At 44.9% G+C, this 72,089-nt stretch overlaps 1 long non-coding RNA gene across 1 annotated transcript; it reads left to right on the plus strand.

Annotated features, from left to right (window-relative positions):
* Positions 1-1,662: 1,662 nt before the first annotated feature.
* Positions 1,663-37,641, plus strand: LOC141101313 (uncharacterized). Its single transcript, XR_012234936.1, has 3 exons — positions 1,663-1,932; positions 24,243-24,346; positions 31,344-37,641. It is a non-coding gene; the product is annotated as an uncharacterized lncRNA (long non-coding RNA).
* Positions 37,642-72,089: the final 34,448 nt, after the last annotated feature.

The following is a 72,089-nucleotide window of genomic DNA, read 5'->3' on the forward strand; positions in this document are numbered from 1 at the left end:
TTGGTACCAGGCCGCTTCTTAAAGGGGCAGTGTCACAGCAGCGGTGACCCGGTCCGTGGCCCAGGGCGTCCAATAAAAGGGATATTATTTACAAGGGATGAAGAATAAAGAGTTTTTGTAATAAGTGTTTGTGACGCCACCTGTGGTTTCTGGTTAGAAGTGACCAGCGCTGCAGTGCAGATCCTCTAGGAATGATGGTGTGATGCAGCAGAGTTGGAATAGCTCTCCACAGGCAGAGCTGTTGTCCCAGGGCAGTAGTTGTTATTGAAGATGTTATGTTTGCTGATGGTAGATGGAGCAGTGCTGAGTGAGTGTTGAGGCAAGAATTCAGAGAACACAGTGGGGTGCAGTTTCAAAGCTTTATTCACAGTTCTGGTGCACACAGATGCCTGCTTAGTGCCATGTTCTTCAGGTGAGGGGCTCAGTAAACTCCCAGGCAGGTGGAGCACACCTTTCCAGCACTCCCTTCAGTATATACCTTTCCTGGCCATCTCACTGTGTTACTTTCTCGTCTCTTCCTAAACCACACCTCACAGTCAGTGTCCCAGGCCAGCAGCTGTGGACCCTGTTGGATAATGTGCCCACAGGGTTTCCTTGCTCCTTTCTGGCTGCCTTTCCAGAGAAGATAACTGTGGTTGGTGGCTGTGGTCCCTAAAGAGGCCACAGCTGTCGGCTTTCTAACTGAGTCCTGTTGTCCACTCTACTAGGCTAAGGGGCCGAGACCATTCTGTGACCTGATCCCTCCACCTAATGGCGGTCAGCATGGAACAAGCCCCACGGGTGGCCAATGCTCTGCCCGTGCCTCTGGGATCCCTTCCCTTTACGGGGAGCTTCCCTCCAAAGCTACTCCGTCCAGCAGCTCATCCTGACCAGGAGCTGCTCCAACTATGTCCTTCCACTTCTCCCCCTAGGGGAGAACTGATCTAACTTCCTTTCTGTTCTCCTGCTCTGAACCTAAGCTCCACCCACCTCCCAACACCTTTTATGACCAAAGCAGGGGTCATCCAGGGTGCCCTGCTACTCTAGGGTGTGTGTTGGTTGCAGGTGAAAGAGTCTGGTCAGGTGTCTCTGTCTTTCCTGGGTAGTGGGATACCACACCTCTGGATGAGGTGCAGTACCTCTGTGGTGACTGAAGCCTCAGGGGAGCCACATTTTCATGTAGCGGTTCAGTGACCCAGTGGTTAGAATCCTTGTTTTGCAGCAGTACAATGACTCAGGGGATAGCACACTTACCTTTCAGCAGCCCAGTGGCTCAGTGGTTAGCATTCTTGCCGTTCAGTAGCAAAGAAGCTCAGTAGTTAGAAGGTTTGTCTTTAAGCAGCACAATGGTTCGGTGATTAGCACTTTTGTCTTTCAGCTGCAAAGTGGTTCAGTGATTAGCAACATTGCTTTGCAGCAGCACAGTGGCTCAGTGGTTAGCGCTCTTGCCTTGCAGCAGCACAGCAGCTCAGTGTTTAGCATTGCTGCTTTGCAGCACCATTGTGGCTCAGTGATTAAAATTGTTGCATTGTAACTTTTCAATGTGTGTGTGCTCTCCATGGAATGTATTGGTGTCATCCAGTATAAGCAAAATAATCGAAACAATTTTCTTACTACTTCATTTTTTTTTCCTGTTTTAAATCCGCTATAAGAGTTCCGATGGGGTCCTGAGCTCAGGGTCCGGAAAACTAAGTACCCTCTGTAATCAATCAGAATTTCTTAGCAGACTGCCTCTTTAAGAAATTGTAACACGGGAAACATTTAAACTCCACCTACGGCCCAGGTGGAGACATTTTTGTAGCTGAGTGGAATGGCCCTTTAAATATCTGAGCCGAGGTTCGGTGAGTAAATGATCCCTATGAATATGCCGCGTCTTCAGAGCTGTCACTTTCCTAAAGTCTGGTAGCCCGCGGCCTGGGAGGAACAATGCTGCTCCTGTGACATTTCTGACGGGTAAGTGAAGTGGCTTGATTGTTCCTTTGCTCCTGAAGCTTTCCGCAGACTGCTGGGATCGGAGTCTGGGCCTCTGATGTGTAGGCGTGTTGGTATTACCTTCACCGGTGTCAGCGCTGGGATTAGACACATCAATGGTCGACTCTTTGCTAAAAAGCTGTAAATGTATCTGAGGAATGTGTGTAAATACTGGAGGATCTGTTCCATTCATTCCCAGGAATTGTTACTCGTGGCAGTGACATGATATTTCAGTTACACATTGCACTGGGACCCAGCGATCGATGCCGACCGTAATCAGCTTATATCAGTTCTCCGAGCTTGGATCGTCTCGTCTTCTCAGTAGTGTATTCCGGTATTAGGCTAAAGTGTGGGTATCAGGAAGAAAATTAGATTGTCAGCTCCATGGGGAAAGGACGAGCCTTGCGTGATGTGAAGAAGGTAGTTCTAATGATATTAGTATTGCTACTACTAGTCCGAATCGGCCTCCGACCCGGGTAGTGCAATTGGGGATGAGGATTCAAGTCCTAGTGGGTATATCAGGCCCCCCTGAGATGACAATGGACTGATAGTTCCACCATACAGTGACCATATTTATTTATACAGTGCCATTAATTCAGACAAAATCATCACTGTCCCCATTGGGGCTCACAATCTAGATTCCCCATCAATATGTCTTTGGAGTGTAGGGGGAAACCCACAGAAACACTGAGAGAACATACAAACTCCTTTGTAGATTTGCAAGATTTGAATCCAGGACCCCAGTCATGAAAGGTGCTAACCATTGAGCCTCCATGCTGCCCACCATATAGTGGTGTCTTCCAGATCTGCAGACCGTATTAGTGATTACACTACCGTCATGTATAATTTTTATCCTTTGTGATGGCAGTTTTTCAGTTTTTTTTTTGTCTAGCCCAGGCCGCGCCATAACGACTTCTTCCAGTCCTCACAGTGTTTGGCGACACCATGCTCAACCAATAGTGTAATAATAAGGATGTACGGGGCAGTAACAGGTATAGATATGGGGGTAGCAGCAGGATTTCGAGTTTGTGAAGATTGAGAATAGATTAGGACAGCATTGGAAATTTGAGAAGTCAAATGTTTCTGTGTTGTAAATTCTGCAGACAAGTCAGAGCTGGAGAAGTCGTCATGGCGGTCTGGACCAGACAGAAAAGACTGGAAAAATGAATGACTCAATTGTGTTTGTGTTGTAATCTCTGAAGACACATTTGACTTTTCACATTTCCAGCACCATCACCTTCTATTCTCAACCTGCACAAACTAACCATCCTGCTGCTGTGCCTGTTGTTGTGCCTGCTGCTGTGCCTGTTGCTGCCCTATCCATCCTTATTGCTAGACTTTGGGTGAGTCGTGGTGTCACCGAATATTGTGCTTCTGAAAAATTGGTGTCATCACTAGGATTACCCCTAAACATTGTGCTACAAAGACAGCGACTCCGAAAACAATAACACCAAATACAGTGCCCCCCAAAATAATTTACAAATTGTGTCATATATTTTGCCCCCCTGTGTTCCTATTTGAAGATTATGATTCCCTGAGTGCACCCTTAAATATGCATAACCGAGATGTGTGTTTGTCTCTAGCATCTGTCATGCCTCTTGAAAAGTCATTATTTTTCCAGATTTTTCTATCTTGGCCAGACCGCCATGACGACTTCTTCAACACAGACATAACTGAGTTCTCATATTTCCAACACCATCGCCACCTATCCCCAATCTACCATGACTCTTCACACTGCTGGTACCCCTAATTTTATGCCTGATGTTGCCCCATCCATCTTTATTACTGCACTTACCCCAAAAAAATTGCGCTACAGAGGCAAGAACCTCTTAAAAAAATAATACCTGATCCCCCAAAAAATAATAGTGTTTTATGGTTCCATATATTGTGCACAAAACAGTAGAAAATAATATTAGATAAAAATGACCCCGGTGTGCCCATAAAAAATGACAATTCCCTGAGTGTACCCCATAAATAAACAGAACCGAGATGTGTATTTTCTTGCCTCTTAGCCTCTGTCATTCCTCCATGAAAGTTGTTCATTTTTCCTGTCTTTTCCATCTGGCCCAGACCACCATGACGACGTCTTCCATTCTTGACTTGTGTACATCCAGACACATTTGATTTCTCACATTTCCAGCAACATCCTCATCTATTCCCACCCTACACCCAAATAGTTCCATATATTTATTGAGCCCCAGACAGTATAAAGTAATATTGGCCCCTGTGTGCCCCCATGAAGGTTGTACGCCGTTTGCATGCTTCTAGTATCTGTCATGCCTCCTGTATGCAATGTGCAATGCTTAGCTATACTCCAGCCATGATTCTACTCAGCCGTAACCACAACACGATTATTCACCAGCTACTACTTTCTTTGGTTTAATGGGAGAGCATCACCACCACCTACAAAAGAATGCGCTGCAACCGGCTGGTCCTATTATTATAAGGAGGCCAAACCTCAACATGGGAAAGTGCATCAGATAGGGGTCATGGAATAACTGTGAAATCGAAAGTGGGCACGTCCCGGCAATCTCCGATCTCATTTTTGTAGTGTTCTTTTCAGCTTGAAAAACTCAAAAGAATGTGAAACATTCCCCAAAGGCAAAGGAAAAGCATTGAAAAATAGCAAAATCCCAAGCTCCTACACCTCGTCAATGGTTCCTTTAAGTCTCCCCCCCCTCCCCAATTCATAAATTTCATGGGATACAGTGACTACTAGACTAAAACTCCTGACCCAGATAGAAATGCAGACTCATGATAACCGGGCCCCGGGCAATCAACGATTCACTGAACACCAGGACCTAAAATAACAGGGAGATTCTTCAGTTTGCAAACGCAATAGGACGATTATCTGAGATGACATGTCCGATATGAATGTGGCGAAGAAGTTATGAGAGGAATTCCTTGTTGGGAGAAGATCGCTGCAAATATACCAACCAACCATGAAAGACGGGAACATGGACACGTATGGTGGAGAAGAAAAATATTTTACGTTAAGCCACATCCATAACCTCACCCAGTCCTTCCGGTACACCCACACAAAAATAGCACCCGTAACGAAGCACCTAAGTATTCGGGCACAGACCCCTCCCCACTCACTATTGTAGCCCACAATACCCCTCCACACAGCGCGATGCCTCACCATGGGGTACGATGGTCCACGATGGCCTGCTACACAGTATGATGGCCCACATGGTGCATTTCCCCCACACACAGTATGAAGCCACCACAATTCCCCAGCACACAGTATGATGCACACACAATGCATTGCCCCATGCATCACACCTCCACAATACCCCAACATGTGGTATGCCCCACAGTGTTGAAAATCGTGCAGTATAATGCCCCCCATAGTACATTCCCCCTACGGTTTGATGCCCCCATAATGCATTCCTCATACAGAATGATGCCTTAAGAATGCTCATGACACACACACAGTATGATGCCCCTAAATAACCCCCAACAGAATAATGCCATCATACGATTAAATTTAAGACAACCACTGTCAAGTGATTCCAGCGGACTTATTTTCCATACAGTATGATGCCCTAAGAATTCTCACTACACACAGGATAATGCCCCTAAATTGCCCTCTCCCCACATACACACAGTATGATGTCCCTAAATTGCCTCTCCATACATATGTGGTACTAGCAGGTACGCAGGATGCAGTGACAAGTCGCGAGTCGGTTTGGTGCCTTTATAATAACGTTTATAGGCCTAAAGGGGACTTTCCTCAGTCTCAGCCTGTTCAACCAAAGGGTTGCCCTCACAGGGGCTCAATACAGTTCACACAAACAGAGGAGAACACGCCTATGTCCGGCGAGAGCCGGTCACTATAGGGCCGCGGTAAGGCCGACTAGGGGTCCTTAACTATATAGTCAACTTAGCCGTCCTGACGTCCCTCGGCGTTCTGGACGGTGGTTCTTCAGCGGAGCAGCCGCTGGGCCCAGCTGCTGAAGAGTTGGCGTAGTCTTCGAGCGGTCCGCAGCTCCTGTGGCGCTGGGGTGCCTCCGGCCACGGAGGAGTCCTTGCACGAGTAGGCCGCAGCCCCTGGACGGGGGTAAGCGGCAGTGATGCGGGGTGGCGGGTGACAGGCCACCTGTGCAGCTAGCCGCTGCGACGGGGACTCCGCAGTGAGCAGAGGCTCGGCCCTTGCCACGGACCGGAGCGAGACAGTGGTGGCCGCCGATGGCACTGGACTTGCCATGGCCACTGGTGAGAGCAGGGTGGCTGCGGGTGGCTGGAAACAGGCCACAGCCGCGGGCCGGAGCGGGACGGCAACGACCACGATTGACCGCGGGTAAGGCCGAAGCCGCGGGCTGTGTTGAGGCGGCAGCGGCCGCGGGCTGAGCTGGGGCGGCAGTGGCCGCGGGCTGGAGCGGAGCAGCAAGTCTCGGACGGTCATCTCGGCGCCTTCCCTCTGAAGTCCTCAGTGAGCGTCTTCCCTGTCACTGGTAAGTCGCTCTAGCCCTCAGTCGCTTCCACGGTCTCCTGCTGCCTCTGTCCCAGCCTGCTGACTCATCGTGACTGGCGCTCCCCGCCCCTTTTATACTGGCCCCTCCCCTAGCCCATCTGTCTATCTCAACGGTCCGTCCCCGAACTCTGTCCCCCGGGAATAATTTTCCCCCGGAACCTAGATGACGGCTCCCTTAGTTCCGGCCCGGACACTCGACGGGGGCCGTTCCTCCCCCACATACACACAGTATGATGTCCCTAAATTGCCTCTCCCCACATACACACAGTATGATGCCCCTAAATTGCCCTCTCCCCACATACACACAGTATGATGTCCCCATAGTGCATTCCCGTAAAGTATGATGCCCCAAGAATGGTCACTACACACAGTATGATGCCCTCTCAGTACTTTCCTGCCCACATGGAGTATAATGTCTCAAGGTGCCCCCCCCCACCCCAGTGTGATCACTAAGAATAGTGCGCTGGCTATTAAAAAGAATACTCCCCAACACCCATTCCCAGGATGACTGGATCAGATGTGCAGTTTCCTCCAGTCTGTGCAGTGTGGCATGGCGCAGCAGGTGCAGTCCGGTGACATCATCCCGCCAGCTGTGCACGGCCTCGAGCGGCACAAGCTGGATGGTGGAGCAGGGAGCTGACGTCTCTCTGAACCCCCATTGTACTGAACTGTATCTGCATCCAGAGGTTACAGGTAAAGTAGGGGCACCCTGCCGACCACGCCAGACTGATGCCAAAATCTGGGTATATGTCACTGGCTCCAGGAGTGTTGGGATGTATGTTATATAGAGGGTTGTCAGAGGAAATGTTATGGAAGAGTGACTGGCGTTCTTGCTTGGGCCGGGTAATGATTTCCTTCACCAGAGGTGCAGGGTGATTTGGGAGATATTTTTTAATACAGGGAAAACTCCTCGATGCTTCTACCTAAAAGACATCATGAATGGACACCATATAGAATAACGTCTGGAGTACTCCGATTCTTCAAACATTTTTCATATTAGATTGATGGAGGTCTGGGTATAAAAACCCCCAAGGATCTCTGAAATCAAGGAGAGGTGTGAACTGAGTGCAGGGCCGAACTGGCCATCTGGCATTTCTGGCAAATGCCAGAAGGGCCTGTCTGGTCATGGGCTGCATTGTCTGCTATGTTCTTAACAGATACGGTGTTCTCAAGACACCCATACTGTTAAAGGGAATCTGTCACCCCATTTTTGGCCTATAAGATGCAGCCACAGCCATCAGGGGCTTATCTATAGCATTCTGTAATGTTGTAGGATAAGCCCCCGATGTAACCTGAAAGATAAGAAAAACGAGTTATATTATACTCACCGGGGGGTCCGGTCCAGTGCGGTGGGTGTCGCAGTCCAGTCTGGCGCCTCCCATCTTCATACGATGACGTCTTCTTTCCTACTTCTCCCTCGGCTCCTGCGCACGCGTACTTTATCTGCCCTGTTGAGGGCAGAGTAAAGTACTGCAGTGCGCAGGCGCCGGACCTCTCTGACCTTTCCCGGTGCCTGCGCACTGCAGTACTTTACTCTGCCCTCAACAGGGCAAATAAAGTACGCGTGCACAGGAGCCGAGGCAGAAGTGAGAAGGAGGATGTCATCGTATGAAGATGGGAGGCGCCGGACCGTGACACCCACCGCCTGTACACCGCTCCTGGAGTCTGCCTTTAATGATATTTCTAAAATCAACACATTCTGATGTCATCTCCTATAATCTGTGAGTGATGATATCATCTCCTATAATTAGCCAGTGATGATGTCATCTCCTATAATCTGTGAGTGATGATGTCATCTCCTATATTCCGTGAGTGATGACGTCATCTCCTATAATCAGCGAGTGATGATGTCATCTCCTATAATCCATGAGTGATGATGTCATCTCCTATATTCCGTGAGTGATGACATCATCTCCTATAATCCGTGAGTGATGATGTCATCTCCTATAATCAGTGAGTGATGAAGTCATTTCCTATAATCAGCCAGTGATGATGTCATCTCCTATAATCCATGAGTGATGATGTCATCTCCTATATTCCGTGAGTGATGACGTCATCTCCTATAATCCGTGAGTGATGATGTCATCTCCTATAATCAGTGAGTGATGAAGTCATTTCCTATAATCAGCGAGTGATGATGTCATCTCCTATAATTAGCCAGTGATGATGTCATCTCCTATAATCAGTGTGATGACGTCATTTCCTATAATCAGTGAGTGATGAAATCATTTCCTATAATCAGCGAGTGATGACGTCATTTCCTATAATTAGCCAGTGATGATGTCATCTCCTATAATCCATGAGTGATGATGTCATCTCCTATAATCAGCCAGTGATGATGTCATCTCCTATAATCAGCGAGTGATGATGTCATCTCCTATAATCCATGAGTGATGATGTCATCTCCTATATTCCGTGAGTGATGACATCATCTCCTATAATCCGTGATGATGTCATCTCCTATAATCAGTGAGTGATGAAGTCATTTCCTATAATCAGCCAGTGATGATGTCATCTCCTATAATCCATGAGTGATGATGTCATCTCCTATATTCCGTGAGTGATGACGTCATCTCCTATAATCCGTGAGTGATGATGTCATCTCCTATAATCAGTGAGTGATGAAGTCATTTCCTATAATCAGCGAGTGATGACGTCATTTCCTATAATTAGCCAGTGATGATGTCATCTCCTATAATCAGTGTGATGACGTCATTTCCTATAATCAGTGAGTGATGAAATCATTTCCTATAATCAGCGAGTGATGACGTCATTTCCTATAATTAGCCAGTGATGATGTCATCTCCTATAATCCATGAGTGATGATGTCATCTCCTATAATCAGCCAGTGATGATGTCATCTCCAGTGATCAGTGAGTGATGATGTCATCTCCTATAATCAGCAAGTGATGATGTCATCTACTATATTCCGTGACTGATGACATCATCTCCTGTAATCAGCTAGTGATGATGTAATCTCCTATAATCCGTGAGTGATGACTTCAACTCCTATAATCAGCTAGTGAAAATGTAATATCCTATAATCCGTGAATGATGATGTCATCTCCTATAATCCGTGAGTGATTATGTCATTTCCTATAATCCGTGAGTGATGACGTCATCTCCTATAATCTGTGACTGATGACATCATCTCCTATAATTAGCTAGTGATGATGTAATATCCTATTATCCGTGAATGATGATGTCATCTCCTATAATCCGTGACTGATGACTTCATCTCCTACAATCAGCTAGTGATTATGTCATCTCCTATAATCCGTGAGTGATGATGTAATTTCCTATAATCCGTGAGTGATGACATCATCTCCTATAATCCGTGACTGATGATGTCATCTCCTATAATCAGCGAGTGATGATGTCATCTCCTATCATCAGTGAGTGATGACGTCATCTCCTATCATCTGTGAGTGATGACATCATCTCCTATATTCCGTGAGTGATGACGTCATCTCCTATAATCCGTGAGTGATGATGTAATCTCCTATAATCAGCGAGTGATGACATCATCTCCTATAATCAGTGAGTGATGACGTCATCTCCTATAATCATCTAGTGATGATGTCACCTCCTATAATCAGTTAGTGATGATGTCATCTCCTATAATCATCTAGTGATGATGTCACCTCCTATAATCAGCGAGTGATGATGTCATCTCCTATCATCAGTGAGTGATGACGTCATCTCCTATCATCTGTGAGTGATGACATCATCTCCTATATTCCGTGAGTGATGACGTCATCTCCTATAATCCGTGAGTGATGATGTAATCTCCTATAATCAGCGAGTGATGACATCATCTCCTATAATCAGTGAGTGATGACGTCATCTCCTATAATCATCTAGTGATGATGTCACCTCCTATAATCAGTTAGTGATGATGTCATCCATAGGGTTCAAAAGGTCCGTTTGCCCTATATCAATATCAGACCCCTTTATTCTTCAGGTTACTTCCCTCTTATAGAGATCATTCCAATAGCCCCTCATTTCCATAATCCCAGTAAAGAAACTCTCCGCCCTGTCTCTCCATACGGCATCTCCACTCTTCATCCCCTTATAATTTACAGCTATCCCGTCTATGAGAGCGCTCTCCTCCCCCGTCCCCAATAAAATCATTACATATTCCATACGCTTCCCACAATAACCCCGGCCGGCCATTGTTCGGGGCCCGCAATGTGGGATTTCTCCAGCCATAAACGAGCTGTTTTAATAATAAAGCCGTCCTTTCCTTCCGATCGCAGCCTGCGTCTTTTATGAGACGTTTTTATGGCTGTAATGGTGCGTCAGTCCCCCGAGAGGGAGCGGGGAGGTTATTCAGCAGCTTGGGTTACTGAAGATTTACTGTAACAATGCAGTCATACGAAATCCTGCCAGATACTTCTCATTCTTCTCGCAGGATATCGATGCGTCACAGGTTTCGGAGACTTAGGCGGCTCAGACAGAACTTTTTTTTTTTTTTTTCATTTTTTTTATGTTTTTTTGTGACTTTATCCAATCTATTGTATCTAATCCCCGGCGTTGAGTCCGCCTCGCCCGCCCTGCCATTACACATCCGTAAATATATGGGAAAAGCCGACACTTTGTGATCCGTGATCCTCCGCAGTATCAGACGGTTTACTTTTTATCCAGTTATCTCTTGTACTCATAACTCAAAGGAATTACTGTCACCGACTGATTCCGCCTGTGTGACTGGCGTCCGAGCCCAGCTTTAATGTCTAACCATCTATTTACAGGTTAATTCGACGTATGATACACAGAAATGCTTCAGTATGTCACTTCACTTATCCTCTACTCCTATCGTATACTCCAGTCACCTCCAGAGCTGCAATCATAATTCTGCTGCCTTATAAATGCCGCCATCATCATGACCATTTGGTTATTATTATCTCCCCTGACTCTCCGTTATCAGTATAGCGCGAGAGTGGGTGAAGGGCGTAAAATTGAAGACGACCACTATCAAGTGATGGCTTCTTTTAGGAGTGGTCCATGGCTGGGCTGCAGTGAGTGACCACCCTGCGGTTGGTGAGCTCAATGAGTAAAGCAGTCAGCAGTTGCCTCGCTATCTTGGTCTCTGCCGTCGGTTTCTATGCAGAGCGCAGCAGTTGGGATGACTTTGCGCTCTGCATAGGCAGCATCGGCGATAACAGAGGGAGGGTAATGAATCACATGTGCGGCGCTGCACTCTTCTGCTGCTCTTTTCCTCTCTTCTTACTTGTGATTTTGTAGGAGGAGACGCAGAGACCTTCTGGGAGGGATGGACTAAATTTATAAAAGTTTCCCCTGCAAAGAAAACAAAAGACTAACTTTAGAATAAAGGTTATGCTTTTAAACACTTTTTCCAATTCTGACAAGGGTTAAGGTTAGGGTTAGAGGTTAGGGTTAGGGCTACAACTAGGACTGGGGTTTAAGGTTAGAGTTAGGGCAAAGGCTAGTACTAAAGGTTAGGAAGCAGTTTAGGCCTAGAATTAAAGCTTGATACCAGGACTAGGGTTAGAGCTTCAGCTAGGACTAGGATTTAAGGTTAGAGCTATGACTAGGACAAAGGCTAGTACTAAAGGTTAGGAAGAGGGTTAGGGCTAGAATTAAAGGTTCGGGCTAGAACTAAGGCTAGAGTTAAAGGTTAGAAGTATGATGAGGGTTAGGGCTAGGGTTAAAGGTTAAGGTTAGGACTAGGGTTAGGCATACAACTAGGGCTAAAGATTTAAGGTTAGGGCTAGTGTTAAAGGTTAGGAAGAAAGGTAAGACTAGAATTAAAGGTTAGTGCTGGGTCTGTGGTTTGGGCTAGAACTATGGCTAGAGTTAAAAGTTAGGGCCAGAATGAATGTTAAGATTAGGATTAGGGTTAGGATTATGGCTAGGGTTAAAGGTTAGGACTAGGATCAGGTTTAGTACTAGGCTTAGGGTTAAAAGTTAGAATTAGGAAAGGGCTAGGATAATAAAAGAGCTACGGTACATAAAAAAACATAAAACTATAATTAAAAAAAAAATATAACAATGTGTAACTTTTTTATTATTTAAAGTTTATACCGTATTTCAGCAAAAATTAGAACTAGCTAGAGAAAACTAAAATGACCTCAGAATTTTCATAAAATACCAGATATGTTGCTTGTGAATACGGGATGCTGGACTGGTGGAAGAGACTCGGGGATTGATAAAGAGTCCACGGGTTACAGGACGCAGGAGACTTGCCTTATACTGGGGGATGACACTATATCACTACTCCTCATAAACATGTTCTTCAAGCTCATACGTCCCAACTTTATAGGGAGACGCGGCTGCTGATGACTAGTGTTGAGCGATACCATCCGATATTGAGAAATATCGGATCGGATTGGATCGGCCAATACCCAAAAAGTATCGGGTATCGCCGATTTCGATAACGGAAGTCCCATTCAAGTCAATGGGACAGAAATATCGGAAATAAAAAAAATCCTTTCTTTACTTGCACATCCTGTTCGGGAGGGGGGAAGAGTGTGGGCGGTGCGTGGGCGGACACTGTGCATGTCTGTGTGTGCGGGCGGGGTCTGTGCGGGCCTGCTGGGGGTCTGTACGGGCCTGCCAGTGGTCTGTGCGGGCTTGCCGGGGGTCTGTACGGGCCTGCCGGGGGTCTGTATGGGCCTGCCGGGGGTCTGTGCTGACTGCCGGGGGTCTGTGCCGGCTGTCGGTGGTCTGTGCGGACTGCCGGGGGTCTGTACGGGCCTACGGGGGGTCTGTGCCGGCTGCCGGGGGTCTGTGCGGACTGCCGGGGGTCTGTGCAGGCCTGCCGGGGGTCTGTACGGGCCTGCAGGGGTCTGTGCTGGCTGCCGGGGGTCTGTGCGGACTGCCGGGGGTCTGTGCGGGCCTGCCGGGGGTTGTGTGTGTGTGTGTGCAGGCATCGTCCGATGGGATTACAAGTCCCATCGGGCTATGCCTGCTACAATGACAGTGATTGACACATTAGCCAATGATGGGACAGTAGTAGTCCCATCATCCGGCTAATGTGTTGAATGTAAAAAAAATATATATATATACATACTACATACATACTACATACATACTACATATATACAACATTCATACAACATACATACATACTACATACATACTACATATATATACAACATTCATACAACATACATACATACCATATACATACTACATACATACTACATATATACAACATACTACATACTACATACATACTACATATATACTACATTCATACAACATACATACATACTACATACATACTACATATATACAACATTCATACAACATACATACATACTACATACATACTACATATATACAACATTCATACAACATACATACATACCACATACATACTACATACATACTACATATATACAACATACTACATACTACATACATACTACATATATACTACATTCATACAACATACATACATACTACATACAACATACATACAACATGCTACAGACATACAAAATACATATTACATACATACTACAGACATACTACATACATACTATATACAATACATTCATACAATACATACATATAGACATACAGTACATATAACATAGAGCACATACTCACCATCACTTGTCACTTTGATCCCCGAAGCCAGTGTCATCTATAAAAAATATGAAAATAACAAACAAGTGATATACTCCCTGATCCGCAGAAATCCACGAGTGTCCCACAACGATCTCCCGTTGAGAACAGCAGCATCAGCTGATGCGATCGCTTTCTAGGGGCCCCAGGAATACAATGACGGGAGGTAGGTATCCTTCCGCACTGTATTAATCCGACACTGTAAAAAAATAGTCCCTAGTCTCACTTTTGGCATTGCTGTGTGAGAAAGTTCCCACGCAGCTTTTGCCATAAATTGAGATCAGTGAACTATAGTAACGTCTCAGTGATGCCCTGCAGGAGATCGTCGTGGGACACTCGTGGATTTCTGCGGATCAGGGAGTATATTGCTTGTTTGTTATTTTCATATTTTTTATAGATGACACTGGCTTCGGGGAACAAAGTGACACGTGATGGTGAATATGTACTCTATATTATATGTACTGTATGTCTATATGTATATAATGTATGAATGTATTGTATGTAGTATGTCTGTAGCATGTTGTATGTATGTTGTATGTGTGTATGTGTATGTTGTATATTTGTAGTATGTATGTAGCATGTAGTATGCATGTATGTATGTTGTATGAATGTAGTATTTATGTAGTATGTATGTTGTATGTCTGTAGCATGTTGTATGTATGTTGTATGTATGTAGTATGTATGTGTGTATGTGTATGTTGTATATTTGTAGTATGTATGTAGCATGTAGTATGCATGCATGTATGTAGTATGTATGTAGTATGTATGTATGTTGTATGAATGTAGTATGTATGTATGTTGTATGAATGTAGTCTATATGTAGTATGTATGTATGTTGTATGTATGTTGTATGAATGTAGTATATATGTAGTATGTATGTAGTATGTATGTAGTATGTATGAATGTTGTATATATGTGGTATGTATGTAGTATGTATGAATGTAGTATATATGTAGCATGTATGTAGTATGTTTTTTTTTTTTTACATTCAACACATTAGCCGGATGATGGGACTACTACTGTCCCATCATTGGCTAATGTGTCAATCACTGTCATTGTAGCAGGCATCGCCAGATGGGACTTGTAGTCCCATCGGACGATGCCTCCACACACACACAGCCCCCGGCAGGCCCGCACAGACCCCCGGCAGTCTGCACAGACCCCCGGCAGCTGGCACAGACCCCCGGCAGCCCGCACAGACCCCCGGCAGGCCCGTACAGACCCCCGGCAGTCCGCACAGACCCCCGGCAGCCGGCACAGACCCCCGGCAGGCCCGTACAGACCCCCGGTAGTCCGCACAGACCCCCGGCAGCTGACACAGACCCCCGGCAGGCCCGTATAGACCCCCGGCAGTCCGCACAGACCCCCGGCAGCCGGCATAGACCCCCGGCAGTCCGCACAGACCCCCAGCAGCCAGCACAGACCCCCGGCAGGCCCGCACAGACCACCGGCAGGCCCGCACAGACCGTGCATCATGATGACATCATTTCAGCAGCCAATCACAGCCACAATAGTGGCTCATTGCATTATGGGAACTTCCGATTCCGGTATCCGATATTGTAAAAATATCGGTACTCAGTATCGGAATTCCGATACAGTGAATATCGGCCGATACCTGATACTTGCAGTATCGGAATGCTCAACACTACTGATGACGCTTATCTCAATGTTAGAACTAAAGAACATATTACAGATCCAGCAGAGCTGAGCGCGTTACTCATGGCGGCATTGCAGTGACTGACCGATTCTATTACATGGGACTGCAGATAAACGCGTGCTGGTTTCGTCACATAGAGAGTTTACATTTCGAGCTGTGAACACATATAGCAGAGCTGAGTTTTTCGATTGCGCCGTGTGAGTTATACAGTAGGATGTCAGAAGAAGACACGTCGCCAATCTGAAATATAACTTTATTCATGTGTGTCTGATCTCCTGACATTCGGCAATCTGTTTGGACTGAGGAGCGAACGTGTTATCCACGTGCAGAGCTACGTAAGACTCCACAATACAAACATCCAATGTGTGATATCATGCGCCATTATGTCATCAACGGCAGGACGAAAATCAATCCAGGGAATGTCACAACCCGACATAGAGACGCTGGACTGTGGACAAGGGGCCGTGAGACAGCAAAAACCAAGAGGGGCGGCCACCCCGAATACTAGGAGGAGAGAGAGAGATACATAGATAATACTGTAGATAGATAGATAGATGACAGATAATAGATAGATAGATAGATAATAGATAGATAGATAATAGATAGATGGCAGATAGATAGATAGATAATAGATAGATAGATAATAGATAGATGGCAGATAGATAGATAATAGATAGATAGATTAATAGATAGATGGCAGATAGATAGATAATAGATAGATAGATAGATAGATAGATAGATACTAGATAGATGATAGATAGATGGATAATAGATAGACAGATAGATTACAGATTATAGTAGATGATAGATAATAGATAGATAGATGATAGATAATATACATAGATAATACTGTAGATAGATGATAGATTGATAAATAGATAGATAGATAATATACATTATAGATAATAGAAAATAGATAGATGATAGATAATAGATAAATAATAGATAATGGGTAGTTAATAGATGATAGATAATAGATTATAGATAGATAATAGACAATAATAATAATAATAATTTTATTTCTATAGCGCCGTCATATTCCGCAGCACTTTACATTTCAGAGGGGATTTGTACAGACAATAGACATTACAGCATAACAATAATCACATAGATCATAACAGATACCAAGAGGAGTGAGGGCCCTGCTCGCAAGCTTACAGTCTATGATGGAAGAGGTAGACACGAAAGGTGGATGTATAGATATACATATATATTCATATATAGATAATAGATGGATGGATAGATATGAGGTTGATGGATTACCAAATGTTGGGGAGATGATTTGAGGGCATAGATAAGAATTCCAGGTTCTCCTCCCTTCTCACAGACTGCACAGTTCTCCTTTTCCCAGGATCATGTGACCAGACCTGTCTATGGCCTCCTCCAATAGAAAGAGACTTCACATGATAAAGCTGTTTTTCTATTGGAGGAGGCCACGGACAGGTCTGGTCACATGATCCTGGGAAAAGGAGAACTGTGCAGTCTGTGAGGAAGCATGAGAGCCTGGAATTCTTGTAAATTAATAAATGGCACAAAATCATTTCCCCAACACAATTGGTAAATGAAGAATCAAGTGAGCAACTCATTTAGTTTATTATGAAAACTTTGTCTTGGTGACATCTTGGCATCAGAACCATCACTTGTGTCCAGGGACGTGTACATGACACATATGTGTATACATACAGCTAGGGATGGGTGAACCCGAACGGTAAAGTTCGGGGTCCGTACCAAACACCTGATGTTAATGCATGGACCCCGAACATGGAATTCTTCCCAAACTCTGTGTTAATGTTTGAGTTCAACACCCCGAACATCATCTGTGATACAGCATGAGAAACATTGCCTCTGATCGGTACTAAGTTTGTTACCGCCGGTCAGAGTGCTGCAGTTCCTACGCTGTCAGATGACAGCGTGTGAGCCAGCAGCGGTGACCTGTGGTAAAAAGATTACCGCTGGTCACAGGTGTCCACTGATGACAGTACTACTCTCATCATCCTACTCCTGGTCTTGCTGATAGCAGCCAGAGCAGGTGTACGATGATGAGAGTATTCATCAGCCGGCGTCTGTGCAATAAATAAATAAAATACAAAAATGGGGTGGGGTCCCCACTATTTTTACTATACAGTGCAGGAAAAACTAACACCCTGGCTGGTTTTCAAATACAGGGGGACCCCCACTCCATTTTTTAAATTTTTTTTTTAAAATAAATAATTTTGAAAAATGGCATGAGGTCCCCTTTATTTTTGACAACCGGCCAAGCTAAAGCAGACAGCTGGGGGGGCTGGTATTCACAGATTGGCAAGGGGCCAGCCGTGAATCCAGTAGACACTAAGCTGAGCTTGAGAGCGCAGCTTCAATGACCTTCGGTGACGTCATTGAGGTTACCGTCGGTCACAGGGAGCTGTTCTCAGGCTCAGCTCAATGTCTGCTGGTTTCATAGCTGAGCGTTCGCGTCATGCCACTACTGAGCCATGCAATCCAGATAATGCAGAGTTGGCCTCTTCGTATGACAAATGGACTGGGGAGGAATATGGTGTTTTTTATTTTTAATTTTACATTAATAAATGGGTAAAAGAGGGTGTGGAGTGTTTATTTCAAATAAAGGAGTTTTTTGTGTTTATTTCAATTAAAGGACTTTTTCACGTGTGTGTCTTTATTTAATTTATAACTATGGGATTAGTAAGTGGGTGTCATAAAAGCGTCTCCATTACTAACCCCTGGGCTTTATGTCAGCTGACGTTACAAAGCTGACATCAACTCCACAAATATAACCCCACTTGCCATTGCGCTACGGCAAGTGGGAGAAGCTGAGCAAAGTGCATCCAATAGATGTGCCTTTTCTGGGGCGACTGGTGGTTTCAAGCTTGGGAGGGCCAATGTCCATGGCCCTTTTCCCAGTCTGAGAACACTAGCCCCCAGCTGTCTGCTTTAGCTTGGGTGATTGTCAAAAAATAGAGGGGACCCCCACGTCGGTTTTTAAAATTATTTAAATAATTTTTTTTTAGAAAACTGCGTGGGACCTCTCTATTTTTGATAACCAGCCAATATAAAGCTGACAGCTAGAGACTGCAACCCACAGCTGTCGGTATTTCCTGCGCTGGTTAGCCAAAAATAGAAGGGTTCCCATGCCATTTTTTATTTAATGTATTTATTTATTGCACAGGCACCGGCAGATAAATACTCTCATCATCGTACACCTGTGACCAGCGGTAGCCTTTTTACCACCAGTTACAGCTGCTGGCTTACACTCTGTCATCCGCGTGATAGCAAGGGAACTGCAGCGCTCTAGCCAGCAGTACCTTACCACCAATCAGATCCAGTGTTGCAGATGTGGGAAACACCGGATGTTCGGGTCCCCCATTCATTTGAATAGGGTCCAGGCTAGGGTTTGAGTACAGGCACCGTTCTGGTACCCGAACCAAACAATTTTTCTGCCAAACCCAATGGACCCAAGCATGCACGAGTCTGCCTGTCACTAGATACAGCTCCCGATATACTCCTCTCAGTGTCTTGCTGTATTCACAATTATTTCACGTGCCTTCTGTGTGAATACCATTGTGTTCTTCACTCATTCTTGGAATCAGAGGTGAGACCTATGGGAAGTACTTGTAAGAACAATGGTGAAGCCGAAGAGCCAATAAGTTCTGTATTTATGGGGCACAACACTTTATATGAGGCCCAGATCACATCACCCATATGTGAGTACTATCAGCAAGTCTCTGCATAGAGGAGCCGTCACACCTGGGCCCCAGTGTCTGAGGGGCCCCAGAGGCTTCTCTGCTAAATTCCAGGACACCAGTATTAAAAAGGCACATGGTGAGTGGGAGCCATATTACAGAAAGTATATCTCTGTGTGGAAGGGAAGAAATGGATAGGAAACTGAGAGGAAGGGAATGATAGTATAGAGGAATAGATGGGAATGAAAAGGAGAGCAGGAAAAGAGAAAATAAATGAAAGAAGGAAGAAGAGTATGAAAAGATGGAAGGAAGTAAGGATGAATGGAAGGGGGAGAGGAAAGTAGGGAGCAAGGAAAGATGAGAGAAAGGAAGGAAGGAGAAGGCAAGAGGAAATAAAGGAAGAAAGGGACAAAGGAAGGAAGGAGGGGAGGAAGGAATGAAGAAAGAAAGGAAGTGAGAAATGAAAACCGAAGGAAGGAAGCAAGGATATGTGCTAAATTGAACCAGGAAGAAAATGGGAGGAATGAAAGGAAATCAAATGGAAAGGAATAATAAAGGAAGGGAGAAAGAAAAGGAGAGAGGAAGGAGGAAAAGGAAGAAAGGAATGGAAGGATGTAAAGAAGAAAAGAGAAGGCAAGAATAAATGAAGGAAGGGAAAAAGGAAGGGAGGGAGGGAAGGGCAGAAGTAAGGCAACAAGGAAGGAAGGAAGGAAAGAAAGAAAAAACTAAATGGAAGAAAACTAAATGGAAGAAAAGAGAAGTAAATTGCTGAGTAGAATGTGGATGAAAAAAATGGAGAATTTAAAAAAAGGACAATGACTATGGAAAGAAGCAGAAAGGAACGAAAGTATGAAAAGAAGAAAGGGAGGAAGGAAGACATTTAGAAAATAAGAAAGGGAAGAATTATGTACAAAATTTACTCTGGAAGAAAGGGAAGGAAAGGAAGGGAAAATAAATGGTTAAATAAGGAAGTGAGAGTTGGGAAGGAAGCAGAGGAAGTGTAGAAAGAAGCCATATTTGCTTTTGAAGCAAATGTATAGGAGCAATGCGAGAGGAGAAAAGGGAAGTAAACAGAGGAAAAGATTAAGGAAAAACTTCATGGAAGAATAGGGAAGGAAAAGTAAGGAAATGAAGGAAAACAGGAAGGTAGGAGAGTAGGGAAAGAAGAGAAGTAGGAAAATAAATACTGAGAGGAAGGAAGGAAGAAAGGAAGGAAGGAAGGAAGGAAGGAAGGAAGGAAGGAAAGGAGAATATCAAAAGACAGGAAGCATAGGTATCAATTTAGTCAGGAGAAAAGGGAGACTAGAGAAAGCAGGAAGGAAGTGGAATAGGAAGGAATATGTTTTGTGGATATAATGCGCTACCACCTACCATTCCATGAATAATGGGATTTCAGCAGTACATCTGACACTGACCTCACATTTAATGGACATGACAAATCCAGCTCTGCTGTATCTGAGATGACCCATAGGGGACGGTATCAGTGTGATCAGGGCCCATGTGTTGGGTTATGTTTCCCCATCCCTGCAGGATCATACCTCCGCCGGTCAAGAGCTGTTTGCTTGCTCGGTGCCAGCACGCTCCTACTGTTTATATGTCACTTATAATAACAGTGACTAAGCAGGATGACAGTCAGATGATGATGACTAACAGGCAAGTCAAGTCTTTTAATATCATCGCATTCAGGTCAAGCAACAAGTTTAACCATTAAATTGACCATTTTCCTTCCAATAGTATTTATTTTATTTTTTAAATGTTAACACAAATTGTCTCCTTCATATGAGCATTATATAAGGGGGTTAATTGGTTGCTGTTAGTGTGTAGTGAGCTTAAGCTTATGCTCAGCAGCAAATAAGAAAAAGTGGAGCTGCAGGATAAAGCATGGAAAATAACATATCAAAAACATTAGAAATGAACAGCATTTCAATAAAGAAGCCTTAGATAACATTGTGGCTCCTTTATTCTGAAGCGGGTCCCAGCCGCCACATATGAGTGATAACCTCCTGTTTATGTGGGTCGAGAGGAGCCTTAAAGTGGCCTCTTTACATACCACCAGCAAATGCAGGGCTGCCATCATGGCATTACTGCCCTTATTGGCGTATGGAACACAGTGAGCAGAAGCCTCATACTTTCCTTCTTTTCATCGGGCCCAAGGGGCAGGATTCGGCCTATTCAGTAACTGAATCTGCTTCCTCGGACGCACGTTCTGTTAAAATCTAGTGCTGTACAGGAAACCACCGGCTACTGGCACTGCAATAGTTATCAGCCTCCAGAGGCCAGCACTTGACATCTGCGCATCAAATGTATGAGGAAGAGGACCGCGGCCAGTTAAGAGAAACTTTTTTTTTTTTTTTTGCATGGCGCCAGGATGGGAGATTGTATGGAGGCAGGATAGAGACACATGGGGCCAAGATGGGAATCATATAGGGTCCGGGGGCAGGATGTGAAATCATATGGGGTCAGTGGGCAGGATGGAGACACATGGGACCAAGATGGGGCATCATATGAGACCTGGGGGCAGGATGGAGACACATGGGGCCAGGATGGGAGAACATATGGAGCCTGGAGACAGGATGTAGACACATGGTGCCAGAATGGGAGAACATAAGGGACCTGGTGGCAGTATGAAGGAACATGGGACCAGGATGGGAGAACACATGGAGCCTGGGGGCAGGATGGAGACACATGGGGCCAGGATGGAAGAACATATGAGGGTAGGATGAAGACACATGGTGCCAAGATGGGACATCATACAGGCTCCGGGGGCAGGATGGGAAATCGTATGGGGTCAGTAGGCAGGATGGAAGCACATGCGACCATTATATGAGATGGGGATTATATCAGACCTGGGGGCAGGATGGAGACACATGGAGCCATGATGGGAGATCATATGGGGCCTGGGGACAGGATGGAGACACATGGTGTCAAGATGGGACATCATATAGGGTCCTGGGGGCAGGATGGGAAATCATGTGGGGTCAGTGGGCAGGATGGAGATACATGGGACCAAGATGGGGCATCATATGAGACCTGAGGTCAGGATGGGAAAACATATGGGATCTGGGGGCAGGATGGAGACACATGGGGCCTGGGGACAGGATGGAGATACATGGTGCCAGGATGGGAGAACATATGGGACCTGTTGGCAGTATGGAGGCACATGGGGCCAGGATGGAAGAACATATGAGGGTAGGATGGAGACACATGGTGCCAAGATGGGACATCATACAGAGTCCAGAGGCAGGATGCAGGATGGAAACATATGGGACCAAGATGGGGCATCATATGGAGACACGGGGGGCCAAGATGGGAGAACATATGGAGTTTGTGGCCAGGATGGTACAACATATGGGATCTGGGGACAGAATGGAGACACGTGGGGCCAGGATGGGAGAACATATGGAACCTGGTGGCAGTATAGAGGCACTTGGGGTCAGGATGGGAAAACATATGGGGCCTGGGGGCAGGGTGGAGACACATGGGGCCAGGATGGAAGAACATATGTGTCACAATCCATGTTTGAATCTGTGGCAGATCTGGGCTTACACATAACCTTTTTTTTTCCTTCAAGCCTCTGGCTTAATGTTAGTTTTTGCACCCGGTGGCCGCTGGGGTTGTTACAACCTTAGTGGCTGCTAATAGGTTTTTGCCCCCCCCGGTGGCCGCTGGGGTTATTACAACCTTGGTTGCTGCTAATGGGTTGTCCCCGGTGGCCGCTGGGTTTACTACATGTGTAAATTAGCCAGGTGTTAACCCTCCCCTCCTTCCTATAAAAGGGTGTCAGGTGCTCTGAAACCTGTTGATGATACTGGTCATTTCCTAACCAACCTTGGAGGAGAGAGGAGCTATTGTGAGCAGTGCTTTGCAGCTCATCCAAAGCTTTGGTGTTTCAGCTGTTCAGTTGGAAGCTGTATCCGGTTGCCTCAGGAGCATTGGCAACAGAGAAAGCTAATTTGTTTGTTTTCCCTGTTTGTTGTTTTCCCCTAATGTTAAATTAGTACATTGGTGGGACCAGTGTCTGCACTAGCCAGTTCCCTAGTAAGGGATAGGTGCAGGGCTAGTGAGGGATTCAGGTACCCTGGTCGGCGACAGGTGAAGAGCCTGTATAGGGAACGTTAGGAGTGTTCAGGGACACAGCCTCAGGAGAGTGCAGAAGGTGTCCACGTCCCCGTTCCCTATTGCAGGGCCCACCATTGTAACTGTGTCCCTGGTGTTCCCTTGTTTGTCTTGTCGTTTTAGTTACTGACCTGCGGGTCGCATCACACAGGACAAGTCTACGCGACAATATGAGGGTAGGATGGAGACACATGGTACCAGGATTGGACATCATATGAGACCTGGGGGCAGGATTGAGATGCATGGGGCCATGATGGGGCATCATATAAGGACTGGGGGCAGGATGGAGACACATGGGACCAGGATGGGAGAACATATGGGGCCTGGGGGCAGAATGGAAACACATGGATGGGAGAACATACTGTGGTAAAATTGAGACACATGGGGCCAGGATCGTAGGACATATGGGGGCAGAATGGGAGAACATATATGGCCAGGATGGAGACATGTGGGCCTGGATGGGAAACCATATGAGGCCAAGAATGAGACACAAGGGGCCCAGGAATGAGACACAAGGGGGCTAGGAATGAGACAAATAGAGGCCAGGATGGGGGACATTATTACTGTAGTGGCTAATTAAGGGATATTATTACTGCTGTGATGTATTTTACTTTTGAGGATGCTGCTTTCAGTGTGAGAATCCTGTTTCTGTGCAGGGTGGCAATATGTCACTTTTTTTCTTCATCTCACGTAGTGCAGAACTTGTGGGAAAATTGGGGAATGTACTTTGGAAATGGTGCTCTAGATAATTGTGTGTTATTTTCTGCAGAGACAAGTCCTGGCTGGAAGAAGTGATGGCGGCCTGCGTTGGATGAAGAAGAGAATCGAAAATGAGAATCTTCAACTGGAGATGTCACTAATGAATCTTTACAGGTATACTTACACTATATACTGTATACAGAATTCTTGTGTATAATGTCATTGGTGATCACTGTATTACCTGTACACTATATACAGAGGTCATGTGTATAATATCACTGGTGACCACTGTATTACCTGTATACTCTACATTATATGCAGAGCTACTGTGTATAATATCACTGGTGATCACTGTATTACCTTTATAGACTATATACAGAGCTCATGTGCATAATGTCATTGGTGATCACTGTATTACCTGTACATTATAGACTATATACAGAGCTCCTGTTTATAATGTCACTGCATTATCTGTACACTGACACTATATACAGAACTGCTGTGAGTAACGTCACTGGTGAGTTGCTGTATTACCTGTACTCTTATTCTATACACTGTATACTATGTATAGAGCTCCTGTGTATAATGGCACTTATGGTAATATTAGCATTGTTTATTTTATTTATGATCAGTATTCAGTGACTATGTGAAGGTAATATGTGATCTGTTTACGATGAGGTAGTATTTGTCCCTGTATGTGGTATTACTTGGTTACTATGTGCTGGTAATATGTGGTCTGGTCATGGTGTGGCTGTATTTGTCCCTTGTATGTGGTATTATTTGGTCACTATGTGGTGATAATATGTGGTCTGGTCATGGTGTGGTGGTATTTCTTCCTTGTGTGTGGTATAATTCGGTCGGCATGGTTTTAGTATGGCTGTATTTGTTCCTTATATGTGGTTTATTCGGTGGCTATGTGGTAGTAATATGTAGTCTGGTCATGGAGTGGCAGTATTTGTTCCTTGTATGTGGTATTGTTCAGTCACTATGTGGTGGTAATGTGTGGTCTGGACATGTTGTGACAGTATTTGTCCCATGTATGTGGTATTATTGGTCATTTTAAAAATGTATGTGACTTATTCCCTTAAAGAAAAAAATACCCAATACTCTTTTTATGTATTTATATTTTAAGACATTTTTAATAGGTTAGAGTAAACTAGAGCCCGGCCAGAAGAGTCTACCTTGTCATAGTGGCAGCTTAAAAAAATTGTTCGGCCAAAGCAAAATTTGATGGCTATGTATGTAATATGGTGTTCAATGGGAACTGTTAATGTGTGATTGGTGAGGACGTGGTGCAAAAGTGGAGTTTTTCCAAGGGTGGACTGTGGGACTATGGAAAGTTCAAAGGGTGGAGGCGGAGCTGGGGCAGAGTCTCAATAGGGCCCAAAATTTTGCCAATATATATATATATATAGCCAGGATGCATGATTAGATCTCATAACATTCTACTTTCACTAAATACAAGCTCATATATGTGAGACTTGGATTTCTACGTTGGATTCTCACTTGATGAAACTTAAACTGGAGATAAAACCTCTCCAGTAGTGATGTAAGAAAATTCATGGAGCTGTTTATGTGTGTGTGAGTCCAGCTGGGAAGATATAATGGACAACAAAGCCATTTCCACTGATTCATGACAGCAATAAATAATGAGCGTCACATTGGATGGAAATGGAGGCAGAGACTGCTCGCACACCCCGCCACTCATGGTTGCAGGGCTCTCTCCTGTACTAGACACAGTGATCGGACAGAACTGATACTCTCAGTTTTTCTTTTTTTTAGACTTATTCTATAAGTCACATCTCCTCTGTTCAGATGCCATGACAAATAGCAACTGTCCTATTGATCTTAGCTCCTTGCACTGGATGGATGAATAGATGGATAAATAGATAATTGTGATAATAGCTATATAAAATATATTGATATGAGATAATTAGGTTTTAAAGCAAGTGTTCTGACACTTTGGAAGCTGAAGAATGAGTGGTATGAAGCCAAAAGTTGAAAAAAAGGAGAGTAAGTCTTACACCAAATCGAATTAAAGAAGTAGATCAGATATATAGGAAAGCTGGAAAAGGAGTGCTATGACACCTCAGATACAAGAGGAGGAGTGGTCTGACACCTAGGACACTAGAGAAGGCGTGGTCTCACACCTAGGACACCAGAGAAGGCGTGGTCTCGCACCTAGGACACAAGAAAAGGAGTGGTCTCACACCAAGGACACAAGAAAAGGAGTGGTCTGACACCAAGGACACAAGAAAAGGAGTGGTCTGACACCTAGGATACAAGAGGAGGAGTGGTCTGACACTTAGGACACTAGAGAAGGGGTGAACTGACACCTAGGACACCAGAGAAGGCATGGTCTCACACCTAGGACACAAGAAAAGGAGTGGTCTCACACCAAGGACACAAGAAAAGGAGTGGTCTGACACCTAGGATACAAGAGAAGGAGTGGTCTGACATCTAGGATGCAAGAGAAGGAGTGGTCTGACACCTAGGACACAAGAAAAGGAGTGGTCTGACATCTAGGATGCAAGAGAAGGAGTGGTCTGACACCTAGGATACAAGAGAAGGAGTGGTCTGACATCTAGGATGCAAGAGAAGGAGTGGTCTGACACCTAGGACACAAGAAAAGGAGTGGTCTGACACCTAGGACACTAGATAAGGGGTGGTCTGACACCTAGGATACAAGAGGAGTGGTTTGACACCTAGAACACAAGAGAAGGCGTGATCTGACACCTAGGATGCAAGAGGAGTGGTGTGACACCTAGGACACCAGAGAAGGCGTGATCTCACACCTAGGACACTAGATAAGGGGTAGTTTGACACCTAGGATACAAGAGGAGTGGTCTGACACCTAGGATGCAAGAAAAGGAGCTGCCTGACACCTAGAACACAAAAGAAGGAGTGGTCTGACACCTAGGATGCAAGAGAAGGCGTGGTCTGACACCTAGGATGCAAGAGAAGGAGTGGTCTGACACCTAGGATACAAGAGAAGGCGTGGTCTGACACCTAGGATGCAAGAGAAGGAGTGGTCTGATGCCTAGGATGCAAGAGAAGGAGTGGTCTGACACCTAGGATACAAGAGAAGGCGTGGTCTGACACCTAGGATGCAAGAGAATGAGTGGTCTGACACCTAGGATGCAAGAGGAGTGGTGTGACAAGTCGTAATGGTTGGTCCAGTTGAAGTCAACCCCTGAAGAGCTTAAGAAGGAGGAGTCTAACATCATAAGATCCTCGGGGGAGTGGTCTGGCACATAAGAGACCTGGAAAAGTAATGTCTAATGTTGCATCTCGGATACATTCACACAAATGAGGGCGAGCATCCGATAATGTTGAATACAACCATAAATTCTGGTACCAGTCATCATCAATGCCCATGGGAGAAGAAGTCCTCTTGCAGAACTCACGGCAAATCACACTGTCTGCGTGCCACATCCTGATTTACCTCTGTTCTCCAGGTGTCCGGGTTTCTGGAGGTCGTATGTAAATGAGTCTGCGATTCTTCCCGGGCAGGAAGTCGTTCTTTAATCCAATCTCTCCTATAATCCATAGATCATATTTACTGTTACCGGTCACAGATCTTATCTTATTCCTGGGGAAAAGGATCTAACATGAAAAGTTACTTATTCTTCCATTACTTTGACTTCTGCTGATATTGATCTGCCCGGGTTCTGCGCCGTGATCATGACAAGGTAACAATTGCCTTATGACAGATTGTATTTATGTGTTCTATAATAATCGGCCTCACCGCTGCAGGCAAATGACAAGAATGCGGATTTCACCGGCTGCACCCTATGGTTACACGAAAAGGAAACTTTCCATCAGTTCAGCCCATTCAGATCAACTGATCGAACAGGTAAAACCCCTGGTGATCATCGGTGACCTCCGGAGAAAGCCACACAGAGCAGTGACCTCTACTGGGCAAATGCGTTACTACATAGCTCCCAATCAGATGAATGGGTGACCATATAATACAAGGTTGTGCTTAGTCCTCCAGAGTCAGAGCTTGGGCCAGTGGGAAACCCCTTTTTTGGTCAAGGATGGACTATAAAAATGGGACTTGAAGATACAGCTGAAGAGGTAAGAGTTGTATCTTGGCTATGAAATCGGAGGTAGCCAAAAGGGCCTCCCTAAGATTAGGCAGATCCCCATCTGTTCCATATTTTGTTTTGAAGCATTCATTACATTTTTCCATTGTGTGACTAGTAGTGAAGAAATCTGTCAGCAGGCATTTGCCATGTAAACTGATAGCATCATGGTTTAGGGGCAGAGAGCCTGCTTCTGGTGATGTATCACTTAGTTTACTGGGTGCTGTAGTTTTGAATCACAGTTTTCTCTGCTGCAGATCTAGGAATGCTGAGCTCTGAGAAACCCCGCCCACACCTCTGATTGGCAGATGTCTGTGTATAACCCTACCCACACCTCTGATTGGCCGATTTCTGTGTATAACCCCACCCACACCTCTGATTGGCAGATTTTTGGATACAATGTATTTCTGCTAATCAATTCTGGAATGCTGGGTGTGTGCTTGAACCAGGAGTCATATGACACCTAGTCCTGGAGTGATAATCTCCTGCTGATAAAATATTGATTTTATTTAAACAGCAAAACACAGTCCAGTAAGTGACACATTGCTGGAATCAGGGTCTCTTTCCCTACATCAAGCTTCTCTCAAATTACAAAGCAAAAATCTTCTGAAAGATTCCCTTTAAAAGTTGAGAAGAAATTAAAAAAAGTGGGAAAGGAGTGTGAGTATTATTATTATTTTTATTATTCCTTTGCCTTTCCTAGCAGATTCAATTTGCATCAAATTTACTAAGTCCAATTCAAATTGAATATTTTTTTCAGGCAAATTTGTGCAAAAATCTCTTGACTTTAAGTTCTGGGAGATTTTACTCTTCTGTAATATGCCCTCCCTGAATTCTGAGAGCATTTTTGCATGCCGTGCGCCCACCAGGGTTCACAGGCATTAGTCTGTGGGCTCGGTGGGTATCAGATGCTGCTGTGTATCATCCTGTGATATCAGTTATAGTCGGTGCCAATCTGCGGTCGCCCCCTACTTGCCGGCATCCCTCTTGATAAACCGCCGCAGCGTCTCGTCGTCACATTGCAATGACATCTCGCCATGTCGTCACGTAAGACCCTTCCATCCAGCGACCACAGATTACTGACATGGTCAGTACACCTGGTCCTGCGGATTGATTAGCACCAGCTTTCAATTTTACCTTCATGATCCATTTGTCTAAAGTGTAAAGAAGCTGCAATACCAGACACAGCCTCTGGACAAGAGTGGCGCTGTTTCTAAAATAAGCTAATATATATATTTTTAAAACTGGACAACCCTTTGTGAGACTGAGTCAGAAACCTTAGTGGGATATTTGTCTTCTTCTCGGCCTGTGGATGTACCGGCTGCGTTCTCCTTATTGGTCCTATTAGCATCTTTGTGCAATTTTAACTCTTACATTGGAAAATCCCAAAATGACCATCATATTGCTTTTGCAATCAGAACAGTTAATTTCGCAGCGCATGAGTCATTATCATCGTGGAGTGTTGGCCGGGGTTGTATCTGCTCATCCATCATTCAGCTGGCGCTGGTCCTCGGCAGGTGCGGGGATGCACCAAGCTCGCTGGCGTCTACTGAACCAGTGACACTGTTGCCCGCACCGGAGCGTCCGTCCCTGAGCTTCGTTCTGTAGAGGACATCTGGGTCCCGCTGTTCTCTTGTCACATTCCATCTCAGGTCATCTCTGTGTAAAGTTCAGTCAAGTTCACAGATGGGGAAAATAAAAAAAAAATAAATAAAAAAACGCTTCATTTTTGGCAGCAGGATCACAGATATTAGAGGGATTTCCCCAGTTTTAAGGTTTTTTTAAAGTCAGTTCCATCAATATAATGGGGGATTTCCAGGAGCTGTTTGTAGGATTTCATAAGTTGTCATACGGTGATGTGAGACCTCATATGGCAGGTAGAAGAATGAGCGGTGATGTGAGGTCTACAATGCCACCATATTATTTCTTATCATTCCTTGATCTAGTTTTATGGATAATTGCATGAATTACAATTCCTCAATATAAACTAATAGCTAAATTTGCTCCCTTATATAAATGGAACTTCTAGTTACACCTCTGATAACAAGGCAGGGATAATGCACACAGTGATGTCATAGCACAGCAACAATGCACACAGTGATGTCATAGCACAGCAATAATGCACACAGTGATGTCATAGCACTGCAATAATACATACAATAATGTCATAACACAGCAAGAATGCACACAGTGATGTCATAGCACAGCAAGAATGCACACAGTGATGTCATAGCACAGCAAAAAATGCACACAGTGAGATCACAGTAATGAGGTAATACACACAGTGATGTCATACTACAGCAATAATGCACAGTGAGCTCACTGTAATGGGGTGATGCATTCAGTGATGTCATAGCACAGCAATAATGCACACATTGATGTCATAGCACAGCAATAATGCACACAGTGAGCTCACAGTAATGGGATCATGCACTCAGTGATGTCAAAGCACAGCAATAATGCACATAGTGAGCTTTCAGCAATGGGATAATGCACGCAGTAACCTCATAGTACAGCAATAGTGCACACAGTGACACTGCTCACAGTAATGGGGTAAGGTACACTGTGATGTCACCATATGAAGTACAGATATGAGAACAGTATTATAGAGGTCCATCGTTTATTTTGCCATAGTGCTCTGATCACTCCATTTATGCACCCGCTGTCTTATGTTTCTCACATCCTCTATCCTGGGCAGATTATTTCTATTCTTCTTGAACATAAAAGTTTTATTTATTTCTATTTTTTCAGCTCACGCTGCAGCACAATAATCACCCTTCTTTGTGCTGACTTCTGGTTGAACATATGGGGGGCTTGTGTTCACAGACAGAAGTCAATCAGAACAGGAAGAGCTGCAGCCCCAATCTTAGAGGTACAGTAGCAGCTGTGCCCGCTGGTTGCAGCAATGTTTGTAGAAGGTTCCCCTTTAAATGTAATCACTTGTGGATGTTATAAAAAAATAATTTTTGATAAGTTCAATGTCTTCGGTGTAACATTTTTCCCTGGGTTCTCGGCCAGAACATGCAAATCTGAGAATGAAGCCGAGAAACACTATGTAACCTCTTCTTTCTGTTCCCCTCCAGGCTACAACGTTTTGCTGTGTGATCTTTCACTTCTGGCAGCTGCTGAGTTTCTCTCTCTCCTACACGCCAGTCCTGCGCCCGGCTCACCCATCCTGTGCCACCTGCCAGTTGTTAGTTTGTGTGTTGCAATATCTGGAATGTAAGGAATAACGGGAGGATACATCTGCATTATCTTCTTCAAAAGTTCCGATCTCAAGGATTCCACAAAGAACTTTCTATGGTAGAAAACAGGTGCAGCACGACTCTGGGCCGGGTTGTGATATGAGCCCGTTATTGTGCTGTCACCATCGTCACGATATCTTCTCAAATACACCTAGGAATACATGTTTAAAAAACACTTATCAATATTTGCATATTAAGTAAAAAAACAAACAAAAAAATATAAAAAACAAAAAATTTAAGCCCTGCCCCTGCTTAGTTTGGGAACTCCTTCAAATTAAGAGAAACGCCCATGCTTGAAGAAAATTACCATAAACTCCAACCTTATTTCATGGCCATGAAAAGGGGGATAAAGGGTATTTTTTTAATTAAAGAGTTTTTGTTTTTGATTTTTTTTATCCTTAAAGAAAGACTATATGCATACACCCCACCCCTGAGTACAGGCCACGCCTACACGGTGACTTCGTAACAAAGACTGTCCGCATTAATAATGCCAGTTGGAATGGGTAAGGATTGAAGTGAATGTCAGCTTTTGGGCAGTAGTCAGCGCCTAACCATTATTCCTGGACATACTCCAGTCAATGATGGTAATCTGGCTGCTTAAAGGGGTTTTCCACTTTCACCAATTGTTTTATTTTACAACAGTCTTTCCGCATTAATTCTTTGTGGGAGTGCAGGATGCTCCATCGAACCTATGGATACCGTTAGCGTATGCAGTTCCACCCTTAGGCTACTTTCACACATCAGTTTTTTGCCGTCAGGCAGGATCCGGCTTTTTTTAGAAAAAACGGATCCGGCATAAATTTTGGAGAACTGTAGAAACGGATCCGTTTTTTTGCTGGATCCGTCTCTGTTCCTGGCGGCTGGCCAATTGGATCTGAGCATGCGCAGACTTAAAAAACCCGGATCCGGTTGCTGGATCCGTCTTTTTCTGGATCCGGCGCATTCCGGCACCCATAGACTTTCATTGTAGCAAAAAGCTGGAAGCGCCGGATCCGGTGCTTCCGGCTTTTTCGCCGGAGACAAAAAACGTTACAGTAGACGTTTTTTCAAGACGCCGGAATGAGACAAGTTGCCGGATCCGGCAAAAAACGGATGAAACGCAATGCCATCCGGCGCGATCCGGCGCTAATGCAAGTCAATGGGGAAAAACCGGATCCGGCATTGCATTTTGCCGGATCCGTTTTTTCCAAAAAAAGCCGGATCGCGCCTGAAGGCAAAAAACTGATGTGTGAAAGAGGCCTTAGCTATGTGAGATCAGTGCGGCTGTGCAAGGCTCCGGTCACCCAGACGCAGTGGGAGCCCCGCTACCACCACCAATGAGTCTCTCAACCTCACAAATGCTTCTAATCCACCGTCACATCAGTCCTCCAGTCTTGCCGCAAATTAGTCAGAATGCAAAAATGAGGTCACCTGGGCACTGATGGGGTGGCACATAAAGGGCCAAAAAACGGCCCAGTGCCCACTTAATGCACTTCTTTTCGGTGCCCCCTTTTTGAAAAATTTCCAATTTTTCAGTGCCCAATTGTTCACTGCAACTTTTTTACTTTTCTGTGACCGAAGGAAGTTGATGGACGCTAAAGGGGCTAAGAAAAAAAATGGACCCTAAAGGCTAATTTGGCACAAGGGACCGCACAGCCGTTGGGATACGCATTAGGACTTTTTTTTTCCCCGGGGCTTTAGGTACACAATTAAGATTCCCATAGGATCACAGCGAGCAGAGATCTCGAAAACCTACGAAAAAATGATTCAGAAAGCAGATTAGAGAGTCGAGTAAGGGCTCATACTCACTTGCGAGTCTCTCGCATGAAAACCTGGCGCTGCCGCCGGCACTCGGACCGGAGTGTGCGGCTACATGTATTTCTATGCCGCCGCACACGCCGGTCCGAGCGCCCCTTTAAATAAAAAGTTGCCTGAGTACCTAACAGAATAACAGTGAGGGGAAATGAGTCACCCCCCCCCCCAGGCTTTCTACACATAATGACATCAAAACAACCATCCGAATAATAAGGATTTTAATTCCTGGCTGCTCTCCACAAGCAAGTACCTGCAAGACCGACACAAAGGATCAAAACATCAGCTGTGATCATCCGCTGTAAAAGCCGGGATGACAGACTGTATCTGCTTCTATCAGTCCCATTGTTCCTTCTTGTACGGCAGCTATTAGGGAAGGAACGAAATGTAAAAGCCTGAAGTCAGGATCCTCATGTCTGCAAACACTGGGGAAAACACTGCATCAGCAAATGTGGAGAATTTAAAGGGAAGGGTAAAAAACAAAATCTACAATAAAAAGTGTGTTTCTTGCCTATTTGGATCCAGATGCATGAGCAACCATGAACAGGTTTTCGACTCTTGCAATTTTGCCTACTAAAACCCTGAGTGATTGGGAGTGATGTAGAGGAACTTAGTAGCAGGTGATTATTTTTTCTGCAGCACTCCCGCAGGGGAAATAAAGTATTGCACTCTGAGCAAACCAATTCTAAAACTTAAATACGGTTAGAATTTTCTTAAAATCTAGCTAATCCAAATTTTTAGGAATTCGATTTGAGAGTTCAAATCTCACCGAGGACGACAATCGTCAGGAGTTTGTATGTTCTCCCCGTGTTTGCGTGGATTTCCTGTGGGTTATCTGGTTTCTTTCCATACACCAAACACATACTGATAGGAAATGTAGATTGTGAGCCCCAATGGGGACAGTGATGAAGATGTCTGTACAGCGCTGTGGTATATGATGGCGCTATATATTAGTGAGTACAGTACATATATGGATGATTCGGAGATCTATTACTGGAGTTTTGCATATTGCCTCTCATTTGCTTTAATGGCCTATTAAATATTCATGTTGTAGCCTTTTGGGCTTTCTCGTTGAAACTAAGTTTTGGCATTTTCCATTTTAGAAGAAGTATTGGATTTTTACTCTATTACAAATCCCTCCGGTCTGGTATTTCCGTGCCGAGGGTCACAGGTCAGCTGTGCTGCGCTCGTGTAATCCACTCAAATCCTGGAGGTATCGTCCTCCGTAGAGATGAGCAAACCCGAACGTAAAAGTTTGGGGATGGTACCGGACAGTTAGTGTCCAGAACTAAACGCCGAACACGTTCTTCTCCAGGAAGTCCATGACAAAGTTCAGACGTTCCAGGAGAAAAGAGATCATTTCTCTCCAGATTCAAAGTTCGGGTCTCTGTTGTTTTCAATGGGGCTTTGTTCTTGTTCAAATTCTGGTACAGATTGGATACCCGTGCCAAACTTTGGACTAAAGTTCGGGTCAGGTACCAGAACCCAAATTTCCACGCGTTTGTTCATCCTTAGTTGCCAACTCTCGCCTATAAATTGTTATATAGCCATTTATCAAGGGAACAGTCAGTGACGGGGAGCAGATCACCGGGAGGACCGGCCATTTTCCTGTGATTTCTGGACATCTTGGGTGGCAATTCTAATTTATTGAAATGACCCAATAATCATGAAGTGTAAAACTCTTGGGATCCACAATCATCTGGATGTGCTATTAGATTTGAAAGACTTCATGAGAGCAAATAGAGAGGGTTCACTACAAGGTGCACACCATTAATCAGCCTTGAAATATCAGATTAGACCTTGCCAAAAAAAATCCAAAGAAGCCGCCCAGTTCTGGAAAAGCGTTCATAGGACAGAAGAAACCAGGACCAACCTGTACCAGAATAATGGGAAAAAGAAAGTATGGAGAAGGCTTGGAATGGCTCATGATCCAAAGCCCAGCGCATCCTCTGTAGCACATGGTGGAGGTGGTGTGATGATGTGGGCATGCATTGCCTCCAATGGCACCGAGTCACTAGTGGATATTGATGTGAGGGAAGACAGAAGCAGTCGGGTGAATCCTGTGTGTACAGGGTGATAGGTTCTGCTCAGATTCAACCAAATGCAGCAAGAATGATTGGACGGCGCTTCACAGGACAGATGGACAATGACCCAAAACATCCTGCGAAAGCAAAGAGGTAGAATATTCTGCAATGGCCGACTCATCACCAGATCTTGATGCCATCGAGCCGCACAGCACAGGATCAAGATAAAACATAAGGCAAAAAGAGCCACAAACAAGCAACAACTGAAGTCAGTGCAGTAAAGACGACAAAGCCTCACAAAGGAGGAAACCAGCGATGGTGTCTTCAATGGCTTAATTGGGAGCAAAGAGTCCAGACACAACTCACACCAGAGGTTCTTCTGCCTGATCAGGACACATTGATAGCCGGGAGCTAAATTTTGTCTCCAACATTTACTCCAACCTGTGAATATCAGGGCCGGAGTCATAGCGCCTAATATTAAATACTCCTGCTCTGTTACTGACAACCGGCCAGTAACTTCTGTTCACATAGAGGTTTTCACCCAACTCCTAAACAATCCCCTATAAGCATTCCTTCCTTCCTTTCTCTTTATTTCCTTCCTTCCGTCCTTCCTTTCTTCCATCCTTCTTTCTCTTCATTCTTTCCACCCCCCCCCCATTTTCCTTTTTCTGGTGGTTCTTTTATCCTTTCCTCAATCCTCTGATCCCAGTGAATATTTACAGATCACTAGGTAAATCCTAGCAGGTTCAAGAAGCAGAAATTACGGCAGGGCCTAACAATAGCCTCTATCTCCAAGGCCAATATCTCCGCGCTTCGGTGCTTTTCTCACATCAGTGCATTAGTGCTAACCTCTGCTGTACCTAAACTCGATCATCTTCTTGCTTATTTGTCGAGACAAGGGCTCGTTATTTCTTCCACTTGTTTGAGTCGGAGCTCAAACATGGAGACATTACTCAGGGATGTAGAAAACATTTCCATTAACTCAAGAGGGAAAGTGCTGAGACATCTCTGGGAAATGGTCAAGTGGCTTTTCCTAGATGTTCCAAATCTGGCTGCAAATATACCTTCACGAGCAATGAGGTATTAATGATGATGATTATGCAGAGAGGCGGTGGGCTACCAGCAACTCACCTCCTACCTGTCAACATCCCCAAGGTTTTTTTGATGACCTACAAATAAGAAAAAAATGCAGGGAAGTCTGACAAGTAGGAGGTGGTCAGTCTGGTGGCCAAGGAATACTGACCTGGCCATTAGACCCTGTTGGGTGAATTGCTTTGTTCTCAGGTGTCATCCTTAGGTTAGGTCATAAGTATCAGATTATTGGGCATCAGACACCAGCCTACCCAGAATTACGGACGTGGCCGCTGCAGTCACGAGCTTAGATGGTGTGGTATCACCGTTGAGGTCAATGATTGGTCACAGACGATAACTGATCAAATGTATGGGCGGTAACATGGCTTAAAGGGCTAAGTATTGCGTATTTTATCATTTAGTTAATTCCCAAAGGAAAATAGTCGTCAACCCCTTTAAATAGAGTGCACTCGTCCAGCTTTGTATTCTCAAACATATTCATGCAGTTTGTTATATGAATTGTATCAGTGATATACACCGTAATCTGCATATTACACCAGTCCATACTGGTCACCATCGTTGCCCGTCACACATTCTTTTTTTGCCTCTTTATTGCCCCCTCCGGGCCTTATAAAATTTAATGATTGGGGGTCGTAGGTCACCTCTGAAGTCCTACTGACAAACAACGTGATTTTATGGTGGGCCCATTAGACCCTGAGTACAGTTGTTTCGGGCTGTCATAGTAAAAGTCGAATAGACGTGGAAAAGCCATAAGGGATAAGTAGAACAATGGGGCATCAGTGGGCATCGGGCATTGAGTAGAGTAGTGGGCCGTCCTCTCACAGCAGAGTTTGGGGGTCTACCAGTGCTGTGTGCTTTCTACATGATGAGGATCCTTGAGTTCTACCATCTCTTTATTGTCGTGTATGTGATAATTAGACCCTGAAGTGTCCGACCTAAACGTGAACCATCTGTTGGGGGCCAATCTCAGCTGTTAGAAGACTTACCACTTCCTCTAAGACTTTACACCAATTAGTTCTGCACTTAAAGGTCCTCATATCTGAAACTTAAAGGGGCACTAAACCGAAATTCGACAACTTATGGCACTTCTGTACCATCATAAGACGCAATCGGAGATCTACATGGATCTGCAGGTCCTCATCACTGCGGCAAAAAATGTTTGTAGACCATCAATCAGCTGTAATGACTGATAACGGGGCAAGAAAAAATAAATTGAAGTCAAGTTCCAACTTTTTTTGTGTGCGCATATTTTATGCAGCGTTTTCAGTATTGAAAAGTTGGAATTCTGCAACTAAAAACATGATTGTGTCTTTTCCGTGAATTTTAGGAAAAAAGGAGCGCGTCATTGTTCTATCACCATAAATGCAAAACTGCCATCCTCAGCTCTGCAGCGTCTTCCTGAGCACAGACATACATTGTATTAGGGTCTGCAGTGGTCAGTTCTCCGTCCAGCTTCAGGGCAGACCCCCAGGGCTCAGCTGTCAATCATTCATCAGTCCAGTACAAGCGCTGATGTCAGCATCCCCCCTTCCCCCGGACTCGTTACCCCCAGGGAAGATCACTGATCAATGATAGAAGTTAAATCGTTAAATTTTTAGTATTGAAAAGTCCCCGTACCGGACCCCCGGGGCCAGGATAGACCACATACACAATACCTTTTATTACCAGGACTAGGACCTATTACATTCTCTAACATTCTATGACACTATGAATATATTAAGTTATATAGGCACTATTTGGTAGTATTATGTGGGAATGATATGGCAGTATTATATAGACTTTTTATGGAGTAATCTTTGGTTATGGCGTATTATATGGGCATTTTATTTTGCAATCATGTGAGAATTATATAACAGTATTATTTGGATACAGTATCTTATAAGGACACTATAAGAAAACCTTATGTGGGAGGTCTTTGGCTGCAGTATTTGCAATCCTTAAGGAAGTATTATTTGTATATACTATATAGTAGTATTACGTGGGAAATACATGACATTATTAGCATTTGGATACAGCAAATTATATACACACTATCTGACAGTATTATACAGGAGCTATGCGGCTGTATATGTGGACTATTTATTGAGTATTATCTGATTATTACATTATATGGTTGCTGTATGGTATTATTATGGGAGTATGTTTAGATATATAATCTATATGGAAGTATAATGTGGAAACTATATGACATTTTTATTTGCATACAGCAAACTATACAGACACTGCATAGTAGCGTTATGTAGGATTTACTAGACAGTATTATAAGTATTACACGGCTACAGCATATTAGATGGAGATTAAATGAAAATATTATGGCAGTATTATGTGAAGTATTATTTGGATGTATTATATTATTGGGACACGATATGAAAAAAAAGTTTCTGTCCTGTCCCCAGTGTTGTCCAACATTTTTATAAGTTATCTAGATAAGAGAACTGAAGGTAAACTGATCAAATTTGCAGACGATGCAAAGCTAGGAGGGACAGCTAACAGTAGACAGAGAAAGGATTCAGAAGGATCTAGATAAGCTTGAACAATGGGCAGTGACTAATAGAATGGTGTTTAACAGGGAGAAATGCAAGATTCTGCATCTGGGCAAGAAAAACAAATTACATCTATAGAATGGGAGGAATAGAACTAAGCAACAGCACGTGTGAAAAAGACTTGGGTATACTAATAGAACAGGAGTTGGCAATTAAATTTCCTGAGGGGCCACATGAGAGACAGTGACTGCTGTGGAGGGCCGCACCAATATGACGAAATTAATTCTACTCACTGCATGAGCCCCACACAGTCTCCCTATATAAACTGCATGAGCCCCACACAGCCTCCCTATATATACTGCATGAGCCCCACACAGCCTCCTTATATACACTGCATGAGCCTCACACAGCCTCCCTATATACACTGCATGAGCCGCATACAGCCTCCCTATGTATACTGCATGATTCCCACACAGCCTCCCTATATGCACTGCATGAGCACCACACAGACTCCCTATATACACTGCATGAGCTCCACACAGCCTCCCTATATATACACTGCATGAGCCACACACAGCCTCCCTATATACACTGCATGAGCCCCACATAGCCTCCCTATATATACTGCATGAGCCCCACACAGCCTTCCTATATAGACTGCATAAGACCCACACAGCCTCCCTATATACTGCATGAGTCCCAGATGGCCTCCCTATATAGACTGCATGAGCCCCACACGGCCTCCCTATATACTGCATGAGCCCCACACAGCATCCCTATATACGCTGCATGAGCCCCACACAGCCTCCCTATATACACTGCATGAGCCCCACACAGCCTCCTTATATATACAGCACGAGCCCCACACAGCCTCCCAATGTGCCGCACGAGGCCCCCATAGCCTCCCCTTGTAAAACTCAACACCCTCATAGCATCCCCATGCCCACCCAAACTTCCAATACGCATGAAAAAAAATGAACACCTCATACTCACCTCGGTCCCGCTCCCCGGCGCTCTGCTTGTCTCCCTGCCTCAGATGTGCTGACTCTCCGCACCGCAGCACACAGCTGACGTGATGAAATGACATCATTGCGTCAGCTGTTTCACACGCTGATTGGTGGAGGAAGTGGCTGGAGGCTCCTCCTTCACCAATGCAGTCAGCGGCGTCTATGGAGAGAGCGAGTGGGTGGGCACGGTGTGGCCCAAGGACAGCAGTTTTCCAGCCCCTCGGCTGTAATTGATCACTGACTACACATGAGTCAACAGTGTGATGCAGCAGCTAAAAAGGCAAACACAGTTCTGGGATGTATTAGGAGAAGCATAGAATCTAGATCACGTGAAGTTATTATCCTCCTGCACTCCTCCTTGGTCAGGCCTCATCTGGAATACTGTGTCCAGTTCTGGGCAACTCATTTTATAAAGGACATCGAAAAATGGGAGCAAGTTCAGAGAAGAGAGACCAGGATGGTGAGTGGACTGCAAAGTATGTCCTATGAGGAACGGTTAAAGGATCTGGGAATGTTTAACTTTCAAAAAATGAAAGCTAAGAGGAGACTTAATAGCTGTCAGATGATGGCAGTGATGGGTCAGCTCACCATCTCTGTCCTACTCCAGGAAGAAGCTGCTGCAGGCAGGAGATTGTTCTGATAGGCAGAGCACTCAGAGGAGAAGACAGGAGATGAAGCATCACTGCCATCATCTGTACTCCAAATGATTATTTTCTAATATCATTGCAGCAGAAGGCAGGCTGGTGGAATAAAGGAGTTTGGAAGATACTTGAATTTTTTTTACAGGAATGAAGACAAATCAAATAATAAAGTGATTTGCAAAGTTTCATAACTTTCCCAGGCTGGGAAAAAATTTAAAAAATAAAATTAAAGTATAATTTTTAAACAAGAGAAGCACACAAGTCTCCTGAATCGGATATGCAAGAATAGCCACTGGCCACCGCAATCAGGAGAACAGCATGAAGAAGTCATTGGTCATGCACACCACGCTCTACATTCAACTCAACATGAGTTTCGCAGAGTCCTGACAAAGCTTGGGTCAGGCGAAACAATCCATCATGGACATAATGCTGGAGAAGGACAAAGTATAAAATTCACCAACTCCCATAGATTAGCTGTGAGGATCCTCCACACGGAAAGTAAAAGCCCCAGCTCGGACTGAGATGAAAGGGAAGGTATCCTTCCAGTTGGATATAAATCTTCACCAAATTATTAGTACTTTTCCTGTCTGATAAAAATCATTGAAAAAAGTTCACAATTGACTTCTATAGTGTAACGGGTAAGACAATGATTACATTCTCTCCCCAAATTACAAATCTCACACCAATGGCTGGAGACTAATTTAAGGAAATCACTAATGCAGATTTCTCCGTCACTCAGTATGTAGACAGAGAATCATTAAACAGGTAGTTCTGTGTAACTGGGTCAATCCCGGGGAGACAAAGGCATTAATGCATCTGTAATTAGCCTATATTTTGGAGAGTTCCTCTTGAGAGAACTTCTGGAGAGTCCGGGTAAAAATTAAATGTGGCGCCCCCAGGAGTATGGTCGCCACAATGGTATTGCCTTGCTCCAGGGAGGGTGATGTCATGCTTGGAAGCAATGAAGGGTCTCTCTGACAGTTAATCATTTACATGCAACACGTTCCCACTCCAGGCCAGCAGAGGGAGCTCTGAACCAGGATTGGGGGAGGAGAGCGCTCTGAGGGCCAGGAAGGGAAATAGTCAGTTAGTGTGAGGAGGGCAACGTGTGTAGACGTGTGGAGAGAAGCTGGAGGTTGAGCTGAGGACAGAGAGCTCCCTCCTTGTGATGGCGCATGATCTGGAGCCTGGTCTCCACGGTTGTATGGATACTGAAGGTCCTGCAACAGAAACCAGAGGAATAGGAAGCTGTAAATGCTCTATTCCCACCTAAGACTCGGAGGCACAACAGCGACTGGTGAGCCAAGAGAGACAGAGGGCTGCAGCAGTCTGCCATACGAGGTAGTTCTAAGAGAAGATAAGAAGGAGGAACTTCAGTGTAACCCAGTACTGGATGTACCTCGAGCCAGCGCTAGGAAGGAGACTACACAACCCATCTGATAGAGAGATTTCTGAGTTGCTTCCAGGCTAGCCTGCTCCTGTGCCATCTGTAATCAGGACCCTAGACTGTGTTTGCCAAGTAAAGGTAAAGAAACTGCACCCTATTATGTCCTTGCCTCCTTCCTGCAACATCCTCAGCACTGCTACATCTCTTTGCCAAACACCGCACCTTCTTCCTAACCCCTTTATCTACACTGCCCTGGGACTACAGCCCTGCCTGTGGAGGGCTAAAACATCACAGCTGCACTACACCATCTGTCCCAGAGGATCTGCATGCAGCGTCGGCTTAACATCTCTCTTGCCGAACACCACAGGTGGCGTCACGAATCACTTATAAATAGTGTTGAGCATTCCGATACCGCAAGTATCGGGTATCGGCCGATACTTGCTGTATCGGAATTCCGATACCGACTTCCGATATTTTTTCAATATCGGAAGTCGGCATCGGAATCGGAAGTTCAAAGTTGATTGACAGCCGAAATGACGTCATCATGATGCGCGGTGTGTGCGCATCATGATGCGCCATCATTTCGGGCCTTCCGGGGGTCTCTGCCGGCCTGCCGGGGGGCTGTGTCTGCCTGCCGGGGGCTGTGTGGACTGCCCGGGGTCTGTACCGGCCTGCCGGGGGGCTGTGCCGGCCTGCCGGTGGTCTGTGCACCCTGTGGGGGTCTGTACCGGCCTGCCGGGGGGCTGTGCCGGCCTGCCGGGGGGCTGTGCTGATGTCCGGGGATCTGTGCAAGCATCGTCCGATGGGACTACAAGTCCCATCTGGCGATGCCTGCTACCATGACAGTGATTGACACATTAGCCAATGATGGGACAGTAGTAGTCCCATCATCCGGCTAATGTGTTAAATGTTAAAAAAAAAAAAAAAAAAAAAAATACTACATACATACTACATACATACTACATGCATGCTACATACATACTACATGCTACATACATACCACATATATACTACATGCATGTTACATACATACTACATGCTACATACATGCTACATATATACTACATGCATGCTACATACATACTACATGCTACATACATACTACATATATACTACATGCATGCTACATACATACTGCATGCTACATACATACTACATGCTACATACATACCACATATATACTACATACATACTACATGCATGCTACATGCTACATACATACCACATACATACTACATACATACTACATACATACTACATGCATGCTACATGCATGCTACATGCTACATACATAACACATATATACTACATGCATGCTACATACATACTACATGCTACATACATACCACATACATACTACATACATACTACATGCATGCTACATACATACTACATGCTACATACATACTACATATATACTACATGCATGCTACATACATACTACATACATACTACATACATACTACATACATACTACATGCATGCTACATACATACTACATACATACTACATGCTACATACATACCACATATATACTACATACATACTACATACATACTACATGCATGCTACATGCATGCTACATGCTACATACATAACACATATATACTACATGCATGCTACATACATACTACATGCTACATACATACCACATACATACTACATACATACTACATGCATGCTACATACATACTACATGCTACATACATACTACATACATACTACATATATACTACATGCATGCTACATACATACTACATACATACTACATACATACTACATGCATGCTACATACATACTACATACATACTACATGCTACATACATACCACATATATACTACATACATACTACATGCATGCTACATACAATACATACATAGACATACAGTACATATAACATAGAGTAACATACTTACCAATACTTGTCACATTGTTCCCCGAAGCCATTGTCTTTTACGGAATAAATATTAACATAACAAACCACAAAAATACTCACCCACGATCCGAAGCAGTCCACGAGTGTGTCCCACGACGATCTTGGGTAGAGAACTGCAGCATCAGCTGATGGGAAATTCCCACACAGCAATGGCATAAAGTGAGACTAGGGACTTTTTTTTTTTTAAGTGGCGGAGGAATACAGTGCGGAAGGATACCTACCTTCCGTCATTGGATTCCTGCAGCCCGTAGAGAACGGCAGCATCAGCTGATGCTGCAGTTCTCTACCCAAGATCGTCGTGGGACACACTCGTGGACTGCTTCGGATCGTGGGTGAGTATTTTTGTGGTTATGTTAATATTTATTCCGTAAAAGACAATGGCTTCGGGGAACAATGTGACAAGTATTGGTAAGTATGTTACTCTATGTTATATGTACTGTATGTCTATGTATGTATTGTATGAATGTATTGTATGTAGCATGTATGTAGTATGTATGTAGTATATATGTGGTATGTATGTAGCATGTAGTATGTATGTAGTATGTATGTAGCATGCATGTAGCATGCAGTATGTATGTATCATGCATGTAGTATATATGTAGTATGTATGTAGCATGTATGTAGCATGCATGTAGTATGTATGTAGTATGTATGTAGTATGTATGTGGTATGTATGTAGCATGTAGTATGTATGTAGCATGCATGTAGTATATATGTGTTATGTATGTAGCATGCATGTAGCATGCATGTAGTATGTATGTAGTATGTATGTGGTATGTATGTAGCATGTAGCATGCATGTAGTATGTATGTAGTATATATGTGGTATGTATGTAGCATGTAGTATGTATGTAGCATGCAGTATGTATGTAGCATGCATGTAGTATATATGTAGTATGTATGTAGCATGCATGTAGTATATATGTAGTATGTATGTAGCATGTAGTATATATGTAGTATGCATGTTGCATGCATGTAGTATATATGTAGTATGTATGTTGCATGTAGTATATATGTAGTATGAATGTAGCATGTATGTAGTATGTAGTATGAATGTAGCATGTATGTAGTATGCATGTTGCATGTAGTATATATGTAGTATGTATGTTACATGTAGTATGCATGTTGTATGTATGTAGCATGTATGTAGCATGTAATTTATTTATTTTTTTTTTTTTACATTCAACACATTAGCCGGATGATGGGACTACTACTGTCCCATCATTGGCTAATGTGTCAATCACTGTCATGGTAGCAGGCATCGCCCGATGGGACTTGTAGTCCCATCGGACGATGCCTGCACAGACCCCCGAAGCCTGCACAGACCACCGGCAGGCCAGCACAGCCCCCCGGAGCCTGCACAGCCCCCCGGCAGGCCGGCACAGCCCCCCGGCAGGCCGGCACAGCCCACCGGAGCCTGCACAGACCACCGGCAGGCCGGCACAGACCCCCGGCAGGCCGGCACAGACCACCGGAGCCTGCACAGACCCCCTGGCAGGCCGGCACAGCCCCCCGAAAGGCCCGTACAGACCCCAGAGAGGCTGTACAAGGCAAAAACAGGGTTTTTCTTATTCCGATACCGGAAGTCCCATAGACTTGAATGGGACTTCCGGTATCGGAATCGGTGATACCGATACTTTTTTTTAAGATCGGCCGATCCATTCCGATCCGATACTTTGAAGTATCGGACGGTATCGCTCAACTCTACTTATAAACTTTATTCCCAACTCAACCCCTTTTACATGGGCGCCCAGGGCCACGGACTGGGTCACCGCTGCTGTGACATTCCCCTCTGAAGGACCGGCCCGGTACCAAGTACCCCACAGCCCTGGGAGGGCGACCCATTTTGGCGTCACGAACAGGATTACGGAGCCCGGTATCCCCGGGTCCTGTGTGCCAGTGACTGTGTTTTGTGCAAAAGACTGTTGGCGCCATTGCAGCCATTATCCCGCTGCTTGGCACGCGTGGGAAACAAAAGAGGCGGGCCTTCGTGGGAGGAGCCTGCCGGAGAGCGCAAAGCAGTGAAGTCCCGCGCGGGAAGAGAACAGCGCACGAGAAGGGAGGAGCTGAGGCCTACAGCCGGTAAGTCGCTCAACCCCGGTGCCTGGCAACCGTTAACTAGGGGGAAAGAGGATGTCTGAGGCAAGTGCCGATGCAGCGGCGGACGCCCCCGCAGACCCCACAGTGCCACTGAAGCCCGCAGCAAGTGCTGCATCCAGGGCACTGCAAGAAACAGCGCCCACCGCAGCGGTCCCCATAATGCCGCTGTCTATGCCTTACATATCGGGAGCGGTCTGGCTACCGCAGTACTTGAGTGAGTCACATACCCTGAGTGAATTTGAAGAGAGACTCTGCAGTTTGAAGTGTATCCTCTCTCTGAAAGCCAGAAGGTGAATATCCTAATTGGGCAGCTAACAGGTGCAGCACAGAGAGAAGTAAAAGCCTGGCAGGACACTGACAAAGAGACTGTTAAAAAGATTTTGGCTAAGCTAAGGAGCACCATTGACACCCGCACTGCAGCTGAGATCAATATGAGGTTCTTTGGGTGTAAACAAAGTGCAGGGCAGTATAAGGGACTATGCTCTTAACCTGCAGGAGGCGCTGCGAGCCGTCAAGCAGATTGATCCAGACAGTGTGAAAGAAGAAGACCAACTGTTAAAGGAGCAGTTTATTGAAGGACTCATATCCAGTACCCACAGAGCACAGCTGCGCATCATAACCCTACAAAACCCTGACCTGGACTTTGCTCATTTCAAGGACAGGGCTATCCGGGTGCTGCAGGAACCAACTGTCAATCGTCCAGCGCCCCCTAGGCGCCCAGCAATTACCTACCACCAGGAAGCAACGTCTTTTCCTTCCATCCCTGTGGAGGCTGATGCACAGACTCTGGATAAAGATCCAACTGAAGAACTGCATCTTCATGTCCAGGAGTTGACCAAAGGTATGGCTGCACTTCCTAAAACTGTGCAGTCCCTGCAGGTTTCCTCCAAGGAGAAGATCCAGCTTGCCTCCAGTCCAGAGGATGTCCCGTGGCTTCGGAAGAAGAGGATTCCGCCACTCCGAGGAAGAAACAAAGACAGGGCTATCCGGGTGCTGCATAAACCAAATGTCAGCCGTCCAGCGCCCCCAGGCGCCCAGCATTCACATACCATCAAAAAGCAGCATCTTTCCCTCTCAGCCCGGTGGAGGCTGATTCACAGACTCTGGACAAAGACCCTTCTGCCGAACTGCATCTTCAGGTCCAGGAGCTGACCAAAAATGTGGCTGCACTTTCCAAAACTGTCCAGTCCATGCAGGTGTCCTCAAAGGAGAAGATCCAGCTGGCCTCCAGTCCAGAGGATGTCCCATGGCTACGGAAGAAGAGGATCCCGCCACCCCGAGGGAGAGACAATGATCGCTATGACCTGGAAGGACGTCCCATCTGTCGTCGCTGCCACAAGGCAGGTCATCTTGCAAGATTCTGTCCTTTAAACGAGTAACCCCTGGGGCAGAGGGCCAATCCCCAGGAGTAGGACCACAAGGCCCAAGGAACTGGCGAGCCAAGTATGTTGGAGGGAGACCAGTCCTTCCAGTGGTGATTGATGGCATCCCCATGAACGCTTTGCTGGACACTGGCTCCCTGGTGACCACTATGCCCTATATCCTCTACAAGCGGTATTGGGCTGACTCTGAACTCACCCGTGGCCCAAGTGATGAGCTAACTGTGGTTGCCAGTAATGGTCAGTCTTTACCTCAAGTAGGGTGTAAAGAGATTACTGTTAAAGTGGGGTGGGTGGAGTTAAAATCTCAAGGTCTGATAGTTGTGGATATTGATCGACGAGAATGTAATCCCATGATGACTCTTGGTACAAATGTAATTGAAAATTGTCCTTCCGAGGTTATTGTCTTGTTGCAACAGGTGGCTGAGACTGATGGTTCCAGTGAACAACGAGTCCTGCAGAAGGAAATCAAGGCCCTGATGCAAATACAGCAGGTAGAACTCTCTGGCGGAGAAATTAGCAGTGTCAGAGTGAGTGATGCTTTTCCCATTGCAATACCCCCTGTTATGAATGAGTCACCATAGGAGGCAAAAACAGAAATACTAGCTAAGTCCAGAAAAGCAGAGAAGTTGGCAGCTATCGGATTGCAGACCCCTGAACCTATCAACAACAACTAGCAGTAGCCGTGGGGGGTTCCTACGGTGCCCTAGACCCCTTGATCACAGCCGGAGAGCTAGATAGCCTAAAGACAGAAAGGGAAATCTAAACTGCCCCAGAGCAGACCCCAAAGCAATAGGCAGCCCCCAACATATATTGACGGTGAAGCAAGATGAAAAAACACTCACACAGATAGAAAGATAGGCTGAGCAAATGATGGGGCCCAAGCTAACTAAATAGGACAGGATAGAAAAGCTGCTGTCTGCAATCCGGCAAAACCCTATCAAAACAAGGGCCAACAGGCTGAAAGGGAAAAAAGCCCTGAAGACGCTAGGCTTCAAAAAGACTATATCAGTACTCAGGTATTTTCTGAAGACAGAGCAAAAAGGAATTCAGCTCACCCCAGCAGGGAATGGCAGAAAAACAAGGCAAAACAAAACCAAAACACAAATGCTAAAAGCAGAGCAGAAAACTTAGCTTTTGAGGAGCAGGAATCAAACTGGTCTCCTAGAATCCCTCAGAGAGATCACCAGCAAGGCAGAAGGGCGTTGGCTGCCTTATATCCAGTCAGCAATTCCCGTCACCCAGTCATCATCATCCAGCTCAGGTGCTTTGTAATCAGCCTCACTACCTTCCTTCACCAGAAGAGAGAGTTCATCAGACCTCAATGGTGAACGGGAAAATGAACTCACAACAACCCCCCAGATGTGAAATGTTGATTTGGTGACGGGCAGCTATAGGTCTCAGAGCAAAGGATTACCAGGCATTGGTAGAGCCAGTATACTCTGATAGCCGGCCCACTGTCCTGACAGCCAGAGGGGTAGTTGATATATGAAAAGGGAGAGTACCTGTACGCCTCTTGAATTGTGGGGAGGAGGAGGCCACAATACCTCGGTATGCCACAGTTGCTAAGCTGCTCACTGTCAGTAACAATGCAATGCAGGCAGCAGAGCCCTTGGTCTCATCCGACCAGGTGGATGACAATGGCTCTGTAAAGTAGCTGGAGGAGTGGTGCCAGCAACTGCAGGTGGGGACTGACTCTACACTTTCATACCAAAAAAATGGGGTTTACAGGGTGACCCAGGAGAAACTGGGTCTGAGCAGAAAAAGTAAATTAATGTGCATGCAAAATGTAATTGCATATGAACACATGACCTTTACACAGAGAAAACCAAAAGCAAAACACAAAACAAATATCCTGGAATAAAAAAGTAAAAAAATATATTGCAAAAATTGCATGAAGGTAGTAATAATAGTATTACTACCACTATTACTGGTGGTTCAGTCCCTCTGTCCTTGTTCACATTTACGTCACTTGACAAGTGGAAAGGTTTTAAATACAAGAGTTAGGACTGTCCCACAAGGGTTGCCGTGACGTGGCGGGATGGCTTCTACATTATTTTGATCAAAATTATGTTAACTAAATACCCTTATTATTACTATTATTACTACCTTCATGCAATTTTTGCAATATATTTTTTTACTTTTTTATTCCAGGATATTTGTTTTGTGTTTTGCTTTTGGTCTTCTCTGTGTAAAGGTCATGTGTTCATATGCAATTACATTTTGCATGCACATTAATTTACTTTTTCTGCTCAGACCCAGTTTCTCATTTGTTTCATTGTGCATTCTGTGCATATAAGGGTGTGACCGCCCTGTTTCTGAGTTGGAAAATCCATCCTGTCTGGCCTATACTATTACTGGTGGTTCAGTCCCTCTGTCCTTGTTCACATTTACGTCACTTGACAAGTGGAAAGGTTTTAAATACAAGAGTTAGGACTGTCCCACAAGGGTTGCCGTGACGTGGCGGGATGGCTTCTACATTATTTTGATCAAAATTATGTTAACTAAATACCCTTATTATTACTACCTTCATGCAATTTTTGCAATATATTTTTTTACTTTTTTATTCCAGGATATTTGTTTTGTGTTTTGCTTTTGGTTTTCAGGGTGACCCAGGAGTATGAGCGGGTATTCAGTAAACACCCTCTAGATTTTGGGAAGGCAAAAGGGGTTCAACATCATATCCCCACTGGGAATCATCCACCCATAAAAGAAAGGTACCGGCCTATACCCCCCAACACCATACCAATGTGCTAAAGGTATGTTGAGTGAGATGAAGGAAGCTGGGGTTATCAGGGACAGTTGTAGCCCATGGGCAGCTCCAATAGTTTTTGTAATGAAAAAGGATGGTGCCATGAGAATGTCTGTTGATTACAGAAAAATTAACAGCATTACACACAAAGATGCCTACCCATTACCCAGAATTGAGGAATCATTAGCTGCACTTAAAACTGCTAACTATTTTTCCACCCTGGATCTCACTAGTGGGTATTGGCAGGTTCCCATGGCAGAGGCAGACAAAGAGATAACAGCATTTGCCACCCCAATGGGTCTCTGTGAGTTCAACTATATGCCATTCGGGCTCTGCACCACCCCAGGAAAATTTCAATGGCTGATGGAGTGCTGCCTGGGACACATGAACTTTGAGACAGTCCTGTTGTACCTTGATGATGTCATTGTTTTCTCCAAGACTTATAAAGACCATCTGGAACACCTGGCTGAGGTGTTTGAAGCCTTGTCCAACTTTGGCCTGAAGGTGAAGCCTTCCAAATGCCACCTCCTGAAGCCCAAGGTACAGTACCTCGGTGCAGAAGGTGTGGCACCAGATCCGGACAAAGTCACAGTAATCCGGGACTGGCCGAAGCCAAGTAACCTCCATGAAGTACGCCAATTTCTTGGGTTGGTAGGCTACTGCCGAAGGTTCATCAAAGGCTTCACGGAGATAGCCACCCCCATGCAAAATCTTCTGGTAGGGAAGTCCAAGATGGCAAAACAGAAAAGTTCCACCTTTGAATGGACTGAGGCGTTGGGGAGATCCTTCACTCGACTGAAGATGTGTTAGGAACGGCGGAACACACTAAATAAAATAATAATAAAGTGCGTTCGCCGCTCGGGGTCCACTGTGCAGTAGGTGGTATAACTGCTGCTAAGTGGTGGCAGACAAGCAATATGGCGGTATGAAGCACACAGGTTAAACTTCACCCAAAGTGCGCAGAGCGGCCTCTGTTCACACACAGAGGTGCCGCAACAATAAACATAAAAAACGCTGAACCTGTTAGTGACACAGGCTTCAGGTAGATGCACACTCGGTATCTGGTCACAGGAGCAGGACCCAAGACAGAGGAGCTGCGTCCCTCTAGACCTACCGTGTGTGCGGCGTCGCTTCTGCGGACGCCAAGGAGGGCTGCAACTGCAGCGCGGCGTAGGACACTGCCGCTCGATGACAAAGCAGAAAGCAAGCGCGATGTCAGACGCTAGCGTAGATGTGCGGTGTGCACAGTGGCTTAAGGCTTGCCACTGACTGGCGCTGACTGCAAAACTAATTCCCTATCCACATGCGTATTATCAGAGGGAAGGGGTTTCAAATGAGTCAGTCAGCAGAATCATGCATCCGTCACCATTCACACATAGCAAGTATAGTCTATACTAGTGCATGGTGGAACGGCCATGCACGCTTTTTATAGCCGTGCGGGACCTTCCAGATCTCCGAGATGGATCAATTAGATCTGGAACAGGACCTGAGCGCATGACTCTCAAACTCCAATGGGAGATCGTCTCGTGAGCATGCCCAGTAGGAGCACAGAGGGACTTAGTCTCTGGAGCGGTCTGCTGCAAAGCAATCTCCTCTGCAGTAGAAAGACAGCAGGAGACCGAAGAATGTGAGGCTCTGGATTCCTGCAGAGCAGACGCAGAAACCTGATGCCTAACAAGATGGCTATCACAGGGGATGAAGTTCTGGCCTACCCAGATTATGACAACCCATTTGTGTTGCACACTGATGCCAGCAACGTGGGACTTGGAGCAGTACTGTCACAGGTACAGAATGGCAAGGAAAGAGTGATCACCTACGCCAGCAGGAAGCTTCATCCCACTGAAAGGAACTCTGACAATTACAGTTCCTTCAAGCTGGAGTTCTTGGCCATAGTCTGGGCTGTGACTGAAAGATTCAAGCATTATCTAGCTTCAGCCAAGTTTCCCATCTTCACGGACAACAACCCGTTGACTCACTTGGAAACTGCAAAACTAGGTGCACTGGAGCAGCGTTGGATGGCTCGGCTGTCTAACTATGAATTTACCATCAAGTACCGAGCAGGGCACAAGAATGCCAATGCTGATGAGCTGTCCAGAATGCCTAATCTGCCAGACGCAGGAGAAGACCCTGAGGCTCTTGAAGAAATAGAGTTACCTCCCTTCCACCAGCCAATTGCGGCCCAACGTGCTCAAGGAGTGAGAAACAGACGGTCTGGCTTGAAAGAGGTCACCCTAAATCCATTGCCCCATCACGATTGGGCAGAAACGCAGGATAGTGACCCCGCAGTCCGCATGGTGAAGGAGCTACTATCACAAGTTGACTCACCCCCAGAGTAGTATGCTCCTGAAGAAACCCAGCAGTTGTGGAAGGAAAGAAGTCAGCTGTTCATCTATGAAGGAAAGCTGTGTCGGAGGAGTATCAATGCCCGCACTCATGAGCTGGTCTGGCAGGTGGTAGTCCCAAAGAGAGAGGCATCAATGGTCCTGGAAGCATACCACAATGGAGCTGGACACTTCAGATGGAAGAAGTTGGAAGCATTGCTCCGGGAGAGATTCTACTGGGCTGGTATGAGGAAAGCCATTGAAAAGTGGTGCCGGGAGTGTGGACAATGTAACCTGAGCAGAAAGGATCGAAGCAGCCAGAAAGCTCCTCTGCAGCCAATAGTAACCAAACAGCCACTCGAGTTGGTCGCCCTGGACCATGTGAAGCTGGGCCCATGCCTGTCAGGCTACATCTATGCTCTTACCATCGTGGACCACTACTCAAGATTCCTGGTAGTTGTGCCTGTCAAAGATCAAACAGCCAGGACAGCAGCCAGAGCATTCCAACAGCACTTCTGTAGACCACATGGGTATCCTGAGCGAGTGCTTACAGATCAAGGTCCAGCCTTTGAGGCAGAAGTGTTCCAGGAATTCGGTAACTTGTATGGTTGTAAGAAGATCCGGACAACACCATACCATCCACAGACCAATGGCATGTATCAAAAGATGAACCAGGTAGTGATCAATCTGTTGAAGACCTTGCCTTTGGAGGAGAGGAATCTGTGGCCAGAGAAGTTGCCGGATCTGGCAGACCTTTACAATCACATCCCTGTGAATTCCACCAACTGTACTCCATCCTACCTAATGAGAGCGAGGCCTGGCAAGTAGCCTATTGATTTGGACATGGGAGTCCTTACACCTGAGGTGACAGCCCCAGATGCTGACTGGGATACAGAAAGACAACAGCAGTACCGTAGAGTACAAGAGTGTGTGGAGAAGAGTCTAGCACAAGCAAGACAAAAACAAGGCACTACAACCAACATGCACCTGCAGTTCCCTTGTCACCAGGAGAACAAGTCCTTAAGAGGAAAAGAAGACTGCATAAATTGGATGACCAATGGGAATCTGAACCCTACACCAGTCTACCCTCAAACTTTGACAATACCAAGATGTGCCTTATTAGTAAAGATGGAGGAGAAACCTCAGCAGAAATATCGAGGGATCATTTGAAATTATGCCCTGTCCAGCTAAAGGAATGAATGGAAGAACAAAATAACATCCAACCCATAGAAGAAGAAGCAAAGGTCAGCACTATACTTGGAGAATTCCCTGCCAATTGGACTAAAGTAAATGACGCTATAGTGGTGCCAGTGTTGACATTTCCCCAACTGGTAGTACAAGAAGAAGTGACTCAAGAGAACTCTGAGAATCAGGAAGTTCAGGTAGCAGATGCCATACCAGCAGTGGAGCCAGAGAACCCTCGCCCTGCCAGTGGTGAATCTGTCATACCCATGGTGAATCTAAGAGTTCGCAGACAGCTACTACCCAGTTTACCTACAGTGAACAGAAGTGGACCTAGAAAATCTAGTATCCCTGTGCTACGTAGAAACATCAGTATTGTAGCCAGTTCAACACAAGTGGTTAGTACCAGACAACCAGTGAGTTCCACAACCACACCAGTATTACGCAGGTCTACTCGTACTACACAAGGTATACCACCAATTAGATTCCGCATATAATAAGTTAAAGTAATGTAACTGTCAAACTGTACATATGTAACTGTTCAAGTTTTGTGCCTACAGATAATCTGTAAGAGTTTCCTTTTTGAATTTTTCCAGTTTTGTTTTTATGGACATTGTGACCACAGGACTGTGTGTGGCCACTACTCTTGTAAATAGTTCACCATTTGCCCAGGAATGGACCATAGACTTTGATGTTTGGACTCATCATCACAGGACTATTTTTGGAGCTTTTGGTTTATGTAATTTTTTCCTTTTTCAAATCTTTTGCTTTTATATTGTTTATTTGTTGTATATGTTTTTCATGAGCCCAGGACTGCTGACTTGCACTAGAGGGGAATGTAGCGCCCCCAGGAGTATGGTCGCCATAATGGCATTGCCTTCCTCCAGGGAGGGTGATGTCATGCTTGGAAGCAATGAAGGGTCTCTCTGACAGTTAATCATTTACATGCAACACGTTCCCACTCCAGGCCAGCAGAGGGAGCTCTGAACCAGGATTGGGGGAGGATCGCACTCTGAGGGCCAGGAGGGGAAATAGTCAGTGTGAGGAAGGCAATGTGTGTAGACGTGTGGAGAGAAGCTGGAGGTTGAGCTGAGGATGGAGAGCTCCCTCCTTGTGATAGTGCATGATCTGGAGCCTGGTCTCCACGGTTGTATGGATACTGAAGGTCCTGCAACAGAAACCAGAGGAATAGGAAGCTGCATATGCTCTATTCCCACCTAAAGGGCCTGTCACACTAAGCGATATCGCTAGCAATATCGCTATAACTTGTGACGTTATAGCGAAATTGCTAGCAACATCACTGTGTCTGATACTTACCTACGACCGGCTCCCCCGCTGGTTATCGCTGATCGCGCAAGAACGTCCCGGACTGTTTCTCGTCGTCAGCTTCCTGCGGCGCTTCCTTTGGAGAGACGAGCGACGAGCGTGGAGCCGGGCGGGAGGACGCAGGATCGCCTGGTGTGACAGGTAAGTAGCGACCCCCGTCCCCTGCTATGTCGCTGGTGAGATCTGCCTGTGTGGCAGCTCACTAGTGACCACTTAGCGATGTACCAGCGATCCTGACCGCGTCATATCGCTGGTCGGGATTGCTGGTACATCGCTAAGTGAGACAGCACCTTAAGACTCGGAGGCACAACAGCGACTGGTGAGCCAAGAGAGACAGAGGGCTACAGCAGTCTGCCATACGAGGTAGTTCTAAGAGGAGATAAGAAGGAGGAACTTCAGTGTAACCCAGTACTGGATGTACCTCGAGCCAGCGCTAGGAAGGAGACTACACAACCCATCTGATGGAGAGATCCCTGAGTTGCTTCCAGGCTAGCCTGCTCCTGTGCCATCTGTAATCAGGACCCTAGACTGCGTTTGCCAAGTAAAGGTAAAGAAACTGCAACCTATTGTGTCCTTGCCTCCTTCCTGCAACATCCTCAGCACTGCTACATCTCTGTGCCAAACACCGCACCTTCTTCCTAACCCCTTTATCTACTCTGCCCTGGGACTACAGCCCTTCCTGTGGAGGGCTACAACATCATAGCTGCACTACACCATCTGTCCCAGAGCATCTGTCTGCAGCGTCGGCTTAACATCTCTCTTGCCGAACACCACAGGTGGCGTCACAAATCACTTATAAACCTTATTCCCAACTCAACCCCTTTTACATGGGCGCCCAGGGCCACGGACCGGGTCACCGCTGCTGTGACAATCCCCTCTGAGAGACCGGCCCGGTACCGAGTACCCCACAGCCCTCGGAGGGCGACCCATTATACAGCACCAGATAAATTCATAGAACACAGATTAACAGGAGCCGAGGGGATAAACTGGGCAGAAAAGTGCATGTGTTTAGGAAATCATTAGCAATTCAAAGACAAATCAGCAAGAGTCCAAATGGTGAAATGACCCCACAGGTCTGATCCCCCCCTCCCCCGTGATAACTCTGCTGCACTCTGATCCATGACTCGTCTATTTAGTCACAGAGTTTGATGACTTATAAAACTTCTTGTAACTGCTGGAGAGCAATGGAAAGTGACATCGCTGCGGTATTCTACTCCATAAGAGGCAATATTATACTCAAGAATATAACTACTATAATACTGCCCCTATGTCCAAGAATGCAACTGCTATAGTACTGCCCCTATGTACAAGAATATAACTACTATAATACTGCCCCTATGTACAAGAATATAACTACTATAATACTGTTCCTATGTACAAGAATATAACTATAATACTGCTCCTATGTACAAGAATATAACTACTATAATACTGCTCCTATGTACAAGAATATAACTACTATAATACTGCCCCCTATGTACAAGAATATAACTACTATAATACTGTCCCCTATGTACAAGAATATAACTACTATAATACTGCCTCTATGTATAAGAATATAACTACTATAATACTGCTCCTATGTACAAGAATATAACTACTATAATACTGCTCCTATGTACAAGAATATAACTACTATAATACTGCTCCTATGTACAAGAATATAACTACTATAATACTGCTCCTATGTACAAGAATATAACTACTATAATACTGCTCCTATGTACAAGAATATAACTACTATAATACTGCCCCCTATGTACAAGAAAATAACTATTATAATACTGCTCCTATGTACAAGAAAATAACTACTATAATACTTGCAATATGCACCTGATTATAGTTAATATAATCCTTCTCATTATGTGGGAGTATTGGGGCAGTATTACAAAGATAAAGTATAATTTCTTTGCTTCTTTTAAGCACTGCACAGTAATGTAAAACAGTTTGCCAACAGTATATTAAAAAACAAAAATAACTTGCACTAGGCTTTTTCAACATTTCTAATACAAGTTGAAATAAAAATGAAAAAAATGTGAAAATGAAAGTTTGTGAACCCAGTCTCGTTTAGTAGAGATAACAAGTGCTATTTGATCTGTTGTTTACCATTATCTTTCAGGAAATCTCGCCGGTACCCACCCAGGAAGCACAAAATGTTCAAATTCTAAGAAAAAAACCCAAACTCTCGCACTTCACATGTGTGTCCTGTGTGTACATGTGTGTGAGTGCTGTCATATGTTTACTGGATTGGGTTTTTTTTTATAGAGTGAAAATGTTACAGGAAAATGTTATAGTGAAACTTTCAGATTCACTGCAAGTAGACCTGACAGATGCCAGTGTACAGCATTCCCCATCAGTGCCTTGGCTGTATACACTCTCATTATCAGAGTGATGGTTTGTCCTCATTATTAAAACCATAACTAGTCAGTTTAGGTTCATCAGGCTGTGACCTATGGGATAAGGCACAGCACTCTGTATTTCTTACTTCCTTAGTACATCACTTCTTTAGCTCTACCACTCATTTGTTCTGAACTATCCCTTTGCTCATTGACTCTCTCAGCCTCAGGAATACCTGTCCACTTCAGCAGTGCACCCGGTATCCATTACACTCTGTCTACATGGATCCCTGTCCATCTTCCACTCTACACAATGTGCCACGCAGCCCCTATCCCAGACCTCGAGCTCTGAGCGTGACAGGATCGCCCACCCAGGAATACAGTAGGTCTTCCTACTGCTTTGAACAACTGGTACATTCATGCTGGCCCTAGCAGCCACTGTTCTTGAACTTAACCTTGTCATGAAACTTCCCCATCTGAATACTACCAGGAAGAACCCTGTTATTTACCAACACTAGTCCCCACCCACAGTGGGCTAGTTCTAGACATTAACTGTATCTTATCTGTCTAACATCAACCAACTACCATCAATGTACACTAAGCATGTCATCACTATCTTGTGTCTATGTCTAACCATGTGCTTACACTGTACTATACACTACTCACATTGTATATTAACGCCTTACATTACTTACACGCTGTACATCACCATAGTACACTATAACAGACACACATCTCTATTCACGTTACATGTAAAACCGCATGACACTGCACACATGGCACACTTGTCGTCTTCAAGGGCAGGAACGCAGCAGATCAGTCCGCCACTCTTACAGCTATATCACACACCATCATTATTAGATTAATGGCTGTTCTCCAATGATCAGTTTTTAGAATGGTCCTTAGTCCTTTGGCCGATCAGTTGGGGGGTTAAACCTACTCCTCTGATACTGATCTTTTACCATAAAAAATAAACTTTACCTATCCCTTGAATATCCGCCGCTCCAGGGCCATTGCTCCATGTTTCTCACATGTCATGGCTTCATTATTGCATCCTTTTCCTTCATATCTCTGCTCCTCGGCGTCATTCCTCTGGTGCCCCTGTCCCAGTCCTTGCAAGCCAGGTCAGATGGCAAGAGTATTCAGGTCTTTGATGTCTATGCTTCTACCATGGTCTTCTTCAGACTCGCTGGTGCTATAACACTGACTCTGTGTCAAACCAAGCTATACTATATCATTAGGTAACTGCCTTATTGCTGTACCACCTCTGTATTGGATTGTGACAAACTGCTATATCGATGAGTAACACTGCCTTATTGGTGTCCCATTTCTGCCTTAGACTCTGTAACTAACCTAGCTTTGCTTCATTGTTGGGTAACTTAGCCTTATCCCTGTGCCAGCTTTGCCTTGGACTCCAAGACAAACCTAGCTTTGCTACATCACTGGGTAACTCCACAAGTGACAGCCACAGTCGGAAGAGGGACCCTGTGCAACAAAAGTACATGGGCACCTCCTTGTGCCTCTGATGGGACCTGCTTGCTTATTTGAAGGTGAAAGTGGGCCCACTTTCCTCTTGGGCCCCTGTTGCACCATTGATATGTCTTACCTAGTGATGTGCGAATGTACTCGGATAACGTCTTATCCGAGCATGCTTGGGTGTTATCCGAGTATCTTGGACGTGCTCGTATATAACATTCGAGTCTCTGCAGCTGCATGATTTGCGGCTGTTAGACAGACACAACACATGCGGGGATTGCCTGTTTGTTAGACAGCCTAAACACATGTGAGGTTTCCCTAACAGCCGCAAATCATGCAGCAGCGGGGACTCGAACATAAGATACGAGCACTACAAGACACTGGGATAACACCTGAGCATGCTCGGATAAAACCTTATCCTAGCATGTTCGCTCATCATCACTAGTCTGCCCCTGATCTCAGCCGTACCACTGGCCCACTCTGCATTGGATTCTGTGACAAACAAAGCTCTGCTACATTGTGCAACTCTGGAATATCATTGGAGCAGTTCGGTGGCATTGTCTACTTTGCTCCCTTGTAGATTACAACTCTGCTTCCTGCATTGTCTCCATTATCCCAATTGCATCACCGCGATACACCGGCGTCACCAATCCGAGCCGCATAATAACTGCTCATCCGGTCTAAACCTTTCTGGATCCACCTCAACAGGAGAGATGTAACGTGATGATGTCACCTCTATCTATCACTGGCCTGACTGGTCAGCGGTGATCATTGGAGAAAATTTACGCCAGAAATTGGTGTAAATTTTAGAGTAAATTTTGCAAAAGATGCATCTAATTTACTAAGTGATGTGAGTTTTGTAGTAAAATACTCCCATCCTCCTCTTACGGGTTTCTATAAGGAATGGCGTATACGGTATGTTGCTGATTTTTCACAATTTTACCAGATTAGGTGACTGCAAAACCTGCACCCCTAACAATGCAACTGAATCTCCAGAAGAGGGGTCTGGATCCAGGCACCAAAAAGTGGCCGCAGAATGCAGTCCTGACGGAAATTTACTGTATGGACTTTCAGCTCGGATTTCACTATGGCCGCTTACACTTCTTGCTCCCGGAGGTTTTTTCTTCCCTTTTCTTTGGAAGCTTTTTTTTTTGGTGGTGAATAATAAGGACAATTAGCGGCAGCTGGGAGGGTAATCAAGGGGAAGATTGCTTTGTCTTCGGATGAAAGAGGAGGCGCTGTGCTGTAAATCTCCGCACCGTATACAGCGCGCGCTGCTATTTATTATGCAAATGCTCTACCACGGGGCGGTAATATAGTCAGCACTGTGCCGAAATCCCTACAATGCTGGGATGCCCTATATACTGTATCTATAGAGAAAAGGGTCTTGGTCCTGTGCCCACATCGGTAGTCCATGGCCACTGGATGGGAGCCACACGACCCTTCTCCTACCCGCCGGCATCCCCAGCTCCTCTTTTGGTTAGTCCATGGTGCTCATCACACCAATGATGTCATGCCAGACCGGCTAATTCAAGGAGGACTTGGCGGTTCCCAGCACTCCCGCCATATATAGATCAAGCTCCTTAAACAAGATTTTTTTTGGATTTTATGCGAGTGGGTTTGCTTAAAAAACCCTTACAGAAGAACAAAAAAGCAGATTTCTCCACCAAAGGTATCAAATTAATCTGTGTTGCAGCACAATATTTCCATTATTTTTCTTTTGGGGGGTCTAAACTTATTGATAGGTCGTTGCTAGCTACCATGCACTGATCTCTCCTGGCTCAGAGAGGTGGTCTCCCGGTGGTGATACTCCCACTTCCAGTGACATCACTTCGGCAGAGCAGTTCCTTCTCTCCCGCTCTGCTTTGTCGATGGCGCGTAATTGCCGTGCTGATTGACAGTTGGTTCCCCATTGCCTAATTCAGCGCTGATATTGCTGAAGCTGGCGCAAAGAGCGTGCAAAGTGGTGTGCAAGTAACTCTAATTTCCAGCACCTACGCTGGGTATCGGTGTCACCAACAGTCTCATCTCACCGCTCATATGACAGCCTGTGCAATCGCATGAACCTGCCTGTCTGGGAGCCAGCCGTCAATCCACATGATGAAGTGGCGCACCATAAACAAAGCAAAGCGGAAGAGAAAGAACTGCTCCTCAGAAGTGATGTGACAGCTAGGCGGTGTCTAGGGAACATGGTTTTGGAGGGCACCACTCATATAAGTAAGAGATCAACCAAAACATACCGACGGTATATCAGAAATAGAACAAGAACAGCAGTGTCTGAGGCTGCTAGATCTGCTGCGATTGGCAGCATCTGGGGGGTGAAAGAGCAATCCCCTAGATAAGACTCAAAAGAAATGCCAAGTTGTCCTACAAGAAGAGATTTCACATGCTGCGCTCCAGAGGAAACAAATGTAAATGTCTCTGAAATGGAGCGACCCAGCACAAAACGGAAAAAAGCGGCAGAATCGGGGCAGCTTAGGGATTTTGCTTTGTTTTACAAGATATTTAATTCAATTTTTTAGGTCCTCTTCGAATGCCAGTAACTTACAGCGGCTTTTAAATGGGTAAAAACAGTGATCAGAGCTTGCTCCGGTCACTGGCATTGGCTGTATATCAGCTTCTGAGCCCACTCCATACACAGGTACCTGACACCTGCCTGTCATGTACAATGGATGTCAGGGAGGGTTAATAGGCTTCGTTTGTGTTTTTTTGGATGAGGATGTGGGTAACAAGGAACTTTTTTCTTTTTGGTAATGGAGCGTGCTGACGTGCCCTCGGCCACCTGTCTGAGCCATTGATGGTCCTCATACCCGGCTGTCACCGGACAGGATCTTCCACTTTGCTTGACATTACTGTTAGCAATCGGCAAACATCTCTCTGGGTCTCTTCTGTCCCAGGAAGCTGAGATTTAACGCTCCTCATCACTTGACAGGTTCCAGGTGACTTCTTCTTACAAGGAGCTGTCACTGTCAGTATGCGGCTACGTGTCCATCTCGTGGGCTGCGAAGAGAGCGCAGATAAGGTGTGAACATCGCAAAAGCAAATACGGATGTAAAAGAGCCGAGTTTGTCACAACAATACCAAATATTATAAGCTGCTTTGTCACAGAACTGCAAAACCACAGATTTATCATAACGAGAGTTTTCATGGGGCTTAAAAATATCAAATTCTGCTTTGCTACATCTTTGCATTTCTGCTATATCTGTTCTATTCTGCTACATTTATGTAGCTCTACTATCTCTGATGTGTTACGTTTGTTCAGCTCTGTGACATCTATTCTATTTTGCTACATCTGTTCAGCTATGCAACATCTGTACAGCTCTGCTACATCTATTTTGCTTTGTTACATCTGTTCAGCTCTGCTACATCTATTTTGCTTTGTTACATCTGTTCAGCTCTGCTACGTGTATTCAAATCTGCTGCATTTGTTGAGCTTTGCTACATCTATTCAAATCTGCTGCATCTGTTCAGCTCTGCTACATCAATTCAAGTCTGCTACATCTATTCAGCTCTGCTACGTGTATTCAAATCTGCTGCATCTGTTCAGCTCTGCTACATCTATTCAAATCTGTTGCTTCTGTTCAGCTCTGCTACATCTATTCAAATCTGCTGCATCTGTTCAGCTCTGCTACATCAATTCAAATCTGCTACATCTATTCAGCTCTGCTACGTGTATTCAAATCTGCTGCATCTGTTCAGCTCTGCTACATCTTATTCAAATCTGCTGCTTCTGTTCAGCTCTGCTACATCTATTCAAATCTGCTGCATCTGTTCGGTTCTGCTACATGTATTTTGCTCTGCTATCACCAAAGCATCATTATGTTTATTCTTGCCATGAAAGTGTCTGGGAAATGTTTAATTACACAGGGTCACCATAACTGTATCTGTTTTTCACGAATCAGAAATGGTCAATGGACGCCAATGTAGCTGATCTGATTGGGATCTCTGGTGTAGCATAGCTGACCTGAGCTGCAACTCGGGTGTGAGATGTTTTATTAGGGTCCTTAGGTAAAAATGCAGCTGGGATCAGTAGGAGCTTTGGCGTGGCATAGCTGAGCTGTGCTACAGTGCTGCTGTTGAGCTGATTTAATGAAGATCTTCAGTGTAGCATAGCCGGTCTGTGCTACAACTTGGATGTGAGATGTTTTATCAGGGTCCTTAGGTAAAAATGCAGCTGGGATCAGTGGGAGCTTTGGCGTGGCATAGCTGAGCTGTGCTACAATGCTGCTGTTGAGCTGATTTCATGAAGATCTTCAGTGTAGCATAGCCGGTCTGTGCTACAACTCGGTTGTGTGAGATGTTTTATTTGAAAGGATGATTAGGCGCTAGTGCAGCTGGGATCAGTGGGATGTTGAGCACGGCTGAGCGGCGCTGTGACCTCACCATGGTATCTGAGCATACTGAATCGACAGCACTAGAACTATTGGAGTATGGTTCCAGCGGCAACAAAGGTTAAAGCGAGCCCCGGAGAGGACATCATTAGAGTGTGATAACGTAATTAATTCTCTATATACAGAAAAACTGAAACCAGTTTATGATTTTAGGAATAACCCCTTTAACAGACTACGTACAATTAGCTATAACAGTATTAACAGTTGAATAAATGTAGAATGAATTGGATTGGGCGCAATTTAGGTATGAAAAACCTTTTTTTTGCAGAAAATAAAGCATAAAAAGATTATTCCCAGGGGTATAGCGTGTTAAAAACATGAAAATACAAGAACCACAAGTACCAATTCAGACCTAAAGGGACTCTGGTGTTGAGGGTGATTAGCCAGTTAGTTTCTCTGTTGTGATAACACGTTCTCTGTTCCCACCACAAATGTCCCATATCGTAGCCCTCCAAACAGTACAATGTCCCCCACAAAGCCCTGTTTGTTCCATTGCATAAGTTCTGAATGGGGAAAGGTTCTCAAATACCTCCCATATCCTTCACTTTCTAATATTCATTCTGGCGCTCTAATATTTAATAATTCATAAATTCCATCCTTTATTATAACTTACCACTATGTATTCCATTAAAGACGGGATCAAACATCTCCGGGCTGTGACCCATTGTTCTGCTTACTTCCAGCTTTGGACATGCTCCTCTCTATGTTTTAATAGTGATCAATAAACAATAATTGATTATAACATCGGAATCTTACCCAGACCTGGAACATTTTCTTCTACGCTTGCACATATTACTCATACCAACTTACAGATGTCCAGATGCGGAATGTTTGATGACTCCCGGTCAAGTTGAGCGTGATGTGTGGAAAGATGTCTCAGGCTGAGGCATTACACATTTTTACAAAATTGAGTCTCATTGTCTGGAAATCACTGACCCAAGTAACGCAACAAGAAGTTACTCATAGCTGCTAACTTAGAAGCATAAATAAAGGATTAGTGTGGACAAGGGCTTATCGAATGATGGGAATCATAGGTGTGGCGCAACTTTTCCAAAAAATGTAGAAAAGAAGGAATCAACTGACACCTAAAGACATCTGAATAAAAAGTGGTTTGACATAGAGGCCTACATAGAAATCATGGGGCCCCATAGCAGAAGTTCTAACTGGGCCCCCGTCTAAAAAATAAAAAAAAGAATATTCGTCGGGATTAAAGAAGAGCATTTCGCACAACTTTGCAGCACTGACAAAGTAATTTTCCTACTATTGAAGCCCATAGATCCTCCTCGCATTGCCCAACAAAAGTGGTGTCCTCAAACTCAGTATTATACCCCCACAGTGAAATGATCCACAGTACTCTTCACACACACAGTATGATGACCCTACTCTACCCCCCTGGCAAAGTGTGGTGACACCAACAAAGTATGATGCCCCAACTGTGACCTCCAACACAGTACTCCATACAGTATAATGGCCCCAAGACCACCCTCCTCACAATATTACGGCCCAACTAACACTCCAAACAGTATAATGGCTCCCACACAGCCCTGCAAATAGCATAACGGAACCCACACAACCCTCCAAACAGAATAGTGGCCCCCACATAGCCATCCATTCAGTATGATAGACCCCACACAATTGTTTGTATCCAGTATAATGGCTCCACTAGCCCTCCAAACATTATAATGGCCCCCATAATAGCCCTGTAAACAGTACAATGCCCCCACATATTCCAGAACACAATATACTGTACCCCCACATAGTCCAGAAAATAGTATAATGGCTCCCACAAAGCCCTCCAAACTGTATAATGGCCCCCACATAGCTCTGAAAACAGTATAAGCGCTCTCATATAGCCCTCTATAAAGTTTAAAGGCTCCCACTTAGCCCTCCAAATACTACAATGGCCCCACACATAGCACCTCCAAATAGCATGATGGCCCCGACATAGTCCTCAAATATTAGAATTGTAAAATAGGCCCTACATAGCCCTTTAAATAGTATAATGGCCTCCACATTAATCTCCATGTAGTATAATGCCTTCCATATAGTATAATGCGGCCCGCTACACTTCATATAGTATAATGCTCCTACACATAGTATAATATTCCCAATTGCACCTCATATACTATAATGCACCTCCATATAGTATAATGAACCCCCTTTGCACTTCATATATAGTATAACACATCCCACTGTACTTCATATAGTGTAATGCACTCCCCATTGCACTTAGTATAGCATAAAGAACCCCCATATAGTATAATGCACCTCCATTGCACAGCATATAATATAATGCACCCCACTGCACTTCGTATAGTATAATGCACCCCCATTATGCTTCATATAGTATATTGTTCCCTCATTGCATTTCACATAGTACATTAACTGTAAAGTGCTGCAGAATATGTTAGCGCTATATAAAAATAAAGATTATTATTATTACATAGTATAATGTTCTCCCATTGCACTTATAGCATTATGCGCCACACAATATACTCATTGATTTAATTAAAAAAAAATTCTGTGCTTGGTCCTCCACTGCTGTGGTCTCCTCTGATCTGAAATGCCGCACATCTCCACTCAATAAGCGCAATGTAGTCTCGTCATCGCACCCGCTGTGTTGAGATGTCAGATCTCAGACGCCAAGAGAGAAGGATGGAGGAGGGAGCTAATAACTTCACCTCTTCCATCATTCCTTTCAACTGTATCGGCATTCTCCATGATGATACAGTTGAAAGTAAAATGCGATGGGGGACACGGTGCTAGCTCTGGCACTGCCCCCCCCAAACTCATGGGCTCAATAGCAGCCATGTGGTCAGTATGTCAATGGTTGGACACCTAGGAGAGCTGAAGAAGGGGTCATGAAAACCTAGAATAACTGAAGGAGTGGTCTGACACCTAAGACAGCTAAACAAGATGGGGTCTAACACCTAGGAAAGGTAAAGGAGTGGTCTGACAGTAAGGAAAGCTAAAGGAGAAGCTCCGGAAACCTAGTAGAGCTGATGAAGGAGTGATGGAGACCTAGGAGTGCTGAAGTAGTAGGGGTCTGAAACCTAAGACAGCTGAACAAGAAGTGGTCTGACACTAAGGAAAGCTGAGGAAGTAGTGGATGAAACCAAGGGGAGCTGAACAAAGAGTGGTGGAAAGTTATGAGGGCTGAAGAAGGAGTGGGTCTAACATCTAAGACTAGAGTTGAGCGACTTTGGTTGGATCGGTTTTCATGAAACAAAATTTGTTTCAGATGAAACTGGTCCGACTAGGGCAAAAAAAAAGTCGGAGTTTCGTCCGAAACCTGACCCCAATGCAAGTCAATGGGAAATAAAAGTCGGCATTGAGCGAATGACATTCATCCACTCAATGCCGACTTTTATTCCCCAATGACTTGCATTGGGGTCGGGTTTCGGACGAAACTCCGACTTTTTTTTGCCCTAGTCGGACCAGTTTCATCTGAAACAAATTTTGTTTCATGAAACCCGATCCGACCAAAGTCGCTCAACTGTACCTAAGACATAAAAAGTGCCCTGACACCTGAAAAAGCTGAAAGCCAGTGACCTGACAGCAAGAAAACCCAAAGAAGTGGCGTGAATCCTAGGAGAGCTAAGGAAAAAGTGTTAAATGTAGAACTGAAGAAGATTTGGTGTGACTCCTACAGAGCTAAAGAAAGTGTGATTTGACACTAAGGAGAGCTGAAGGAGTGATGAGTGATGGACAACCTAGGAGAGCAGAATAGGAATTGGGAGAGCAGAAATGAGGGTTTTATTTTGATCGTTCTTACAGGACGCCCCTTACAGGACGTTACACGCTACTAAGCAGCACTTGGTGTCACAACTTCTGACTTGTCAATACCTTACTGACATATTAAGTCCACTTTGAGTTAACGAGTTTTCTGATATTATGATAGAACCTGGGAATAGATAATCAATATGAAAGGAGTAGAAAGCCTCTGTAGTAGAACCTCCTGAGAAACCAATGGGCCCCCACAGAGAGGACCTCACCAGTGGCATGCCCGGCTCCGATAGTTCTGGCTGTAAATGCCTCTTTGTGAAGCTTTGTGTAAGCCATCTGCTTTGTACATAAGCGATTAGCAAAGCGGAGTATTGTTTCTTACATAGAAAGTGGGAGTTGGAATTTGTTTTTTTTGCTTCAGGTAAAACTAAGCCATGGAAGCGATCCAGATTGAGGAGAACATCCGTTGAGCTCCTCCCGACAACCGCTTTCATGAGGAGCTCATGCATGAAGTGCAATCAATTCTGGACGGACAATACCTGTTAGAAAAATGTATAGCCATCAGCAACAGTGATTGATGTCAAACGGGTGGATTTGGGTGAAACCACAAAAAAGCGTTAATGTGCACACGGCTACAAAACACAGGCCATTGTAGATAACAATGGATAGAATCACACGCTCTCATCACGTGACCCCGTATTTATGGAATGACTTATCTTACATACGGCTCATGGTCCGGGGTGAGAACGTCGTGGTTGTGCAACAGTAACAAATCTCTGTTATATTCTGGGGGGCCCTGAAAGGTTACCATGGGGGTCTCACTGCCTGGAGTAGAGCGATAGATAGATAATAGATAGATAGATAGATAGATAGATAGATAGATAGATAGATAGATAGATAGATAGATAATAGATAGATGGATAATAGATATATGATAGATAGATAGATAGATAGATAGATAGATAGATAGATAGATAGATAGATAGATAGATAGATAATAGATAGATGGATAATAGATGATATATAGATAATAGATAGATAGATGGATAATAGATAATAGATATATGATAGATAGATAGATAGATGATAGATAATAGATAGATAGATAGATAGATAGATGATATATAGATAATAGATAGATAGATGGATAATAGATAATAGATAGATAATAGATAGATAATAGATATATGATAGATGATAGATAATAGATAGATAGATAATAGATGATATATAGATAATAGCTAGATAGCTAGATAGATAGATAGATAGATAGATAGATAGATAGATAGATAGATGGATAATAGACATTGATAGAAAATAGATAATACAGTGGGTACGGAAAGTATTCAGACCCCTTCAAATTTTTCACTATTTGTTTCATTGCAGCCATTTGGTAAATTCAAAAAAGTTCATTTTTCCTCATTAATGTACACTCTGCACCCCATCTTGACTGAAAAAAAAGACAGAAATGTAGAAATTTTTGCAAATTTATTAAAAAAGAAAAACTGAAATATCCCATGGTCATAAGTCTTCAGCCCCTTTGCTCAGTATTGAGTAGAAGCGCCTTTTGAGCTAGTACAGCCATGAGTCTATTTGGGAATGATGCAACAAGTTTTTCACCCCTGGATTTGGGGATCCTGTTAGGGGCTGGCGGAACGCACCAAATAATAAAGATTGTACTTACTACTTAGGTGCGTTCGCAGCCGGGGTCCACCGTGCAGAGGTGTTAACTGCTGCTCGGTAATGGCGGACTTTATATTGCAGTATAATAGAGGGACACATGGGGTTAACCTCACCCTGTGTGTACAGAGGCGAACTCTGTTACCTCACAGAGCCGCACAACCGCCAAATATAAGTAGCCTGTTAATACCCACAAAGCTCAGCAGTGTGAGCGCTAGTGACGTGGTCACAGGACTCAGCCCCAAGGACACAGAGATGGAGATCCTCTAGACCCACAGGCGCATGGAACCGCTACTGCAGTCCCAGGGTTAGACCCTTAAGGAACGCTGTGCTCCGTTAACAGTCACAGTGTGCAGCAGACAGTTGCTTACCGCACTGAGTGAGAATAGCGCCGCACTGGCGGACGCCACTAGCCAGCCTAAAGTTAGGGCTGGAAAGCGCACTATCTGCGCATGGCACCGCTCAGACGGATGCTGCAGTATATGCGGTACAATGGTGCCATGTGCTGAATGGTGCCCTGTGGCACTAATACGTGAGAGGGGCTGGGAGCACTGCGGCGCTAAGCAGTGCCACTACTCGGCGCTGACTCTAACTCTATAAACTCTATCTCATACACAAGCAAGGGAGGGAGTCATAATGAGTCAGTCACCTGTCACAAGTATCCATCATCACCCACACAAATAGCAATATGAGCCTATATTAGAGCATGGCCGAGCGGCCATGCAACCCTTTTATAGAGCGTCCTTCCGGGACCTTCCTGATGGTCCAATCCGAGCTGCTTGAGGACCTAAGCATGTGACCTCCGACCTCCAATGAGAGGTCATCCCACGGGCATGCTCAGTAGGCTGCAAAAAGGACTTAGACCCTGAAGCTGCTTGCTGCTGGCTGGAGCAGATTGTAAAAGCTGAACTAGAGGTGGCAGTAGCAACGAACCAACCTGACAGCACTAGCCTGAGCAAGACGCTGGGATCAACGCCATTGCTGAGCAGCCTTCTTCAGCCGGAACAGTATGAAAGACCGCAGAAGGCAAGGCTCGGGCTTCCTCCTGTGCAGAGGCAGGAACCCGACGTGTTGTGAATTTCCTTGCGCAGACTTCTGAGCCGGAGCTCCCTCTGGTGGGTACTGGGAGTAGTGGAGCTGGCCAGTCTGATGGAAGTTTGCCATTTGATGATGATGATTGGGAATCTGGGATTACTGGCTGGGAGCATATAAGTAAGCAGGCTTCCCTTAATGGTTGCTGGTGATTTCCTCCTTGTGCATTTTGAGCTCTTCAGTTTCCTGCCTGATCTGCATGGTTCAGTCAAGTGATTCTTTTGCTAATCCTTTGCATCTAATTTGGCTGTGCCTTTTCTTTGCTTTCTGCTTTGTTGTGAGGGTTCAGCGTACTCCCTGCTGGGGGCAGCTCTTGGCCCCGCTCCATATGTTACAGCTTGTCTTAGTTTGTTCAGTCCCCTGTTATCCTGTTATGTTAATATCTTTTGCTTTGCTTCCAGTTCACACCAGAGTGCTGATCTAGCGGGGGTGAGGTCGTGTCGCCTCAGGTTTTATGTATATCAGATGTGTTGGATTTTTTAGGGTTTTTGTGTGAATGCAGACAGTATCTTTTCTGTCCTGTCCTATCAAGACAGTTTGGGCCCCATCATTTGCTCAGTCTATTTTCTGCCTGTGTTTGTGTTTCATCTGATCTCACCGACAATATATGTTTGGGGGCTATCTATGCCTTTGGGGATCTGCTCTGGGGCAGTTTAGAGTTCACCTTTCTGGCTTTAGGCTTAGTTAGTTCTCCGGCTGTGTCGAGGCTTCTAGGGCATCGTAGGAATGCTCTACAGCTGCTGCAAGTTGTGTTGTTAGGATCAGGGGTCTGCAATCCGCTGAGTTACCAACCGCTCTGGTTTCCTGGTGGCTTAGCCTGTTCCTGCTATCCTCCTTGGTTACCCATTCATAACAGAATCACAAGCCAAAACTGTAGACTCTAGGGTACTCAAAAGAAGGAAAGAATCGTAAAAAAAGAAAAAGTGTCAGAATTTTTTTATATATTTTTTCCTCTTTTCCTCTGGGGCCGTAGGAGGATTTTTTTTTCCTTAATGGAGACTAAGCAATTGTCCGATCGTGTTGAGCAGCTCGCTGCTGAAGTGTGGAGAATTTCTGCCTATCTCGCTCAATCATCTGCTGTAGAACCAAAGATGGCTTTCAGGGGATCGGTCAAAATTTTTGAATTTTAAGAATGACTGTAAACTATTTCTTGCTTTGAAACCTATTTCATCAGGGAGCTCTGCGCTGCAGGTTAAAATTGTCATCTCCATGCTGCGCGGCGATCCCCAGGATTGGGATTTTTCTCTGGCACCTGGAGATCCTATTCTGGCTAATGTGGATGCATTTTTTCAGGCCCTGGGGTTGTTGTATGATGAACCTAATGCTATTGATCAAGCTGAGAAAACCTTATTGACATTGAACCAGGGTCAGGATGCTGCAGAGTTACCTATATTGCCAGAAGTTACGAAAGTGGGCGGTCCTTACTAAATGGAATGACGATGCCCTAAAAGCTCTTTCGCAAGGGTTTGGCAGAAACCGTAAAAGATGTTATGGTGGGATTTCCTGTCCCCTCTGGTCTTAATGACTCCATGTCATTAGCCATTCAAATTGATCGACGTTTACGTGAACGTAAAACTACACGAGAGGTGGTGTTGCCTTTTGAACAAACTTCTGAACCTATGCAATGCGACAGGGTTTTGTCTAGGGCGCAACGTCAAGAGTTTAGAAGGCGTAATAAGTTATGCTTTTTTTGTGGGGACGCCTCTCATGTTATCTCGATCTGACCTAAACGAGAAAAATGTTTTGCACACACATTTGCTGTGGACAGTGTACAGCCTAAGTTCCTGTTGGCGGTTACCTTGATCTGCTCCTTGTCTACATTTTCTGCTAAGGCCTTTGTTGATTCAGGAGCAGCTTTGAATCTGATGGATCTTGACTTTGCCAAACGTTGTGGTTTCCCCATGGTACCCCTGCAGACTCCTATCCCTTTGAGGGGCATTGATGCTACCTCTTTGGCGGAGAATAAACCCCAGTTTTGGACCCAGGTGGTAATGCGGGTCGCCCCGGACCATCAGGAGAATTGTAAATTTTTGATGTTGCACAATTTACATGATACTATTGTACTTGGTTTTCCTTGGTTGCAAACCCATAATCCTGTTTTAGATTGGAAATCTGTGTCTGTGGTGAGTTGGGGTTGTCAATGCGTTCTTAGTGACACTCCTGTTTTCTCCACCTCTCCCCAGTCTCAAGATTTTCCTGATTATTTGGCTGAATTTTCTGATGTATTTAGTGAGAGTAAGTCTGCATCTTTGCCTCCTCACAGGACTTATGACTGTGCGATTGAGTTAATGCCCGGGTGTAAATTTCCCAAGGGTCGGCTTTTCAATTTATCGGTACCTGAACATGATGCTATGCGATCCTATATCAAGGAATCATTGGAAAAGGGTCATATCAGACCGTCCTCTTCGCCTTTGGGTGCTGGTTTCTTTTTTGTAGCCAAGAAAGATGGTTCATTAAGACCT

The sequence above is a fragment of the Dendrobates tinctorius genome, unplaced genomic scaffold (assembly GCF_039654945.1).
Source record: "Dendrobates tinctorius isolate UK_male_01 unplaced genomic scaffold, ASM3965494v1 ptg000116l, whole genome shotgun sequence".
NCBI classification, from domain to species: domain Eukaryota; kingdom Metazoa; phylum Chordata; class Amphibia; order Anura; family Dendrobatidae; genus Dendrobates; species Dendrobates tinctorius.